At 46.0% G+C, this 72,089-nt stretch overlaps 1 protein-coding gene and 1 long non-coding RNA gene across 2 annotated transcripts; one reads left to right on the top strand and one right to left on the bottom strand.

The window, feature by feature from the left end:
* The first annotated feature begins 35,901 nt into the window (after positions 1-35,901).
* On the top strand, positions 35,902-48,750 carry LOC144108031 (uncharacterized). The gene is made up of 7 exons (XR_013309463.1): positions 35,902-36,229; positions 39,785-39,891; positions 40,021-40,201; positions 42,522-42,636; positions 42,879-43,034; positions 46,761-46,868; positions 48,543-48,750. It is a non-coding gene; the product is annotated as an uncharacterized LOC144108031 (long non-coding RNA).
* Positions 48,751-49,821: 1,071 nt separating this feature from the next.
* On the bottom strand, positions 49,822-53,828 carry LOC144129492 (uncharacterized). The gene is made up of 4 exons (XM_077663659.1): positions 53,430-53,828; positions 51,896-52,662; positions 50,947-50,953; positions 49,822-50,366 (listed from the first exon to the last, which is right to left on the bottom strand). The coding sequence occupies exons 1-4, from the start codon at positions 53,826-53,828 to the stop codon at positions 49,965-49,967; spliced, it is 1,575 nt and encodes a 524-aa protein (XP_077519785.1). The 3' UTR covers positions 49,822-49,964.
* Between the last annotated feature and the right edge of the window lie 18,261 nt (positions 53,829-72,089).

The raw sequence follows: 72,089 nt of genomic DNA, 5'->3' as shown, positions 1-72,089 counted from the left end.
TTTCTCAGTGGTTAGGGCGCTCGGCTACTGATCCGGAGTTCCCGGGTTCGAATCCGACCGCGGCGGTTGCGTTTTTATGGAGGCAAAACGCTAAGGCGCCCGTGTGCTGTGCGATGTCAGTGCACGTTAAAGATCCCCAGGTGGTCGAAATTATTCCGGAGCCCTCCACTACGGCACCTCTTTCTTCCTGTCTTCTTTCACTCCTTCCTTTTTTCCTTCCCTTACGGCGCGGTTGAGGTGTCCGTTCAGGAGACAGATGCTGCGCAATTTCCTTTCCGCCAAAACAAATTTTCAATTTTCCTCAACCTGCAAAGCCAGCTTACCGACTCCCATATCTAATTATGCTTAGATTAAGGAGGACGGCACTTTTCGAATTTTACGCAATACTAAGCAACCGCTTTGTTTTGAATTCACCGGGTGACTTCATACTGTTTTGTAGTTGCACAAACTATGCGTCACGTTGTTTCTGTACACGTGAACATTGATTGGTGCTCAGCAGAACTCCCCACACTTTTTAACAATGCTGCATACAGGCTTGCACAATGTTCATTGCAGTGAGTGCGCAGAAAGCACTGCTAAAAGTAAGCTGATGTTCCGCTGTCACTGTGCAGAAAAAAATCGTGCACTTTAGTCCATTGACGCACACTCCGGCCACACAGTGCTATTTCTATTATTTCGGTTTTCGTAATAGCTTGAAAGGCATAACGAAAATAAACCACTATTTTTTGTCATCCCTTTTTTGTGAATTTCTGAACAGCTGATCTTGCATATTCCTTCCGGTTGGGAACTTAGTAATTTCTCATGCGTATATGCATTCTTATTTGAGAGTAACGTGCTAAAACATGGTCAATTTATATTGCATGCATAATACACATTCCCATAAATTTTATGTCATGACACACAATGGCGCTTTCGATATTATTTGACAACACATGCAATTATGGATGTATTGCAATGTCCAATCGGAATTTCTAATTAGTCACCACCGATAGATGACCTCCAATTTGGCGCTTTGAGATGGCTTCAATTACAGCTTAGAACTGGTAACAATTGGAAAGCCCAATGGGTTCCAAATGCACAGTTGAAACAAAGCGGGCAGTCCAATTTGTTTCAGTCGCATGCAACTGGAAGCAGTTGGTTCAAAATGTCATTCCAATTGGAGCTTCCAAATGATTCCCAAAACACAATTCGTAATTTTCCAATTAGACCCAATGGTTTATTCGTCAGGGCTTGTACACCAATAACCAGCGACTCGCATGCGTTTCCCCCGAGAACAGCCCGCTTTTCGAAAACAAGTGGTGACAGGGCGCGCTATCTACATTTCGGCTATAACAAAATATGTCATGAGCAAAACTGTACGAGTCGTTCTTAGTTGTTCATTATCAGTCAGCAATGACAAAAAGGTCTGGTAGGAATCGCATAAGGCTGACACGTTTTACTGTTTTTTTTTTCTTACGTACGTCTGCTATTTCCTCGCTCCTTTGTCATTATTAGTCATGCGACTAAAATTCTTCATGACTGTATTACAGGGAGTCATGAAGATTAATGAAATATTTTCGGCCCGTTGAGAGCAACTCTTTTTTTTTTTATTCGAGAACTGTGCCATGAGGCATAAGTTGACAAGGAAGGGGGGGGGGGGGAAGGAATGCACGGGATTGAAAGTTAAAAGGAGTGAAGAACCGTTGCGCTGAGGTAGTCGCACAGGTTGCTAATGAAACGGTCGTCCATAGTCCAATTCACGTAGTCACTTTCGCGGTTCCACAGCCGGCCCACCTCCCTGAGGAGCCGTTTTCTGATAGCAGCCGTCGCTGGGCACATCCACAACAAGTGCCGCACATCATAAATGTCCGGTGCAGCGCTACAGTGAGGGCACCTGTCAGATGCTGGCAGATCTTTGGCACGCCACCGATGACGGAGAGATGGTGTCAGAGCCGCCCCTGCCCGAATCCGGCGCACGGATACCTCCTCCTGCCGAGTAATACTACGGGGGAGAGGGTGCGAACACGGAGGAATTAGAGCGCGTGTTCGCTGGCGCAGAACTTCGGAATCGGAAACATGGGACAGGAACGGATCTGGGGGAAGAGGGGAAGCTGGCGGATCGTCTAATGTATGAAGATGAGTCATAGCATCCGCTTGAATGTTATGTGGATCCTGGGCATGGCCGCGAATCCAGTGTATGCGCACAGGACATGGATACATTGCGCCGAGCACATGAATTGATTGGGAAATATGGAACGTTCGTCGAACATCCTTAAGCTGTTTAAGGGCGGCGTGGGAGTCGGTGTAAATATGAACTGTATTGAATGTTGGAACGAGCGGAAGGGAAGCAATGGCATTATAAATGGCTTAAAGTTCCAATGCCAGGGGAGTGCACGTATTCGCAGTATACGTCGCGCGAGAGTTGAGATGCGGATGAGATGGACTATACACAGCAGTAACTCCCCTCTCTGCAGAATGTGATGCATCCGTTATAAAATGCACCCTTCAGACAGATACGCTGCTGATACCGACGAGGAAACAGTGGGGCGATTGTCAGTGAGCTGGCAATAGGACCACGGTGGAAGTGTCTTTAAACGATGAAGTTTGAGAGACTGTTTTCGGTGGCACTATTTGCCACCCGTTGGTCGATGATTTCACTGAGTGTATCAAGCTGGGCGAACTCCTGTAGCACAGGTATGGGTGTTAAACGAGGCAGATATGTTATGACGCGCATAGCCTCACGATTGATAGCTTCAAGGGAGTCCCACTGTCTGCGGGTGAGACATTGAAATTGTGCCTCATATACTATCCGTGGCTGAAGGATAGAGCGCAAAAGCTGGCGGGCCGTATGAGCACGTGCGCCACCAGAGCGCATAGCTATGCGACGAATCAGACCTAGATTAGCGTGAGCCGATTTACGGGTGGGTGTCAGACACGGGGTGCCAGTCCCAGATGTATGGAAAAGGAAAAGAATACGAATAGTTTCTACCTGAGGAATCAGAGAATTATGTACCGTAAAATTTAAAGGGGGGGGGGGCTTTCCGTAAGCCGGCTTTATTTCCAATTCGAATGAAACATGATTTAGTAGGAGAAAGTGTTAGACCCAGAGGTGGGAGGCGAGATGTCAATACATCCAGCGCGTGTTGAAAGACCGACTGATGAATAGACGCATCTGGATGACAGCACCACAAGATTATATCATCGGCATACGCAAGCACGCGGATAGAAGGGATGGACTCTAGGGCTCGAACAAGAGGAATTAAAGCCACATTAAATAATGTGGGGGCGAGAACGGAGCCCTGCGGCACTCCTCTATTAGAAGTGAAGTTACCAAAGGGCTTTCCGTGGACACACACGCTGAAGGTTCGATTTTCTAAAAAGGCGTGAATAGAGAGGAGGAACCGGTGAGGGAGACCAAGAGTTTGAAGGGAGGCAAGAATGGCAGAGTGAAGGTTGTTATCATATGCCTTTGTTATGTCTGTAGCGATTACGGTTCGTACAAGGTGACTCTGCGGAGAGTGGTTAAGCACGTCAGCATCCAAAGTAGCAAGGCCGTCCTCCGTTCCAATTTGTGGGCGGAAACCAATTTGGGAATCTGGGTAACAATCCTGAGATTCCAGCCACCACAACAAGCCTGCGGCTAGAATGTTTTCATAAAGCTTGCAGATGGTAGGCGTAAGGGAAATTGGACGAAGGGCCGAGAGAGATACTGGAGGCTGACCTGACTTGGATATTGGAACCACAAAGGAATGCTTCCAGTCTCCCGGCATGACGCCATAAAGCCACACTTCGTTAAAAGTATCAAGTAGGGTTTGCAAAGCCCTCCCTTTCAAGTTACGGAATAAGGAGTTAGGTATGCCGTCGTGCCCGGGAGTAGTAGTAGTTTTTAAACGTTCAATGGAGGCCAGAAGCTCTGCCATGGTGAGGTCATAAGTAATCCTATCGGAGGGCTCTGTAACCGATAAGTCAGGTGGAGACGTAGCGGTGCAGTCATGGTTTGGAAAAAATTGACGGGCCGCCTGTTGTGCAAATGTGTCCTCATCCATATTTAGCGCGAGGCGAATGCTCTCTGTGTAATCTGCAACCTGAGAAGGGCGCTCCATGGCGTGAAACACTCTCCAAAGATGTCGATTGCCCTCCGTAGAGGACAGGCGGGCACACCATGTAGCCCAGCGTTGCCTACCTAGCCGCTTTGCATAGCGCCGCGCCCGTGCGGTAACGCAGTGAAGAGTAGGAAGAGCCGATGGGTCATCGGGGTGACGAAAGCGTATAGATCCGCCTGGCGACGAAGAGCCCACAGATTCAAGAGATGTATGTCCGGGTTTGGATCGTCTTCATTTACAGTAGTGGTAATAGTGTAAGTAGCGAGAACAGCAGAGAGAGTAGACAGTGCTGAAGAGGGGTTGAATGTAGATAAATGATTGTCTGCGCGTACAGAGTCCCATGACGTTATTCGTACAGTGCGGCGTATTTTCCGTAGATGTGTAGGCGTGAGGGAGATAAAAATACTGCTGTGATCGCTACCCCAAGTATCAGAATCAACAGCCCAACGAGGGTTACCGGGGCCTAACCACGAAGTCAAATCAGGTGAATACGGGCCACCTCGTGGGCGGGTAGAAGTAATCGGGTGGTTTAAAAGTTGAAAGGAATGATCCGAAAAGCTCCCTTGGATGTGTGTGCCCCTTGAGAAATCCGATGGGTAACCCTACGCAGTGTGTGCGCCGTTTAAGTTACCACCAACTAGAGTAGGGATACCCGAGTTGGTAGAACGTATAAAACGAACCCACCACAGATTGGGAGATGCGGAGTCAGGACGACTATAAAAAGAAACTAGGACAAGGGGCGTGCGTGTAGGTTTTATGAGAAGGGCGACAACCTCTTGACGTGTGTTGCACCACCGTGAAAGGTCGAGTGGTGTGTGCGGAACTGAACTGTGAATATAAATTGCAGATTTATCAGGGCTGAGGGAGGAGGTGGCGCAAAGGCGATCAGGGATAGAAGATGAATGGTATGCCCAGAAACCTGAAAGGCGTGGGAGTGCATTATGCTCTTGAAGTAGGAACGCCCATGCCCTCAGCTTTCCGTCGCGAAGGCGGATGTTCACTTCAGAGGCCTTATTAGCGAATCCTCGACAGTTCCACTGCACCACCACCGATTATGATGCGCTATCCATGACGAGGTTGAAGAGCTTCCGCGATGAGGGATGTCACCTGCTTCATCAGCGGTAATATCTTATCCACTGTCGGGGGAGAGCAACTGCGTGCGTTGCAAACAAGAGGTAGTGGCTCCGCTGCAAAATTTTCACCTGGAAAGATTAGCGAAGAAAGTGAGATATGCTGAGCTACCGGTTCTTGAAATTTTAATCGCAGCCAAGACGCACAAAACTGAGCTCCCTTTAAGGTGAGTAGTGTCCGAGCGCCACACTTGGCTGATGGTTGTTTCTACTTGCCTGAACAAACATCTGTCAACTCTCAATGTGAAGGACCCGTTTCTGGCTCCCAACTAAAAAGTAATTGTTAAGTTCCAACGCAATAGCAACCCAGGAGGCTGTTCTGCCTTTAGCGTGGTAGTAGATGATTTATTATTTTCTCTTCCGCATGCTGCACTTCTGCAGTAAGTTCTGCAGTGCATTGAAGATGAGAATGATGAGCATGTTTTTTCAAAATGAATGCGGAATTCTGACTGGGCCCTTGTTAGAACTCTCTTTCTACATGAATATACGTAGGTTGCTTGGGGAGGGGAAACACTGCTACAAGAGTTGTGTGTGTGTGTGTGTGTGTGTGTGTGTGTGTGTGTGTGTGTGTGTGTGTGTGTGTGTGTGTGTGTGTGTGTGTGTGTGTGTGTGTGTGCGTGTGCGTGTGCGTGTGTGTGTGTGTGTGTGTGTGTGTGTGTGTGTGTGTGTGTGTGTGTAGAAGCAAAAGTCGTCCTTTACTTAGGGCATTTTTCTCAGTCAAGTAGAAAAAATGCGGAGAATGACTTGGCCTGTGGTTTAATGCGCATTTTTAGGCACGCGGTTGTTAATTCTCTCGAGCCAGAAAATGTGAAACGTGTTCTTGACTGCTTTCCAAAAAAAACGTGTCCGGATAAAATTTACGCATGAAGTTCCAGAACATAGCCTATTGCAGTAATCATCATCATCATCAGCCTGACTACACCCACTGCAGGGCAAATGCCTCTCCCATGTCTCTCCAATTGACCCTGTTCGTTGTCAGTTGCGCCCACCCTATGCCTGCGAACTTCTTAATCTCATCCGCGCACCTAACATTTTGCCGCCCTCTGCTACGCTTGCCTTCGCTTGGTATCCACTCCGTTACCCTTAAGGACCGGCGGTTATCTTACCTTCGTATCAAATGCCCTGCCCAAGCCCATTTCTTCTTGATTTCTACTAGGATGTCATTCACACTCGTTTGATCCCTCACCCACTCTGCCCGCTTCCGGTCTCTTAACGTTACACCTATAATTTTTCTTTCTATGGCTCGCAGCGTTGTCCTTAACTTGAGCTAAAACCTTCTCGTTATCCTGCACGTTTCTGCCCCGTAGGTGAGTACTGGTAAGATACAGATACTGCAGAATTTATACTTAAAGCTCACATTTGAAACAAACCGCCTGTGTTTTGCAATATTCCCCTCGGAGCGAGGGGAATTTCTTGTTCAATTACAAGTCATATCATTCAAAACTAATAAAAAACAGCATAGTCACTGGATGCATGGGTATGGCAGTAAAGAAATCTTTTCTTCATAAGATGAGCAATAGCCTTTTAACCCAGGTACAACGATGTAGGGAGGTCGGTTTCAAGAACTTTGTCCTTGTCCCATGTGCAGACAAACTCCCTCGAAACTTGGAACCCTGTAAGCAAGACTCAGAGGAGTGAATTAGTCCTGGTGAAAGACGTAAAAAAGTAACGGTAATGCCATACGTCTGTTCCGTCTCACCCAGATTTAAGAGAGTGGGGGCGAGATATGGTGCCAATGTTATGTTCTCAGCTCTTAAGATGTTGAGATGGGAGCAGCTGTCCAAAGAAAGAGGGAAGGAATAGGAAAGAAGACAGAATGTAAAATAATCTATGCAAACAGGTTTGCTCCCTGTCAGATGGCGGTTGTATATCATTGTATATCATTTTTCTGTGGCCGTGCGTATATAGGGCAGACAGGCCGGTGCATCAATGGAAGGCTTCTGGAGGACCTGAATGCCTTTGAAAAGAAGTCTACAAACCCGGCAAAGCATTGTTTCGAGTGTCAGTGCATACCATTCTTTGTTGACACTGAAGTCGTGTTTGTTCACAATGATTGCCACGCAAGAGAAGTGTCAGAAGCGTTTCATATTTTAACGAAGAGAATTAGATGTGTCAGTCAGCCTTCCGTACGTAGTCTTGTCATCCTAGGAAATGGGCTTGTGAAACAGAGGTGAGCAACGGAGATTATCGCATGAGCATCCACGAGGCAATTTTTAGATGTGACAAGTGCTTATATTTGTTCGATAATGCGTATGCATGCAAGCTTGGCCTTTTGCTTGAAAAGCAAGTATCATCTTTCCAATTAAGCCAGTTGTAAGTCAGCGCCGTGTGTGTCCATTTCTTCATCTCTGTCCTGTGTGAGTAGCGCTGATTTATTATTAAAAGCCAACTCGCCCAATCTGCCGTTCTTTTACTGAAACATGAGTAAGAGCTGCTTCGAACTGTATGTTTAGTCAATTTCTGAGAACAATTAACTCCACAAGATGGTTGCCTCGTTGCTCCTAAGGAAAAGAGGATCTGCCTGTTGGTCGGTGTGGTGGAAGCAGCACTACTGTACATTGTGTTTGTCACTGCAGTGCGCTACAGCAGACCCCTTATCCGCCTCCGTGAGACCACATTCTCTAGCAGGCAAGTTCTGCCGATTGATGGTTTCCCAGCCTTTGAAAGGCTGCCATGGTGGAGACATAAAATACACACAAACACATAACTAAGGAGCTCAAGAAACAATGGCGCTGGCCAAGATAGTACTCCGCACAGCACAGAGACCATTAAAGTGGGTGACGAGGAGTGTCATTACGATGGCAACCCCTAAATTGACGAAATTTGGAAGAAGGTTCCCCGCTTTGATAACAATAAAATTCTCTGTCAGCCAGGAAATCTTACACCCATGCCACAAAGTAACTTGGCAGCACCAGAGCCTGTAATCTGTCCAGCAAGGGCCCATGTTATACTCTGTCATAAGCTTTAGTGATGTCAAGAATAATAACAACAGCATATTGATTACGCCGATGAGCGAACCGGACTCGGCTCTTTAGGTTAGTATGCGCACACCGCAAGGAGCACTGTGTCTAAAACCAATTTGCCAGAGCTTCAGCAGCCCCTTTTCGGTAATGAATGGCATGACTCTGCCATGCAGCACACGTTCGACTTAATAAATCAGATTCGAGGTTAACGAAATTATCTGAGGCTGTCCAAGAAAAACCCTTACACCTTGCTTTTTAAAAGAACAACGACTACATCGGTAGAGACCAGAGATTCGGAATTCATTGGGTTCTAATTGAGTAATTTACAAGTTTCAATAGATCACTGGGGGATTCATCGAAAAGAAGTTTAATCATCGCAGAGGTGACACACTCATAGCCAGGAGCCACATAAGGTAACCGGTTTACAATTTGGTAGCGTTACGAAAAGCTTGAACGTTTCAGAACTTGGCACGTTCATAGGTTGGGACCAGGGAAGGAGCTTGGCAGCTCATTGCCACAGCTGCAAAAAGCGCAGAATAACTCTGGCGATGTTCAATCGTGTGAACATTTTGGGGAGGTGAAGGACCTGATATCAACGGGAAATCTTAGAAACCTTTCACATTCGCAGTCAGAAAGAAAATTGTTTAAGTTTTACATCGTTGTCCTTAACGAACAAGGTACGTACCTATCTGGCGAGTAGATAAAAAGAGTGACCAAAGCTGACATCAGTGCACGTCATAGAAGGAGTTCAAGATACGCATGGGTGGGATGTTTTGTGCGGGAATGTGTGTTCCAATAAATCACAGTTGAAAGTCCAGCGTCCGTCCGTGTCTACCGCCTCTGTCTTGTGTACGCGTTTTGGTTTCCGCTGGTGCAAGCTCAACTTCCACCAACAAGCCCAATAGCTAATGCTTTTTTTTTCTCGCACTTGCATCAGCGCTCAAGGGGTTTCTAGTGTTATACCGCAGATTGCTGAACCCATAACACCTTGTAAGTTCAGGCATGGTTCAGCATATAAATAAAGGACCTTGCGTTACTAGGCGTTATCAGGCTGCACTGAAAAGGCGGCGCTATCAGCGAAGATTACTGCTAGGCACAACAAAACGCACGAAATGCTGCTGATTAAAAATACGTCGGGCGGTCGAAAACCGAGCCGGCAAGGACGCTCAGCTCGTAAGGCTGGCCCCTGAGGAATCCGTCCCCAGTTGTTGAACCAATGCTAACCGAAGCATGCCGAGGGCTGCCATCGGGGTCCATTGTTGCGCTAAACGGAGATTTAGAGCACACCAGCTCGCGCGGAGATCCGTGGCTGATATGAAAGCCTGATGTCAGCACCTGTTGGCGCCGCGTCGGTTGTGGGCGCATCGGGCGCTGGCTCGGCGAGCCTCGGCTGTCGCTCGTTTTGCATAAGTGGCGCGCCCGCTGAGCGCTCGTCATTCCCTCGGCTGGGCAGATGACGCGGCGCCGCGAAGAATGCGTTCGAAAACGTCTCGTCTCCCTAACACCCCGTGCCTATTCAGTAACCACAATGATGAAGCCTTCCCACAAAAGCGCACTCGGGCACGAGTGCGCGCAGTACTTTACAAATGAGATAACATTCCTCGGGGGCGTCCTTCTGAGGAAAAGAAACACGCCGGTAGGAATGATGCCTGTAGACTGACGCGAGAGAATAAAGTTCCCCATCCGGAACTGGTGGGCGCTATGGCTGTCTGGTCCGTAAAGAAGTGAGAGCATAAAAAAGTGAGATATGGTTCTACGTCACTAATTGAGAGCCATTAGCGACTTTTAGAATAGGGAGCTCATATTGATTAGGGATACGAAAATAGTGTCTAGTGCGTATACGCAGAATATTCACCAATTCACCAATCCATGCGGCACCTAGCGGCGCAGGACAGAAATGGAGAGTGGAGGTCAAATAGGTTCATAGGAAATAGGAAATAAGAAAAAGTGAACGGGAAACCACATTTACACTGTTCCGCAGTTCGTGTCAGCGCAATTACACATCATTTCATAAATCATCTTCGTGCTCAAACGGTCGGTGCCGCAGGATTTCCCGTATTGAGATTCTCCTGTGATTTGGAAAAAGTCACACCGACAGTACTATTTTCGTCAGTACTGCTGGTACGATTTCGTGTCTCCTAGTATCCAATATCTCTTCCTACGGATAAAGGGTGAGAAACTCCTGCGTGGCTGTTGTGCTCGTACTCCTCGCCTTTGCTATTGCAACATCGGCACGCTTAAACTGCAACAGCTGTGATCAGAGCGCATTTCAAGCTGGTGCTTTTAAGTCAAAGCTATCACTAAATACTGGTAGGGCAGCAATTCGTAGTTGTCGGCATTTTTCGCCGCATCTCTTCTCAACGGGTCAGTGGCAGCGGGCTCAATACAGGACCGCGCACATTACTGCGAGTTGCACGATCGTTCGCGTATGCGGTGCCGCTCGCCGGACTAAATTTATGCCCCCGTATTTGAATTGCGCGAACTGCGAGGTAGCGACGACCGGTCAACACGGCAACCGTTACAAAAGTGCCTTAATTCCAAATAAGGTCTGCGAAGGGCGCACGCCTAGGAGCCAAATCCATACACACACAGCGGCGAGACGCACGCTGGAAGGCTGCTCGCTCGCAAGGAGGTGCCGTTGGCATGGAGAAGATCCTTCTAGATTTGATGTGCGTCCACACAATTCATTCACATGCAGAAGAGTTTAAACATTCATACCCAGCCAAACTTGCTGTTAAAACCTGCTAAGCACTGACTAATAATCCACACAATCTCAGCAGAAAGTTAGCCGAGAAGGCTGTCATGAATTCTTTTAAGTAGATTTGCACATTGTTGTAACAACGCAAAGATTTTCAGCGTCCGCATGATAGGGACATTCTTTAACTAATGATGTGCATGCATTCGACATACTTCTCTTGATATTACTTCGTTCACTACTCTCACTTATTTAGTACTCTTTCGTAAGCCTTAGTAGGCAACAGCAGCAAATGCCGCCATGTTCGAGTTGTGTAAAATGATGAAATGATATTATCAGAGAAAAAAGCTATAGGAGTCCTGCGGCATAACTCACAGCCTGTGTTATAGCTTGCCCTACAGTGGAGCTTACATCAAATGCAAAACTTGACCACAGACATAGACAAGGTTATTAACGTATCTATTTCCTCCTGTGTACTCACATAGTTTTGCACTGCCATTGGAGCTGCGCTTCATGGATTATGCCTTCGCTTCGAGCTGACGTGCACATCAATGTTATTTTCAAATTTTCAATTTTTACACCAGTGTTCTTCTGCCTCAACCACAACATCATGATAATGATCGCGTACTGAGAAGAAATTGTGTTGTTTTTCATGCGGAAGCATACTCACATAGACATCATTCATAGAATATTTTTGTTATAAATCACAGAAGAATGGCACACAAGTTTTCACTTGAAACAGCTGTTCAAAAGAAATAATCACCTACTCCTGCCTGGTTTTCTGCAGGGAGCGAACAGTGTCATGCACTATCAATGATGTCATTCCCACCAAACACCAGAGTAGCCAAATAAACGACAAAAGTGTTTATGGTAAGTGCGAAGTGGCTTATATTGTTGAAAAATTATACTGCCGTCCTATGGCACTTGCCTGTTTCAGCCATTACAAACACTACTTCACAAAAATCACACAGATTATCTCGCAAAACATTATAACACTTATTAAAGCCCAATGTAGAAAATGCGTACCAGTCTCCACCACCAGTATCCACACAACACTGGTGAACATCCACGCACAGTGAAACCTCAAGTAAATGAATTACCGAGCAGCAAAGCAAAAACATTATTGATGTGAATCCTTGCAGATCTCGAGCTACAGAGTACAAAAAGCAACTGGTTTGAAAGCAATAAGCTGAATATGCAAATGAGATATAAAATGCGGGTGGAAATAGAGAGATATTGGCTTTCATAAAGCCGTAGGAAGCCTTTTTGACCGCATAACTCATTCGTAAGTTATTAAACTAAAACAAAGCCCTCTAGATACAATGCGTGGTGGACATGCGGTTCCAGAAAATGTTTAACTGCTAAACAGGCATTCGTTCTTGTGGTATTTCACTGTATACTGTCCAAATTTAACTCTTACGTGAAGTGTAACCCTAATTTACAATTTTTGTACATCAGGGCAAATTTATGCCACATTTACTATTGTGGATGCACACTGTAGTAATAAGCCGCCGCGGTGGCTGAGTGGTTACGGCGCTCGGCTACTGGCCCGAAAGACGCGGGTTCGATCCCGGCCGTGGCGGTCCAATTTCGATGGAGGTGAAATTCTAGAGGCCCGTGTACTGTGCGACGTCAGTGCACGTTAAAGAACCCTGGGTTGTCGAAATTTCCGGAGCCCTTCACGACGGCGTCTCTCATAGCCTGAGCCTCTTTGGGACGTTAAGCCCCCACAAACACAAACGAACACTGTAGTAAGCTAGAGGATGGTGAGTGACGATTTAATACTTTATGAACTACCTGTGTGAACGCCAGTGGCAACAAGGAATGCCGAACACTTTACTTTCTGTAGGAACTGTGACATGACTTGTCCCATGCAGATATCATCAGTTGTCTTTCAATGCCTGAAAAGCAGTAGCCTCATAATGCACACTAATGCAGCGAAAGTAATCAAAACTGCAAAAGGCTTAGTGGCCTCTTTTACATCGTTTTAAGGCGAGCTGCGTCGTCTTCCTACCGTTCGAGTCATGTGTCACAACTTTTAAAGATATTTTGTAGCTTCACTGGGCACATCATCTCTCAGATATAGCTCTCTCCCTACAGCGCTTACATGAGAAACGGACAATGCCATCAGTAGAGCACCCTATGAAAGGGAACTGGTGTGAAGCGATATCAGTCTTGCATGTCTCCAGTCCTTAGCTCTATTTTTTGTCATTTGCATATGAAACACATTCACTGTCATCGTTTGTCGCGGATCTCCCCGAATAACACTCGGACTGAAAGAATGGACTAGGCGACAGGTGTACCCACACAAACGCACATTTATTACACCCTACGTGACACACACACTAGAACACAAAACTAACAAAACTAACACAAAACATAAAGACTATAAATACACACGACCTGTGAACACTGCTTCCAGGGTGTACTACTAGCGTTCTACTGTTAGTGGTCAGCGTTCGTGCTCACGGTTGGTTCGGTGCGGCTGCGGCGTTGTATGGATCCAGTATCCGGCGTCGAGGCGGTGTTCGGCGTGCTTGGGCTGGCGTCGCTGGCTGCGTCGTATAAGCTCCCGGTCCAAGCACCTGTGGAGGTGATGCCGGTGTTGTTGGCGTTGGGGACACCACCCGGATGGGTGGCCACAGCGCTGGAGACACCCCTGGCCGTAGCAGGTGGTAGCTAGCGCCCTTCGTTTACTCCCCGGAACGGGTTCGGGCACGGCAGGAAGTCCACGATATGAAGCCGTAGAACGCGAGCTCACCGGAGCAGTAGCCGGCGTCGTTCTCTTCCAGCCGAAGTGTCGCTGACCCACCGGAGCCTCCGCTTCCCTGCTGTTCTCCCCGGTGCCTCACTCTCCCTCGCCCTTTCAGAGCCTTGGCGTTAGTTCACGTAAGCCTTGTCATCGTCTTCTACTTCTTCTCTTCTCCACCAATCATCTCTCTCCATATAACCGAATGCTTCTTCTTCTTTATTCTTCGGTTAATCCACGTCGTCTTCTTCACACCTCTTTCCTTCATAATTTTGTTTTAGCCTCATTATATGTGACATCTTTCGTGGTTCAAGCAACAATGGCTAAAGTGCAGACAGGTTTGCTTCTCAGGATTTGAGTATGGAGTGAATAAATGTGTAATGCGAATTTTCCATGAGGAGTATTTGCACAGACTATAGACGTATGCGCAATACTTACAGTGAAGAGTCCATTTGATATCTGAGCAACTCTAGGAAATGTTGCGTGTCACAGACTCTATCTGTCTTTTATAACTGTTTGTGTGCTATATATTTCACATAAACGCTTCAGAATGTCTTCCAGCCTTCTGCATGAGTTTACGCACCTCCAGCGAAGTAGCTGACATGGCTGACAGGCATCTTCAGCTGCACTATTGGAAAAAAACCACCAGGACCGTGAAAAAGTCTTAGCTGTAAACGAAGCAGCACTCCAGTTCGCAGAAATTGCATAACAATAAAATTATGGGTAAAGACAGCCTCGGCAAAGTATCAAGACGTGCAACCTGTGTGTTTTCATGGCCAATAAGAATCCAAACTGCATGCAAATCCGACAGCTGCACAAAGGGATTGGCAAATGAAATCGGTGAAAAAAAAATTAATTTCATCTACACAATATGGGAAGTTTCCGAAAAGTAAAACAACGGACTATGCTCCCGCCGGTTCATCATGAAGACAAGCCACTTTTCTTCTCTAAGCTTTTACCGGCATGTATTTCGACTTATGTCGTTCGAGTAGCATGCAAACACCTGTTTACTGGTGGGCATCTGAGCGGATATGCCTGTGTAAACGATCTTCGCTCGGTAAAGAGTTTATGGCGCCTGATAGCTGTTATGGATACACAGACGAAAGAGAAAGGCTTCGCAGCACGCATACTTTTGGCAAGTATCACCTATCACGTACGCGTTGTCACGGTATACGCTGCCACGTACACGATCTAGGCTTTGACTTCCGCCACCTCCAAGCGGAAGTCAAACGTTCTCTTCAGGGTTACCATTTCGGATTTAGCGTTACCACAGGCAAACTCACGCCACTGAGAGAGGAAACCGACACGATCGATCATGCAATAATTTTGTCGGACTACTTCGGTGAAAATACTCTGTGAACGCTCTATCCACCACAAGATCGAACCTATTCGAAAACATAGTTATCGTTGTGCGATCGCGTTGCACACTCACATGCCAACTTATTTTGCGGCCCCTTCTCGACACAGATAGCTGCATATTCTCAACTGAGAGAAAACATACCATCATACCATCGACTCGATGTGTCCATTGCTGACTGTTACCAAGAAGTTAGCGGCAACAAACGCGGCAGATAAAAAGCACGACGACCGGAGTCACCTCCGGCGAACGCGGCGTCGCTGTCCCGTTAAATACTGGCAAAGACGCCAAGGTCCTTATCTGTAGTAATTGATAAACGCTTTGCCAACAGGCTTCGGTTTTCACAGAGACCGGCGCGACAGGAGCACTTCGCCTCCTCCAAGGCAGATTCCGCAAAGACATTCATCTGTTAGCGCGATTTTGCGAGTATGGACAGCCACACCGTTGCCCCAAATTCAGCCAGATAGTTCCTGGTGCCCTCAGAGAATGTGAATGTTAATTGCTTAGCGTCAAAGGCGCGATTAGACCCCCACAAAACAGAGACAATTTTGGCACAAGCAAGTAACGCCCATACATTCATAAGCGAAGAGCTATGCATGGACCTCCATTCATGCCATGTTGCCAGACTTCGCAGCGCCCCCTGAAGCTGAGTTTGCTCAGGAATATTACCCGAGAGGCATTATTGTTCTGCGCATGCGCAATAGCGCCCCGCTGTTGCCCATTCTCTATTCGATAGGGGCCTCCTAGTATAAAGCTCCCTATCGAGCCATGTGCGCTTGGGATGGAAAACTGGATTTACTTCGTTTAGACTATTGGTGCGAGACTCTGGTGTTGTGGGCATGCTCAAAGTCGGATCAAAAGTACAGTTTGTGCGCATTAGTTAAATCATAATTCTCAATTTCAAAAAAAAAGAAATATGCAGTCAACAACGCTCTCAAAGATGATGGCATTCGTGAACCCACACGGTTGCTTGTTCTTATCGGCTATTATATACGTCATCATCATCACAATCATTATCAGCGTGACTACGGCAGCTGCAGGACAGAGGCCTCTCCCATATCTCTCCGATTAACCCTGTAATGTGCCATTTGCGGCCACCTTACCCCCACAAACATGCTAATCTCATCTCCCCACTCAACTTTCTGCCGCCCCCTGCTACGCATACCTTCTCTTGGTATCCAGTTCATTACCCTTAACGATCATCGGTTATCTGGCTGTCGCATTACATGTCCTGCACAAGCCGATTTTTTCTCCTTGATTTCGACTGGGATATCATTAACCCCCGTTTGTACTCGGCCTCACTCTGCCCTCTTCCTACCTAGTAACGTGGCAACTGTCATTTTCGTTTCCATACCTCGCAGCGTGGTCCTGAATCTGAGCCGAACTCTTTGAGTTAGCTTCCGTGTTTCTTGAAACGCCATGAAAGATTCTTTGCGCAAAAAGACGACACAAAAAAATAAAAATACACGACGTATGGACGAGCGCATGTTTCTGCTTAACAGGTGAGTACCAGTAAGATACAGGTGTTATGTACTCTTCTCTTGAGGGGTGTTGGCAAACTGCCATTCATTACCTGAGAGCAATTGCCAAATGTGGTCCACCGCATTGTTAGGCTTCTAGTTATTTAATTCTCGTGATCCGGATATGCGGGCACTATCTGTCTCTGGTAGACGCATTGCCTTACCATTTCCAGCACCTTGCTACCGGTAGTAAACTGCTTTCCCCTTCCGACAATATTGAAGGTTGCTTTAGTTTGAATATGGTCACGCGTGAATGCGGGAGATCTCTGATCACAAGAGACAGCGGCGGGCTCCGACGAACGTCTTAACCCCAACTCCAGATCTTCTTCTTTTTCTTCTTCTTTTGAGGCGGCGCGTGCTAGCGGAATGCACCGTGTCACTGGCCACCCGGAAAGAAAGAGCATCGTCCCGATGCGTAGCCTGTGTGTTTTAACAAAAAGTTCACTAAGGAAAGTATGATGGTAGCGCGAAAGTCCAGCTCTTCCGCTATCGCTCGTAGTAAGGCTTGATACGGGCAACGTGTACCACCTCAGGGTGCAGGAATCACCTAGACTTCTGAAAGCCGTCAGGAATGACCTCACAGTTGAGGTCTATAATTGGCCTGATCACTTTGTAGGGTCCAAAATACCAGCAGAGGAGTTTTTTGCTAAGTCCGCGTGGGCGAATGGAGAAGCAGACCGACACACGGTCGCCTGATGTTTACCGAGCATCACAGCGTCGGAGATTATAGTGTTGGGCATCTCGTCATTGTTGGTCGAGAATCCTCACTCTGGCCAGCTGACGAGCCTCTTCAGCGAGGTGCAGGAAGGTGTGAAGATCCGCATTCGGGTCGATGTCGTCCACATGCCGTAACATAGCGTCCAGCATCGTGGTCACGTCGCGGCCGTAAACGAGACGGAACGGTGGCATGTTTGTCGTTTCCTGTACGGCCGTATATGCGAAGGTGACGTATGGGAGCACTTCGTCCCATGTGCTGTGCTGAACGTCGACATACATTGAGAGCATGTCACCTAGCTTTTTGTTTACTCGGTCCATTAAACCATTCGTCTGAGGGTGGTAGGATGTCGTCTTTGGGTGGTCTGTGTGATTGCGGAGTAAAATCTGCGGCAGGAGGTCAGCCATGAATGTTGTACCACTGTCGGTGATTAGGATCTCCGGTGCACCGTGACGCAAAACGATCTGATGGATGAAAAAATTTGCCACGTCAAGGGCTGTGGCGCTTGGCAGAGCTGATGTTTCCGCGTATCGTGTCAGTTGCAACGATGATCCGCTTGTTTTCCGAATGAGAAAGAGGGAACGGGCCCAGCATGTCCATCCCGATCTGCTGGAAAGGCCGCGATGGTGGTGCTATAGGCTTCTAGCATCCAGCTGGTTTTGTTGAGGGCACTTTGCGACGCTGACAGGCTCGACACGTTCTGACGTAGTGCGCAACGCCCGACTGAAGGCGGGGCCTGCAATACTTCTCTTTCATTCTTGCAAGCGTGTGGGCTACACCCAAATATCCAGAAGTCAGTTCGTCGTGTGAAGCTTGAAGGATTTCGTCACGTAGGCTCGTCGGTATGACAATAAAGTATTCCTGATTGTTTGCGGCGAAATTTTTCTTTACGAGGACAGCATGGCGAACGCAGAGTGACGCTACCGAGCGCTTGAAAGCCTTCGGTACAGTCGGGCGGCTACCGTTAAGAAAGGCCATGAGGCGCCGAAGTTCCGGGTCGGCGTATTGTTTTTCTTGTTCTTTTTTTCTTTTTCTTTTGAGGCGGCGCGTGCTAGCGGAATGCACCGTGCCAATATTAATTTTTGGATTGACCTTTCTGCTTTGACTAAGGCAATAATCTTGCTTTTCAAATCATGCCAGAGTAACTGAGCAAGGCGCCATCAGCGGATCATAGATTAGTAGGGCATTGTTTTCTAACTCTTATCCTCAATTGTTCCATATCCAGGTCTCTGGATGTCTTTTGTAAAGAGGCGATGAATAGCATTGATGCATTGAAGAGATCATGTGTCCCTGCCTGAAAACGTTCCTTATTAGAATTTTAAAGGCGATTTTATGGAAGAGTATGGTGGCTGTGTAGCCATTAGAGATACCTTCCGGTATTTTTACATAAGGCTTATTTACACCCTGATTCTGTAATTACTGCATGAATGATCAGGTTTCAACCCATTGGAATGCTTTCTCGCAATCTATGACGGCTATATACAGAGGTTGGTTATATTCTGACTGACAGTGTGAATACGATTCATTGTTTCGCTGATTGAAGCCTAAGGTTGTTCTGAGTGTATAACCGATTACCATAGTAAATACCGTATATGGAACATAAACTAAGCTGATTGGTCAATATTTTATCCAGTGCTTACCGTCCTCTTTATTATGGATTATAATAATTGCAATGTTCTTCAAAGCTTCCGGTACGCTCCAGGTCATCAGGCATTGTGGTGGATAGTTTTTCTAGCACAATCTCCCTACCGTTATTCAACAGATCTGATGTTACCTGAACCTTACCAGTTACTTTCCCCCTTTGCATTGCTCTTAAAACTTTTTATACTTCCTCTTTCGTTTCTGGCGGAATGTCTCATCGCTGTGTGTCACTGCCTCTCTTATAAAAGTCCTGATCACTATGGTTACTGTGTAGATTTGTGCAGATGTCTTCGACTAAGTGAACTATCTTATCTATAATTCTAATGACAATCCCCTCTTTGACTCTTAGCTCATACCATTGTGCTTAGTTTCCTCTTCACCGCTTTTAGGCTTTCTCCGTTCTTTAGAGCATGCTCGGTTCTATCCATATTGAAGTTCCTTATGTCGGCTACCGTCCGCTTATTGATTAGCTTTGATAGCTTTAAGTTCTATTCTGTCTGAGGCGTCAGTTGCTCAGATTTTTCCTCTCCTGTTACAGCTTGCCTGTATCTCTGTTTAACCGTCCTATCGCCTAGTTATACTTTGCACTCCGTAATAATAGCTGTGAGATTATCTTTCACTGCTTGAACAATAAGGTCGTTCTCGTTTGTTAAAGCAAAATATCTGTTTTGTTTGCAGCAATATCCTGAATTCGTCTACTTTCCCCCTAACCGCTAAATCGTTAAGGCCGATTGACACGACGGACTGTCGGTCTGTGGACCGTGCGCGGCCCGTCCGCGGCCAGCACATCATAAGTGCGCACTTCAATACTAAGCTAGGTGTGCTATCGGCTCGCGGTGCGGGCAATCGAGGGATGTCAAGTGGCTTTTATCCCAGTGGGATTCAACGGCGGGCCGCGAAGCTGTGTGCGGTGGGTCTGGCAACCAGCCCACTCTTCCAACGTTTTGGCTGTCGTAAATGTCTCTCTCACTGCGACCGATTTCCATTACGCCGTGGTGAATCTGACTAATACATAGTTTTCCCTTATTCATCTACCTCCCTCTGCGATTGCACGCTAGTCGGCACGAGGGGACCGATAAGCAGGGAGAGGGTGAGAATCGGTCAAGGGGGCGAATCAGTAGACACCACTGGCGGGAGCGCCTCCTTTCAAGGAGGGCATTTGCCGATTCACTCTTGAGTTGTGTGCCACTATACTTCGTTCGTTCTTCGGGATAATGGTGCGGAGGGCGGAAGTCGGAGAGAGGGGGTCGGTAGAGCTGGGTAGCCCACAGCGCGCGAACAGCTGTCTCTTTCTGTTTTGTATTTTCCAGCGTTGCCGATACTTTAAAGTAGTCCAGGAACTTTGGTTCACCCTGCGTGTAGTCTGCTTTTTTGGACCACCATGGCTGCTTGCCAGCATCGGGTCGCGGACCAGTTTGTAGCGACGTGTGAACACGTGATGCGCGGCAGCGGACCGACTGTCTGCCGTGTGAACCGAACGTAAATTGGGCTTCCGCTTGACTAGTTACTTCAGTTCCCCGTTTATGTCTAGGCTATTTCGAGACCTTACTATCCTGTGGTTCCTACAACGTACCTTTCCGAGGGCCTCCACATCCTGTACAATGCCAGGCTGAGCGCATAGTATGATGTCTATTTCATTTGTAGTTTCGCCTTGGGCTCTTCAACGTCCACTTTATATTTACTTTGCGCAAGGAGGTGTTTATGATTCGTAAATTATACCTCTTTGCGAACTACACTAATTACTCTCCTCTGCTATTCCTAGAGTCTATGCCATGGTTGACCACTACCTGGTCTGTAGCTTGTTTCGTGCCTGCCATGGCATTGTACTGACACATGAATAGAGTGTACGGTGTTTTTACTTCACTCTTTGCTGATTCCATGTCTTCATAGAGGCTTTCGACGATCTTGTCACTAAGGCTGAATATAGGCTCGTTAGCAGTTTGCTCCTCTTATTAAGCTTAGCCTAATTACGATAACTCCTACCCCCTCGTTAACACTATTGATATTCTCTATGTTGCAGCTGTATCCTGATTGAGGAGAAATTCCTCGTCTAGTTTCCGTCTAGTCGCTAATCCACGATAGCACCCTACGTGTCCACCCTTTAGCATTGTATACGGCTCATCTATCCTCCTAACCTCATTAAGTCCTATAGCAGCCTGTTAAATACCCGCTAGTTCCTAGAATAGCACTGCTCGACTAGCCTCTGTGGATAGAGTATAGCGTTATACATTGCGAAGTTCAGTGTGCAATGGCGGCCTGTCCATAGCCAGAGATTTTTAGCAACCTACACTGTGTGAAAGGTCTGACCGCCGCCTTGTTCAGTTGCTCCGCAGGCGCTGGGGCTTGAAGGCCGAGAGTTAACTGTTGTATTCACATATACGGTTGCAGCCAAGCACTACAAGAGGGTGGCCAGATCCTTTGTGCTGAGGGAGTGCGTTGCCGCTTCTGGTCACTGAGATCGGGCCGCATCCCATTCCTAGCTATGCAATTTCATCGACACGCAATTTTTTTACCCTATGGAGAATTGCGTGGCACCGGGATATGAACCCCAGTCCTCTTGCACGTGAGATGGACGCTTTCGCTTACAAAAATGCACACTGAGTATCCGTTGACCGCAGGTTGAGTCCTTGCCGACTCTAACATTTTAATAAAAAGCCAAACTTTATTGAGCTCGTTCGTTAAGATGTCAAAATGTTCTCTTTTGATATGAGTCAACAGGAAGCCAAATGCGTAAAGCTCAATGGAGTCTCATTTGAATGGGAGTGAGCATTATGCCGACTGCCTCTAGGTCAGTTGCGTCTCAGTTAATTTCATACGGAAACAATTTCCCTACAGCTCAGTTTTTTCAAAGAACTCTCAATAAATAACTTCTTAGTTGTGATCGAAAGAGAAAGTTCAGGGAACAGTTATGAATATTCTATAACTACAGCGCAACGAACGGGACGTAGGAGAAAAACACAGGCAGGGACACAACACAGCGCTGACTCACGACTGAAATCTTTATTAGCTGCCAGCCGGAATAAGTACCCGACCTGCGGCCAGAAATAGAAGGCAATGCACACAAGTCACAAATATAAAGAAAAAACTCGAATTAAATCCCATGCGTGTCAGCATTCGCAGTAGAGCTATCGTTTTTCTTTTTCTGATAGTGATACGGAGGGTGCGCTTATACAATCTTTCGGGAGCCTTGCTATCATATGTGCTTCTAAAATTTCTCTTCTCAGCGAGTTGTGGTTCCTACCTATCACAACGCACTCGTTGTACAGTGGCTTGCAGGCATCGATGTCATGTTCGTCATGATCTTCATCACTTTTGCAGTTTCTGCAGTGTTTGGCTACGTGGCCTACTATGGGGCCACGTGAGACATTATGGTCATGCTCCTTTAATCTTTCGTTGATACATCGGCCGATCTGGCCGATGTATTGCTTTCCGCATGATAGCGGCAAAGAGTAGATGACTCCCTCCTGGCAGGGTACAAATTGTTTGGCATGCCTATGCAAGCAGCCGCGTGGTTCACTGTTGGCCGAATTAACTTTCTTCACAAGGCTGGACACTCAAATAGGTGCCGAAAACACAGCATCAACCCCCCCACCCCACCCCACCCCTACCCCAATGATTTCCAATTCTCTTCAGGTTGTGTGAGACCTGATGAAGATATGGCACAACGGCAACTTTTCTCTTTTTCTCCTTGTTAATTTTGCTATTGCCATCTGACCTCAACTTTTTCTGCGACTAAAACCAGAACTTCTTAAGGGTAACCAGCCTGCGTCAACCGGTCTATTTGGTTTTGGAAGCTTTGCTCCAACCTGTGTTCACATGATTTCTTTAAAACATTGTCAAAAACTGGATGGAAAATTGCTCTTTTCACGAGCTTCGAATGAGCTGATGAGTAGGCAGGATGGGTTTTTGACCACGCGGCTCTAACCACGTAATGATTTTATCAGAATTTAGATCTCTCACTTCAATTCAGTTCATCCCATGTATGTTGCGCTTTTGAGCCCCGTGGTCAAAAACCCATCCTGCCAATTTCAGCCCATTCGAAGCTCGTGAAAAGAGCACTTGGGCATTCAGTTTTTACAATGTTTTAAAGAAATCATGTGAACACAGGTTGGGGAAAAGTTTCCACAACCAAACAGACCGGTTCAAGCAGGCTGGTTATCCTTCAGAAGTTCTGGTTTCAGTCGCAGAAAAATTGCAGAAAACGTTGAGGTCTGACGGCAATAGGAAAATTAACAAGGAGGAAAAGAGAAAAGTTGCCGTTGCGCCATATCTGCATCAGGTCTCACACAACCTGAAGAGAATTGGAAATCATGTGGGGGTTGATGTTGTGTTTTCGGCACCTATTCGATTATCCAGCCTGGTGAAGAAAGTTAATTCGGCCAACAGTGAACCACGCGGCTGCTTGCATAGGCATGCCAAACAATTTGTACCCTGCCAGGAGGGAGTCATCTACTCTTTGCCGCTATCATGCGGAAAGCAATACATCGGCCAAATCGGCCGATGTATCAACGAAAGATTAAAGGAGCATGACCATAATGTCTCACGTGGCCCCATAGTAGGCCACGTAACCAAACACTGCAGAAACTGCAAAAGTGATGAAGATCATGACGAACATGACATCGATGCCTGCAAGCCACTGTACAACGAGTGCGTTGTGATAGGTAGGAACCGCGACTCGCTGACAAGAGAAATTTTAGAAGCACATATGATAGCAAGGCTCCCGAAAGATTGTATAAGCGCACCCTCCGTATCGCTATCAGAAATAGAAAAACGATACCTCGACTGCGAATGCTGACACGCATGCGCTTTAATTCGAGTTTTTTTTCTATATATTTGTGACTTGCGTGCGTTGCCTTCTATTTCTGGCCGCCAATAGGGTACTTATTCCGGCTTGCAGCTAATAAAGATATCAGTTGTGAGTCAGCGGGGTGTTGTGTCCCTGCCTGTGTTCTTCTACGTCCGGTTCGTTGCGCTGTAGTTATGGAGTATAGAAACCAACTGGCCCAACAACTTACCTTGTACTTATGAATAATTGAATTAAAGGATTGAGACCTTGGTGAAAACGGGATAAAACACTTCAAAACAAGTTTATGTCTACGTCGGGCATCGACTGCAAGAAAAGAATTGTAATTTTTTGTCGCTGTTCTTGCATTATAGGAACGCACGTCAACTAACATAACTTTGCAGTTCATTTTTTGGTTTGCGCCACTGACAGTCTTCGTCAGTGAGGCTGAAATTCTCTAAATTGCAGTCATTTACAACTCAAGACTAATACTAGATGGTACAGCCTTCAGAGCGAGTATATACGCAAGAGCACGTAGGTATGATGCAAGTGAATGTATGGGTGCGGAATTTTGTTACGAGTTGTAAGGAACTCTCCACCAACTTGTTTTTTGCTGCTTCCGGAGTGCTGGCGAGAGGCATTTACTATAAAATTTCGTGGTTCCAATTATAAAGTGTTGTATCAGGACACGTTGCTCATAGGCTGTTGGTTTCATGGAAGCTTAAAAGCGTGTCGTTGGAGCGTATGCGTGATGTTTCAGAAATCATTCAATAATGGCGGACAGGTTATATAGTTTGTTAACTTTTGCGCAAAAAAATAATTTTGTAATGCCGGCAACGTTGGCGTTAAGTTTCCACTCGATAGAACGTATGGAGCGAGGTTAGTTCGTTAAGTGCCACTGTGTACTCTGTTTTAATTTGAACGTGGTGCTCAATTTGTTGTGGTACGAAAAAACCAGAGCAGAAAACCACATTAGCGAGTCAAGTTATTTTGAAAAGCTTCTGTGGGAGCAGGTCCAATCAAACTTCAAGTTAAATTATAAGTATTTCTGTAAGGTGCACCATGGCTGCATACTGCTGCACAGGACCACTAATTTTGGTGACCTCCACGTCTTGGGAAAACAGCCTCAACGACAGGTGTCCTGATATCTAAACAAAGCATAGAGAGCTGATTTTAATTCCATGCTGTTCTGCTACCTGTGATAGTGCATAAGACATTGCAATACATGTATCACCACATGGTATTCGCCTATGAGCGCTAAATAGTTTATAATCGAATTTATTCTGTCATGAATGACGGCTGCGACATCTAATGTTAGTTTAGGTCACTTGAGGCATGAAATAAAGTAACAGACTCCCGGATAGACTGCGTAAGCAGACGCGCTTTTCAATTTGATGCTTTTCATTAGGTGCTTTTCCCGCATGCCGTTGTGGACTGAATCTTGTGGATCGCTAATGGGTTTTTTACGCGTCGCATTAAGCACATTCCAGCCGCTTTGGATGGCGCGGGCTCACTTGCTTGGGGGGCGTAGTGGGGGGGGGGGGGGGGGGGGGGGAGGGGGGGCGTCGCTCTCCTCTCCTCTGCAGCCTTCACTCGGAGGGCAAATGACTCTGCTTACGACTGCAATATAACCGCTGATACTTTGTTCTATTTCAGACAGCTCTTGATGCAGGCTTCCTCCAGGATTGTACTGATTTAAAACTTTGTATCGGCGATTACAAGGCGCTTTTTTCATGCCTGATGTCACAGCCATCGTTCGGTTGTTGAAACCGAAGCTGCACCAGGAAGGAAAACATATCTAGCGGTCGCAGGGGAATACCAAGAGGTGATTCATGTAAAATACCATAAAACGCACTATTAAAAAAAAAGACGCGCAAGAGTTGGTGTCTGTACTGCTTTAACTGATTTTCAGATAGATGGGTCCCATCCATCCCAAGCTCCAGGAAGAGTATGCAGTTGTGCTGGGAAACGATCCTCCAGGATTCAGATGGTGAGATCCGTGGGAGGGAGTCGTGCGGTTGCCTCTTTACTTGCGTTCTAGCGATGTGCTAGCGGGTTGGTCTAGAAAGTACAGTTTAAAACTACGATTGCAACTCTGTCATATTCCGTTTGACTTCAGTTGCTCTTACGGTTTTTGCACCAGCGTAAATTGTGCTGTCTGCTAACTCAGAAGGCTTAAAATGTCCTTTTCAGACCTGGTATTAAGGTCATCAGAAGAGGGTAGAACCTGAAAAAATGTCAAGAAACAAGTCTAAGCGTAGGGCACTATAATGATCGGAACCTCGTGTGAAATGCGCGTAAAATGTCTGCAATACTGTCCAGAGGGTGCTGCACAGACTCGCGTGCAAACGTTTCATTTCTTTAGTCTCTCTGCGAGGCTAAGAACTGCCTTCCTCACGCTCGCCAGCCTTGTTTATAGGGTACACTGGATAGAATTTAGTAGCTGAGACACCTCGTTCAGTACCTTATATAATTATCAAGTAGCCTTTGCGTAAAAGTAAAAACGGCCATGAAAAAGGCTGGAGAAAAAGAGAAAAGGCGGAGAAATGGAGGCAAACAGGACATGTAATTCTCAGACCATATGTAAGACCATGACATTGTGACACCTTTGTTTGCGCTAGAGTGCCGACAATTTTCGTCTCGTTGGGTGCATGTACGCTCGAGTGTTCTATGCCGCATACTCAACGGTGGCGCGGCGCCAGGTTTCATATTGGATGGCACATGGTACGGCAGAAGACCTGTGAGGTAGCTGAAATTGACAGCTGGAATTGCGAGTGCTTGGTACACTGCATAGCTTTCCTGCTCCCGCCAGAACCAGTATATGCGAACGCAGGAATCGTTTTACAAGTCAGATTGTGCAGCACCTAAGAACGCCATCAGAATCAACCATCGCACAACAACTCACTACACTCTGTACTTTCCTCTCAATTAAAATGAAAATATTGCCAATCAGTTACGCGGTGTTCGCTACTGCCGGCCGAGAGATGGCGCTAGGTGGTGAATCCCAAGAAACCAGGTTATAAGGGTGGTTCTGCTGTGACCACTCTGTAGGTGTTTTTTTCGCGTAAGCGTTACGTCTACAAGTTGTGCTTTTGAAGGTGACACAGAAACCCCTACACATAAAAAGCACATTCTTGCAAAAATGTGCCTTCAACCGGAAGTATCCGTGTCAAAAGTGGAGCGCTCGATCTGCCATCAATCTTGTTAGGTACACTTTTGCGCTGTCTCATATTACCAGTTCGGGAGGTGAATCGTGGTAGGAATGCGCTGTTATTCGATAAACACAAAAGGGAGGATTTTTTGGGCCAGTTGCTTCATGATTCAAGACTGAAAACGGCGCGAAAAATGGGACAAGATAGAGAAAAGCAACACACTGCACCGATCTTACAACTAGTAGCACCGATCTTAATCTAGCAGTGCGCGTTTAACGCGCTCTGCTAGATTATATTTAGTCCATCTTCAAGCATTGGAATTGATGTGCAGATATCGTGCAGTTTTCGTTTTATTTCTGTAACTTTTCTTTTGCCCCTGTCATGTCTTTACTTTCGCCTCATGACGTCACTCCCGGACTTTCCCAAACGGCAATCGCTCCCTAATTCAACGCGGCGAAGCCTAAAAAAATTGTAAAGCTATCGATGAATTTCATCGATTCAATTAAGTCCTGATTTTAATTCATTTGGGGTATCTGAAATATCGCTTTCAGGATCAGGCGGCAACTTATTCGCCTTTGCTTGCTGGTTTGTGGTTTATGGGGGTTTAACGTCCCAAAGCGACTCAGGCTATGAGAGACGCCGTAGTGAAGGGTTCCTGGAATTTTCGTCCACCTGGGGTTCTTTAGAGGTGCACTGACATCAGCGCAGCACACGGGCCTCTAGAATTTCGCCTCCATCGAAATTCGACTGCCGCGGCCGGGGATCGAACCCGCGTCTTTCGGGCCAGCAGCCCAGCGCCATAACCAGTAAGCCACCGCGGCGGGCTCCTTTGCTTCCCTATCAACCAGAATGCTGTCACCGTTCTTCGAGTAGTCATGGTGGCTCCGCTATCTTCATCTCATACAATATCTTACACGCGAAGACAAGACCGTTCCTTGAATCTTAACAATTGCGGATAAGTGTGGATAGAAATTTACCAGCGTTGTTTTGCTCATGATCGTCAAAATGTTGTACTAGGCTTCATTTTTGACTCTCCATCTTCATCAGTTTCCGATTTCCGCCTAATCTGCATGTTATCCTTAATAGGCTTTCATTTAAAATAACACTGTCCCCGTGGTCACTGACATGAGCATCAAATTCCTGGATATTAGCAGTAATATATGCATTTCATACACAAATTGTCTTGGTGGTCTTGGTTTTCAATCACTAGTTCATACTCCCGACTATACGCCCCCGCTGAACAAACACGTTTCCTTCTAGGTCATGCCTTGTCTAATGTTTCGCCTTCCGCTGTCTCCAGTGTAATTAATACGGACATTTCTGATGACTTCCCCATATTTGTGTCATTTGGCGCAGCGTTGCCAACATCTCAGTCAATCTGAATCACCTCTATGTTTGGTAAAGAAAAATTTGTTAGCAAGATCAGTAACACTGACTGTATACACTTCAACACAGGATCCGGATAACGCTCTTAAACATTTATGTACGCTTTTTTATCTACTACACCTGCAAGCACATCCCAAGTGAAATACAGGAAGCACTACAAATCTCGCCATAAGCAGCGGATGACAAATGGTTTAATAACTAGTATGCGCAAGAAGGAAAATCTGCATAAAAAAAACAAAACGCAAGCCTTTTCCTTCTACTTTAGCGTCGCGCTACAAAAATACTCCAATAGTTCAAATACAGTCCTATAAAAGGAGAAAAAAGTTAATACAAGAGGGGAATGATTTCTTAATTGCAAATAATACTAAAAAGCAATGGGAACTTATGAGTATTTTCCTTAACGCACCATCTGCACCTTCTATACCTAACTTTGATTTCAACGGTATGACCTATGTTGCACCGAGTGATATCGCAAATGCTTTCAGCAACTTTCTCTTCCTAGCTGATAAAAATCGACACATCTCGCCGGTGTACAGTATGCCACGTGCACGTAATCCTTTATCCCGTCACACCTCACGAGATTTTAACAACAACCGCTAATTTTCAGTAGAGTAGCCCAGGACTGGATAATATCTCCCTTCACCGCCTAAAACTGGTGCCTGATTTTGTAGCCGATACGATTTGCAATATTGTTAATCTGATTTTTAGGATGGGCACGTTTCCTTGTTGTCTAAAATAAGCAAAAGTTATTCCGATATTAAAAAATACGAAGACTTGTACCTTCCAATTACCGGCCAGTCTTAATTCTGCCATCCTTGAGTAAAATTATCGAGCAAATAACCATCCATGGCCTTGATAGGTACTTAAGCAAATTTAATATACTCAATCCTTCTCAGTTCGGTTTGCGCACTGGCAGTTGTGCCGGTCTGACACAGATTAGTTTAACCAATTACATTAAAAAGTCCACAGATGCTGGTAAGTGTGTCGATTCCATGATTGCAGATTTCACCGCAGCATTTCACATCATTAGTCAATGGATTTTATTTTACAAACTGGAATCCTATGGCAAATCTGGCCCTTTCATATATCTCTTGAAAAAGTACTTGCGTGAACGAACACAACGTGTGTACGTATCAGGTGCTTTTCCTGAAGCTAAAGCCATTAACCAAGGAGTGTAAGGGATCGGTCGTTAGACGATCGCAACTTCTTTATATCAACGACCTTCAAGTTTATCCTAATTGAACACATTCTGTTTTATACGCAGATGACACCACCATGTCGATTTCTGACAAATATATGGACAACCGCATTTCTGCATTTAGTAATGAATTAAAAATGTTTTCTAAGTGGTGTAAGAATAATCAGTTGATCATCAACCTGATTACGTGACAGTTTATGTTGTTCCGAAGCAGTTACTAATCGGTTTGTTGTGTCCCTACTTTATTTTTTTACTTATACGAAATAATTCCCTCTGTCTGTCTCGAAAACTTTGTTATAAAGGTACATTACAGGGAGAAAGTTTGAGGTGGCCCGTGCACCAATTTTCTAGCGATTGCTCTCGACACCACACTTAAGTTCTCCTCTAAGATCAATCGTCTCAAAAAGAATTGTGAATATGGTATTCGTACTCTCATTAAAACTAACCCAAATTTTCCTCAGCACACATTGCTATCGCTGTACTTTGCCTTTGTTCATAGTCACATCCGTTATGCTATTGTTGCTTGGGGCAATACTTACCCACTTCGTATTTCATCTGTGCATATTTAAAATCAGGCTATCCGCTTTGCCACCGATACATATTGTTCTACCAATAGTAGTTAGTTACTTCAAAACAGTCAAATATTACTAGTGCATTACCTCTTTCAGTAGACGTTTAATATTACGCTTTATAGAATATTTAATGATAATATTTATTATCAGTTAATCGACAGTAGCAATTTCATTAAAATAGCTAGCCGTTTGCTAGCGAGAACAATTCTATGCTCAAGATAGTTTACACTAATTATGGTAAAATTACATCATCATTTGCCGCCATTTCATTTTGAAATTCCTTCGACACCCCGGCAATGTTATAAAAAAGCACTAAAAGATGTGTTGCTTGATAGAGATTTTATGTAGATTAATATTTTGTTTTGTGTATATGTTTTCTCTCTGAAGTTTGCGTTATTCTGTTGCCCATAAATGCGTTGTTTCCCTTGGTAATTACGTGCTTTATTCTGCCTCCTGTTAGTTCATATTCCTTAAATATAATCTTTAGCCAATGGTCCCTGTGCCATTTGTGTCTTTAAGCTGCTAGGCTCCGCCGCTTGGACTCTGGTCCTCTGACAGAAACTAAGATTCAGCGGCCCTGGAGAAAACCTTCATCACAAAGGGCAGCAGTGAAGGCTCTCCTGAAGTTTTTGAAGGACTCGGGGTTGAGTTTTCGACTATAAATTTAAAGCTTTAAATGTGCGCCCTGCGTACTTTTGTCATAGTGGTCGATGGACACGTGGAAAACTCACTTCGTTGCCGATCTTTCTTCACTTTTTTCCCCCTGTGTTCCCCTCCGCACGTGTAGGGTAGCCTACTGGGCAAAGCCTGGTTAAGCTCCCTGCCTTTCCGTTATTGCCTTTCACTCTCTCGCTATTGGGACTTTAGGAACCTCGTCTGTATACAATCACGCCTGTATCAGTTTTGTTGTAACATATAAAGTTTGATTAGATTTCGTTATTATGATTGTACTACGTATAGCCGCTTTCTCAAGCTCCTTGTTGCGTTGCTTGAGGCCGAAAAGTACAGCCATTTCATTTTGTAGCTGTGCAACACCTTCTTCCTCCTCCGACCATGTGCAGCTCGTCACTAACTACACACAATCAGACTATAAACAAGAGTTGACTGATTTCTAAGCCGTGCGCTGTTTGCCTCCTTTGGCGCGTTTCTATGGAGGCGAGTACAAAAAGGCCCGATGTCGGAGGCCAAAATTAATCCGTAAGAAAAGTGTAGGAAGTAACTATGGGTGCGAAAACTAATACAGAAACTGCGCTGATTGATTTCCGAACCTCTCCCTAGGCCCAGCTGCAGCTGAGCGTATGTAGTGCTCGACTTCTCCCCTCTTAATTTTCCTATCAGCAGGCGAGCTTTCTGGAAGCTGCGGCGAACAGAGAGGAAAAAAAAAACGGTTGGCGTGTTTGGCTTGAAGAGAACGGTTTGCCGCGCCTTTTTTTCCCTTTCGGTTTCGTAATATGCAGGCCAGACCCGCCCGGTCCTATCTTTATTCTCATTTAATCTGAAGATCTGCAGGGAAAGAGGAGTGTCGACTGGAAGTAAAAGCAGAGGTCCCGAAAGCGTTGCATCGTCGTTACGCAAGACGAAACTCGATATTAAAACGACGAATCTGGCTGTTCAGCGCTGCAGCCCCGTGCCGCTGGATCGCGAGATTAGGTTCGTGTCCGGGATTTCTTTCGGGCGTTTTGCTTCGCTCTGTGGGCTCACCTTCTCTTGGACCGGAGCTGCGGAACGCGGGGCAGCGCAGGTTGGATGGGGGGGGGGGGGGGGGGGGGGGGGGTTGTAAGAGCAAACAGAGGAGCGCTGCGCACGTGGCGCCTGGGCGGAATGAAAAAATAAAACGATTTCGGTTCCCCAGCTGGGGAGGAGTCGGGAGCCCGTTGACACCGAAGGTTCTCATTTGGACCGAAAGTCACCGGTGTCACTCGCGATCGCCAGCAAAGACGCAGGGTTATCTAGCGGCACGTGCATAGAACGTAGATGTTGTTGAACAAGATGTGGCCCATTTTTCACTTCCGTCTTGAACAGCCGCCATACTTGGCCGTCGTAGGGTTGAAAGAAAAACCGAGCCGAGCGTACTTCGGCTGTTTTCACTTTAAGTTGCAACAAAGCAGAGTCAGGTACACTGTAAAAAAATTCCGTACCTATAACGTAGACTATGTACGTTTTAAATACAGAACCACTTCTGCTTTCAATGAAACGTAGGGAATGACCGTATATTCAGTCCAGTATTGAAGGAAACGTCCGTGTTCCTCTGTAGTCGTTGCAGGGAAAAATACTAAACATTCAATTTAAGGGATCAAAACTTAACACGGCAGGACGGTTGACCCCATCGACTATGTGTTGCACCAAATGCACTAATAACTTGCTTAAAGGCAGCAAAAACAGAAGATGCTTATGATGTGACGCCACTTTTACACGATGAACTGCTGGCCCGCGGACTATAGGCATCACATGACATCCGATTTTTTATTTGTCTGGTTTACTCTTAGCCAACAATGTCCACAAACTAGCATGGCGAACGACCGTGAGCATGTCTAATGTGATTAACACAAGAGCCGAGGAAGGGTGATAACGCATTACGTTGCTTCAAGGTTGAGTGATTGGTACAAATTGTGAGCAACGTTAAATAACAAAGGCCTTAATTTGCTATAATGTTAAAAGCTGACTTGATGAAAATATTTTTCGCTACATTGCTAGCCACATGATAGAGTAACATTTAATAAAAATGTTACTGCAACATTTGCTTCCTGTGAGAAATGCTGCGTAATGAGGTCAACTTTTAGAAAACATTTAGACACAGACAATGGTTGGACAACTTCTCCAAATTGAAACTGAACACCAGCTGAAAGTACATTGCAAACATGATGAAAGTGCACAATTTGAAAGCCGAATTTCCATCTGCCATATGGTAAGGAAATAAACAACTGAGTAAACCAAAAGCATGGGCAAACAAATCTGTGAATGCAGTGGAATGTAGCAGTTACATCTTTGCTACACAACCATTAATCAAAAACACCAACTCCTTCATGGATAACAAAAGCACCGGCACAACAACATATTGCTCAATGCAATGTTTAATTTAGTAGGTACCTATTGCCACCCATTCAGGCCTGCTCTTCCTGCAGATAAATGAAACGCCACCAAAAAGCAGCGAGCAGCCATAATTGCTGCAGTGACAAGGAGGATGTGCACCATCGATGCTGTTCCCCCATCCTGAGTAGGAAATAATAGCAGTTTTTTCTGGAAATACTCTGAAAGCACGAATTTTCTATCCATCGTTTACTTAGCTTGCACTGACACGACCCATTGTGTACTCGGTACCTTTGACAAACAAGGGGCCAGCCGATAGGCACACAAGACTGTAGAACCTTGCTAACTTGCAAAAAATCAATGCACAGAAAGAAAAAGCTGACAAAAAATAGAGGAATTCCTTATTTGCACTTTTTATACAATACTAAGAATGTGGCTAAGATATGGCATGAACATTGTTTTTTTCTGTTTACTTAGAAACTTTCCAGCCTGTGCTAGCATATTACTGTGATGTAAATAATGAAGCATGCCAGCACTGTACAATATGCTGTAACACTTATGAAATACTCCCCTTCAAGGCTACCGCATGCCTCTTACATGCGGTAAAGTTTAAATCTGCCAAACTAGCTAGTCTGCAGGATGAGACGCCAAGCCTCTGACATCTGGCGATGTGTACCTCCCATGTAATTAGAGTGATTGGAGATGCTCCTTTTTGATGGCATTTCAGTTGCTGGGTGTGGAAGGACCAGATATGAAGGGCAACAACTAGACACCAACTTTTTAAGCAACATCACAATAAGCAATGTGCCTTAGCTTTCCTTCTGTCCAAAAAGGAGTTTCATTTTCTATGTTCTGTGTACACACAACTGCTTGCATGTGCACATTTTGGCTTGCTGGGAGGTGCTTTCCTCTGTTAAACTACAGTTTTAACTCTGGCCTCAGTCTTCTGCGCCTTCTTAATTTTTTGCTAGCGTTCACCTTAAGTCGCGTACAAACTCACGCAGATCTCCACTTTTCTACGTTTCCAGCTGTCACATCTTCTCTTCCTTCGTCATGTCCACCACTGCATCCAATGCCTTCAAGTCTGCTGTGTATAATCATTTTAATTAATCTGCCTACACATGTATTTATGTTAGTTGCTCTCCTCTCTTCAATGCCAATTGGCCCTGAGAGTAAATAAGTGAAATGGTAGTCTAATCTAGGTCTGAGCAATCACGCATTATGTTGAGTTTATTTTACCACGTTGGCCAGTAGAGAGTGGAAGGAAAAAAAGCTGCTAAGTGGAGCTCGACATGCCTCTCGACCCCTACACTGGAAAGCAGCAGACATCAAGGCATACGTAATCCCTAACGACAACAGAACATGACAAGTGTGAAGTAATTCAGTAACGTTCGTCGCATTTACCACAGTGCATACTCGCTGCTCAGTAATTTATTACCTCATTAGACATTCTTCAAAGAGAGTGTACAATTATGTGTTTTGTTTGAACATGGCACCACAGTACAATGACAATCATTAACCTTGTGCCAACACAACATAAAATAAACTTCTGCCCAGTAAATGCATTGCTTACAGTGCCACCACGGCACCTGTTTAGAAAATAAGCTCAAAATATTTGTGACATTAAATTTGAGCAGACGGTAATTCCCCTACCCCCTCCCTAAAAAAAATGAAAAAGGGTGCTCTTCCGACGGTACGTTTGTACGCTGTAATATTTGCGAGTCCAACTACGTGTGAAATTCAGATATAGATAATTAACGCCAAAGCATTCGGTTGAATGCGAGGCGCCAGGGCGCGGGCAAACAGTAATCGTCTTCAGGTATCCACTGGTGCCACGCACTGAGGGCCACTGCTCGGCGAATACCATTCGTGGCCACGTTCACATCCAACAAGCTTGTCACAAACATCACACAGGTGATGATGCAGCAGCAGTTCATCATTGCTGTTGGCCAGTGCTGAATGTTTTGGCATGGTAAACGGAATCATCCACCGAAGCGCGCGTCGACTGTTACTCGCCAGATTCTTGCAGTCCCACGAGGGAGAGCAGCTTTTCCGTCGGCTTCGTCGTCTCCTCTTTCGTGCAGGGCCACTGGCATTGTAACGCACATTCTGCATGATCGTTTTACTACGCACCGATGCCGCACGGGACAGCGAGCTGTTGTATGTACACTCCGATGCAGCGTTCCGGCCACACACATACACACACACACATACTAAAGACACGCAACGCGCAGGACGCACGCAGAGAACACGGAAGAACAAAAACCCATTCCATAGCGCCTGTTCATTCAACTCCACACTGCGCTAACTGCGCACATGTTTCCGACTGCGGGGCTCGGCTAGCGCTTCGACTTCGCCATGGCTAGCCATGGCCAAGCTTCGCTGCCGCTGGTGGTAATAACGTTCATGCAACGAAAAGAAAAAAACAATATATCAAACGATTCAGGTTGTCAGCTAAAAAAGCTACCGTAAAATTAAATACATCTTATATGTTTTTGCCGTTGTGCGCCTTTGCGACATCAGCGACGTGAGCTTGAGCGCGAATACGCGAATGGCGCTATGAATTTCCCGTGTTGCTCCGTAAATTGCAAATGGCGCGGCTGCGCCGCTAACTTTTAGACATGCTTGCAGAGGTAGTCGGTGCGAACAGTTGGAAGTTCAGTCGACTGGAATTGCTCAAGGAAAGTCAGCGGCACTGCATTTTTATTGTTTATGTGCATTGCGAGTGACTTTGGCGGCAGCCACTCGGCAACGTCGCCGGTTTGGCGAACTTGTGAGAAGGTGAGCCTTTTGTTCTCAAATTTTGAAAGCGGTTTTTTGTTTGTATTGTAACCCTGCGTCTCGTCGCATGTTATGTTCACGATAACATCAGTACAACGTGCATGCGCTTTCTGTCTCTATTTGAAGTAAAATTGGTCGATCAGCGTAAACTTTTGGATTCAATTAAGCACGAACTGTCCATGTTGGTACTGCGTGTCGAATGTGTTTTGAGATGATTCTGAGCGGGAGATGGTGTTCTGATAATTTGTGTACTACCAGATATAGTCTAGACATTTGAAACCATTTATCACACTGAAACAAAGTTGGAAAACTGTTTTGTGTTCATGCATCTGCTGTCCTTAAACTTGACTTTTCGGCAATCATTCGCATGGCTCCTTTGGATCTGGAAAATTGACTACTGTTGCCAGGGGTGCCTGGTAGCAGAGCTCCTGGGGACGCCCAGTGGGTCATTTGTTTGTCCAAGTGCCCAGTACCAAAGGTACCATTCCTGACATTTTTTCCCAGTCCGTTAACCTCATATTCCTTGCAAAGATTACAGTATGTAATCAGGTAGTAAAAAAATTGGTAACTTCTGCATATTTCAGAACAGTTCAGAGAAATGCACATGCAGCATCAGTATTCACTCGGTAGAATTTCTGAGACCTGGATTCATTTCTTCTAGGACTGTGGCAAGCAGTAGGTCAACTGTACATAAATTTATTTTCCTCTGGTGCAAAGTAAAGAGTGCAAACGTCATAAGACAAGTCTCTAGTCTGTTTCATTCTCACTGCATTTGGCCAAAGCATAATATGAAATGCTGTATGTTTTATGCCCTAGTTTCCTTTACATTGAGCAGTAGATATTGACAGTGAATAGCAAGGCAACTCCACTCACTGAAGGTTTTGCCTTCGGCAGCAAAACAGGGAATACCTTACCCCATGTGTTATCTCGACAGACTGAAAACTGCGATGGACAGCTGCGTCCACAGCTGCTATCACCTCCCAAGTGCATGCGCTCGTAAGACACATAATAACTCTGGATTGCCATTAACATAGCCTTGCTCATTGCAGTTGCCGATAAACACCTCATAAGTGGTACTATTATGCACTCTTTTCTTTGGCACTATGTATGAGCATTCTGTTTTCGCGCTTTCTAGAAATAATGCATGCAGTTTTGAACTGCGAAAAGAGAATTTACGTTTAACTAGATTGTCATGTCAGTATGTTACAGCCAAATTGTACATTGATGTCAGTGCTGGTGGTTTCTTTTCATTATTTTAGGAGAATGTTATAATTTTACCTATAGCAAATAATAGCCCTCAATAATTTTCTTATTTTGTCATGTCCAGTATTCTGATATGCTAAGCCACCAAAGCATGATTCAGAATGTTGTCAGAACTAAAGGCACCGAGTCTTTCGTGTCAGTAAAAAATGTGCTTTATACCCCTGTCACATGGCATTCCTCGAAGGCCTTTCCAGCAAAGGCACCATTTTTCACCAAAGGAGCGAAAGCTTAAAGGAGCAGCGATGCAGCTACACGGTGCAGCCCAAAGGTGAAAGTCGTTCAGGCTTAGCACCCGCTGCTATACTCGAGGTGGCTGAAGTGAGTGTTCTAAAATTAAAGTGGTGTATTCTGTTCATTCATTGAGCTTTGACAATTTTTTATTCTGATTGCTTCCTTAAAAGTACTGCAACAGCTACTCTCATCAGCAGGAGCAGGTTTTGTACGTGTATTGCCTTGGCCTCCATGGGCGCTCGGTGTTGCCGCAACACTTTCACTGTCTTGAAATTTGAACATAAAACATAAACACCCGTACAAAAAACCAAAGCCAGACACACCTTTCGTATTTGAAAAAAATGTTTTCAAACATTATTAGCTTATGTATTTTTTTATTGCTTTTACATTTTGACTTTGGATGGTACTGCGATCACAGCTTCTCGAATGCCGCGTCTTCGGGCTCCGAAGGTCTCGGTTGAGCGCCTTCGCCTCCAAGGCCCTTAGCGACAAAGGCGCAACATTTGTACCGGGTAGCTGCTCTCCTTACGCCTTTGGATATGATTCTCAAAGGCCTTTGCGGTGCCCGTGTGACAGGGGTATTAGTGTGGTATGGCTGCTTGAACACCTGTCCCTGGTATCTCACAAACTGAATAAGGAAGGGAAAAGCCTCAGGGTGCTTGCCGACGTTTCGACAAGAGGACTTGTCTTTGTCTGGCAAAGTGTTCATCATTGGTGGGGTTTAAATAAGGTTTTCACTTCGAGGCGAAAGGCCTGTTGTGTGGGACGAGGGTGCGATATGGGAAGGGCGTTACGATTGGGAGCATGAACCTTGACCAGGCATGATAGCTGCTAAAGAAGATTAACCGGTTGACCTGCAAAACTGTGAAAACAAAAAATCCCAATTCAGTAGAAACGAATCTCGGGGTATGGAGTGTGGATAGTGGGCTTGAATGGCTTTATGTCCAGCCACAACAGGTGGCTTGGTATGGCTGGCTGCCTTTTCCTGAAAAACTAGGATAAAGGAATTAAGGAGCATGGCAGAATAAAATACCAGGGGGGGTTGGGGGGGCAAAATAATTTGAAGTAAAAAGAGAAAATGAGGGCAGGTTCGGAGAAAAGGCAAAAAGAAGGGGGAGGGGGAGGAGTATGGCAGCGAAGGTTCCGAGAAGTGATGTCAGGAGGTGCAGGGCGTAAGGTTAAAGTATAACGATAAATTAAAGAAAGCAGGAAAGGAGGGGGAAAATGTGGGTTGGGAAACCTCTGACCATGTGCAAGGCCTTTTCAAATAATTATGCCAATTCCGGAATGTACAGAGCTGGCCACATTTAGTGCAAACATGTAAACGCATGGCCGCACTCTTTAGAGATCCACTGTGTGCGGCACAGCCACTCATCGCTGCAAAATGGCGCAAGAGGAGATGCACCTGGATGTGGTGCTTCGTGTCATCTTACACTTCGATGTGTGGCAATGTCAGACACAGTGGCCCAAAGAGCACAGCCATGTGCTCGCGTGTTCGCACTAAGAGTGGACAACCCTGTACTTGATTCTAAGTTTCCTCTGTATATGTTGACCCCAGACGAAAACAAGTTGTCTTGTCGAAACGGCAAGCACCCTGAGATTTTTCCTTCCCTTGTTCACTTTTTGAGTGTCAAGAAACCATCTGCCTACTCTCTCTGTACCATGCACTCCACATCTTGTACGGTTATCTTTGTATGTATACACCAGTGATAAATCATGAAGGAAATCAAGGGATTTGTATTGCTTAACACTTACTTTAAAGCTATATCATGAGGGTATAGTTGAAAATGTGCTACGGGGGCTTGGTTGTGTGTCGTGACTGGTTTCTCTTTATCAGGGCTACTTGACAGCCACCATGAAACGCAGGCTTTTGAAAAGTCGTTCCTCATATAAAAGAGTGTTTCCACTGTTACAATGGAAATGTTATTTGCTAAAAACTTCAATCATTGCAGTTCAGGGATTGATATTTTTCAAATAACTAACCTGAAGTTCAAAACCTGCAGAAGGAACTATGTAACTTTTTTCCTGCCTTAAAAACCCAGTACTTATTTGCCAGTTTCAGCAAGCAGAGGTCTGTTTCATGGCACATACTTTCCACTACCTTGCATGAAAATTGTGCAGTACAGGCCCACCATAAAACTAGGGGCATAGTATACTGCTTGTATGCAACTACTTTGGCTATAGACCATGCATAGCATGGTCTTAAAGTTATTCTTTTCATTTGCAACTGGTTCATAAAAGGCCTATTCTGGCAAAAGGCATTTAGCAAAATTATCTTCCTCTGAATGCTTCTAAGGATAACTTTAGTTCATTCAGGAAAATATATATTGACAATATCTCTTAAAGGCATGATTGTCCATATTAGCTCTTGTTACCTCACAGTATTTAGTTTTGTGCCTCCAGCATCACTGACTTGCATCATATGTTAAATAGAGTAGTAAAAAGCTCGCTGTTAGTTTAAACCACAACTCATGATGGGGCTGTGCACTTTTTGTTGTGTTACATGAAATATACTTATGTATGAAACAATTTCTTTCAGCTGCACCTCACATGATTCAAATTCCATCAGAAGAAAGGCTGCAACACAACATTGCTCACTACCTGTTGCTTTCCTAGCACATAACATGCCATAACAGCACATAGCAGGTAAGATGTGAACAAAAACAGTGCATGTATATGTTCCAAACATGCATTTTGTGTACTACCAACACTATGATATGATTAACTATGTCATGTAAGAGAGAGCACACAAATCATTTTTTGTATATATTGCAGCATGGTTATTTCAAGTTTTAAACTGGCCATTGAAACGACCCATTGTATCACCGCTGGTTACCCAATGGCACTGGGGATCGAACTCCACACCTACCGCTTGCGAGGCAGATGCTCGGACCACTAGGCCACTCCTGCGGTCCCCCCACTGATGTTGCTTACACCAGGCGCTGTTAAAGCCCCGGTATGTATGTTAAATGCATTTTAGAAAACCATTCACTTCCAAAGTACCATTTCATCTTTATAGCAAAACCACAGTTCGCCTAGCTAGACAAACCTGCTGCATACAAGCCAGCAGAAGGGTTGCACATACATGCTTCGTTAGGAAAACCAAAATCAAACAGAGCCTGCCCTTCATGGTGCATTATACCCTGATTTTGAGCAATGATCAAGATAGGCAGATGGTCATTTCATTGGACACTTTCATGATACATTCGTAGAATCGAAAAGACAAGTACTATTGCAAAATCTTCTAACAGTGTTTATTCTCAGAGAAAACATATCATGAAAAAAGTGTTGGATTAGTTATGGTGCACCTTGTATGGGGAAAGGGGCTCCCACTTTGTGAAAGGCTTAATTTTGGAATAACGACAGCGTTTAAACTAGTTGGGTTACCATGTTTAGATAGTGGATGTGCTCAAAAAGACACTGGAAGTAAGCGCACTGTGTGGAAATCTCTTTCTGTATCCTTGTCTTTTCGAGCGCTTTCACGATCTAAACTTAATTTTGCAAGAGAGCAAGGAAAACAAATATTTAAATTCTGATAATTAAGGATAAAAGATCATGTTTCATTGTGTTGCTTAAAGTGTACATTGTATCACTATTGCTGTATTGCAGCACTTCTGTCGTGGCCTTGCATTGCAGCCTCTTGACTTTTGTTTATATAATAGGCAGTCCTTTTTTTCATTCGATTGCAACACTTTAGGAGTTACTACAGAGTTGCGTGGTAGCGAACTCTCAGATTAACGGTTTGCATTATTACGCCCGCATAACTTGCTAAGTGTTTCACTGCAGTCTTGTTACTAGAACAGCCTCTTGAAAGTATTCAGCCTGGTGGTCATTGAGGGTTACTGTTCACATATAAAAATGCCGGATCAGCTGTATACTCTTTACAGCTACCAGAACTGTGGTACATTTCATGACATGCTGTCTGAAGAGTGCTGGAGCACCAGACTGGGGATTTGGATGAAACAATTTTCAAATGTGTGCTCGGTATCACGCTGTTTTGTTCCAGTTGTGGAGAGGTTTTCTTTTCATATTTGTTCTGTCAAACATTTAAATTTTGGGCAATATGTTGTTGCCTTTATCTTGTGTTCTCTTTGTTGTTGAGGTTTAGTATTTTTGGCACAAGCACTCCACTCTATTACTTTTCAGTATAATTTAAAATTTGTAGGGCACGTCATGAAGAATAATACTTCTACTTGAATAATCTGCATGTGTTTATGTTCTCATTGTTGATATAAAAACTTAGTTGAGACAGCTTGTATTTTAGCTCTGGCTAGAATTTTTAGGAGAGCCTCAGTAACATAATCACATGACCAACACAAACTTGGTATTATTGTTTGTGCAATGAAAAACAGTTTTAAAATGGTTATTAACAGCTGTCAGTGTAGGACTGGCCTAAAATGTTTTGTGCTCTATGTAGCTCTTCTCTGAGGCAGGATTAATTCATCTGCACCTGCAGCCTGATACTGCCAAGATACCAATTCTTGGGTGAACTTATGATTTTTTTTCACTGAGCAAACTTGCATCATCTTGAAGCATGGAACTTGAGCTGATTCTTAACAGCTCTAGTGTAGCGAATTTCATTATCCTCATTGCTTAGTTTACATTCACCTCAGGACAATGGCCTTTTCCAGTTTAATTATCTGTGTCTTGCACCAGCTACATGCCACACTATCAGAAATCACCTAATCTTATCTAGTGAGCTTATAATCAGCTATCTCCTGCTACATTTTCCTTAGGGTGAAATTCATTTTGTTGCGATACAATGCACAAGCTGTTTCCTGGCGTGGTGCTCAGCTTATCTGGAATGAAATGCTTGGGAAATGGGTCTCTGATTTCACCTTGAGTAGACGAAATTAACTTGTGCTAAGGCACTCTTTGGCCACAGATGCCCTTGTGCCATTAAAATCCATCAAATTCATTATGTTGCCCTAAGATACCATTGGTGATTCATTCTCTGCATTGTATGCCCTGGCCAGATCCATTTTCTTCTTTTAATTTCTGCCAGAATATTAACAACTTCCTTGTTCATCCCTGTTATGGTTTCACTCGGTCAGTTGTTCTATTAATAATTATAATCACTTTATTGAAAACATATTTTGGGCTAAATGGCATCAAGTTTGCCACTCTGCATAATGATATATATGTTTGGTCTTGTATGTCTTTACTTGTGTGGTAATGTTTATTTTGTGCTCACTGTCTAAACAACCTTATTTGCCTATGATATCCTAAGCCCTTCTATACCTATTTTCCTTCCCCCTGGCTCTTTTTCTTTTCAGTCATTCCTCCTCTTTCCTTTACACCGGCCATTGGTCACAAGGCTGCTGTGGGAACGACAGTCAGCACTGGGCCCTTTTTTGTTCATGGAACCTGCACTGCTACTATTAGCACATAGTACGTTATCAGTATTTTTGTGATACTGCATTTATTGTTATTTATGAAGTAGTTGGCTAAGGCAATGGTAGCAGTGTTGGATATTGCAATATAATAAGCATATATCTCACTTGCAATATATCAGTGTGTTCACTATTACACTACCCTCTATTTCTTTCAGTTCAGTTATTTGGCTATAGATATATTGTGCTGCTTTCCTAGTTTAGTCCACTCAAACTAAAACTTTGCTCTTTGTGTCACAGGTAGAATCTACAATGATTGCTGCTCTGTGTCTTGTAAGCAGGAGGCAGTGTTCAATGGAGCCATGAACTTTCCTTGGAATTGAAAAGCCTTTGCCGTATTATGCGCTGAACCACGAGTGTGAAGAGGAAAATGTCATGCCTTGGATTTCTGCGGAGGTGAGCCATTGCGGTGAATCCACCAGCGCGAAAGACAGGGATGAGAAAGGAGACAAGACAGGTGCTGACTCGCGACTATAGTTTATTGACGTGAACAGGGAATATATAAAAAGCCAAGCAATACCATAAACCATGTAGTTACAGATAAGCATACAGGACAACATGAGTCAAAAATCGCCCTCAACATTTCCCTGATCGAGGTAGTCCAACTCATTGTGTGTTAACACGATAGGCAAAACACACATTCTTCACGGAGTCATAAGATGTGTCTAGCCTCGATAATCTCCCATTTAATCTCTCTGAATTTACTGCCAAAATGCGTGTTGCCAAAAGGAAAGTGTAGCAGACTTCACATCCCGTGCAGTGTACAGCAGAGTTACCCCAACCACCTAGCCAAGCCCCTACCCTCTTGTGTTCCTGTAGTCTTACATTCATACACCTTCCAGTTGCACCTACGTAAACCAGACTACAAGATAATAATATTTGATACCACATTCATTTTACAAGGTACATATACATTTCACTCTACACGTGTACTTTTCTCGAGCCACATTCACAGAATTATTCTTAAAATTTTACATGCTTTAGACAACGTATTAGGGGCCGAGAAAGCCACTTTTACATCATACCTTCTGGCCAGATTTTTCAAATTGTGCGACAATCTATGTACATACGGTAACACAACTGGTCTTTTGGCATCTCGCTGGCTGGCCCCAGCCAGATTGTGCCGGTCGCCGCAAAACTGTCTCAGCTTCTTTAACAATTTATCATATGCTCTTGCAGTAACAAGGTTTGGAAATCCTGCATTCGTTAACCTTAAAATCTGCTCTTGGAAACTAGTCGTCATGCTGTGAAAGCATAATTTCATCAATTCTGAGCCCGCGCTAGAAAGTGCAATGCTATCTTTCACTAGCTTGGAATGGCCGACATGTAGCCAGGTAGCAGCTTAACACTCGCCAGCACACATGAAGTGTGCTGAACATCAAGGTAAGGTCCAGAAACCACAGCTCTTTTTCTTGGGACATTTGCTCCAAGGTAAACCTGAGATAAAGGCCTTGCTCCTTAAACAACTTGAGAAGATGTACAGGTCCCGAACTATCACAACCTTTATAAAAGACCAGAAAATCATCGACATAGCAAAACATTTTTCCCCCAGCCCATGCACATTCTAGACAATTATTCTATCCACACTACTCAAGAAAATATTGCTTAGCACAAGGTCAACCTTTGAACCACTACATATTCGAGACTTTAGAACACATACCGCACTGCACTACTCTACAAACATGCTCTTCAAATAAATGCTATTCAATAACATGCTCTTCAGATAAATTTCAGAAAAGGATTCATGCAAAATTATCTCTGGTTATTTGCAAAAGCATCTGTCTACTTCGCATCTTGAAGATCCATTTCTTGTACTCAATTCGCAGTGTGGTTGAGTATCTTAAGAATGACAATCCAGCGGATTGTCTTGTGATTAGTGTCGTAGTAGAACTATTTTATTCTATCCCGTATGAAGATCTTGTGAAAAGCTTATGAATGTGTATATCGGAGCACAACGATGAGCTCGTGTTTAGGAATGGGTGTGTAACATAAGTCTTTTTTGGCACTTGCCTCCTTTTATTTGAAGTGAAGAGCATGTTTGTGGAGTATGGCAGTGCGGCATATGTTCAAAAGTCTGCTAAATGTATCGATTCGAAGGTTGCCCCTGTGCTAAGCAGAATTCTCTTAAGCAGGGTGGAAGGAATGATTGCCAAGAAATTGCATGGGCTGGGGGAAATCTTTCGCTACGTCTATGATTTTCTGGTCTTTTACAAAGGTTGTGATAGTGTGGGACCTGTATATATTGTGAACTTGTTTAAGGAGCAAGGCCTTTGTCTTAAGTTTACCTTGGAGAAAATGTCCCAACAAAAAGAGCTGCGGTTTCTGAACCTTACCTTGATGTTCTGCACACGCCATGTGTGCTAACGATATTCACCCAGGAGTGTTAAGCAGCTACTTGACTGTTGGTCGAACGATTCTCAGCTAGTGAAAGATAGCATTGCGTCGTCAAGTCTAGGCTCGGTATTGATGAAGCCATGCTTTTACAGCGTGACAACTGGTTTCCAAGAGAAGATTTTAAGGCTAATGAAAGCATGATTTCCCAACCATGCTATTGCAGAAGCGTGCGATAAATTGTTAAAGCTGAGCATATAAGATTGGGCAAGTTGGTCTGACATGCTAAAGATAAGAATGGCGCAGCATCAAGTAACGAGGACAACAGGAGAGCACACCCACACACAAGTGCCATCCTTGGAGCGGATGCAGAATCTAAGAGCGTGTACTTGACATTCAGCGTTGGCAGCCAAGGATCGGGCTCGTTCAATCTTTAGCGTTCAAATCCGTGTTTCCTCGTTTCCTTGACTGTCAACGCTGAATGTCAAGCACGCGCTCTTGGATTTTGTATCTGCTCCAGGGTTGGCACTTGTGTGTGGGTGTGCTGTCCTGCTTTCCTCGTTACTTGATGCTGTGCCATTCTTCCCTTTAGCATGTTAAAAGCTGAAACCCCTTCGCAGGGACTGGCATGATCAGGCTGGGGTCAGCCAGTGAGATGCCAAAAGACTGACGTTGTTGCAGATTGTTGCAAAATTTGAAAACTGGGGCTAGAAGGTATGACGTAAAAATGGTGTGTTCGGCCCCTAATAAGTTGTCTACAATCTGTAAAATTGTTAATAATTTTGTGAATTTTGTTAGGGAAAAGCACATGTGTCGAGTGAAACGTGGCAACATATATGTGCCCTGCAACCATTGCATGCATTGCATACCATTATCATGTGGTTGGGTTTATGTTGGTGAAACTGGAATGTGTATCAATGTAAGACTACAGGAGCATGAGAGGTATTTGGATATTGGTAGGGGTTGTAACTTATCTGCATATTACAAGGGATGTGAAGGCTGCTAGCCATTCCTTTCGGCAACACGCATTTTGGCACTACGTTCACAGCAGATTAACCAGAAAATTATCGAGGCTAGACACATCTTATGACTCGGTGACGAATGTGTGAGTGTGCTGCCCCTAGCGTTAACATGCAGCGGGTTGGACTGTCTAGATGAGAGCAATGTTAAGGGCAATCTTTTACTTATGTTGTGATGTAGCTTATGTGTAATTGTGTAGTTTATGGCGTGTGGCTTTTCTGTATATACTCTGTTCACTTCAATAAACTTCAGTTGCGAGTCAGTGCCTGTTTTGTTTCTTTTCTCGTCCCTGTCTCGTGCTGATAGATTCAAGTACTTGTAGAGTAGATTCACTGAATTGTGTACTTGCAGAGGCTTGTGAAAAAACGAGAGGAATTTTCTTTCCTTTATGCGGAATGGAAGGTTGAAATTTTTTTACTTAAATGTTTGCAGCATTAAATTCTATTCGGAAAGGTAAAACCCACTTTATTGTACATTTTGTGTGCAATGGTGCCGGTGGCTGCATGCAACTGAAAACATTCGTCCAGGTTATCTAGCTAGCATCCTTCTTCCTTGTGCCACATTTTCTGAAATAATATTTTGTCAGATTTATTTCAATCAGAATTTCTAAGAACATATTGGTGATCACATAATTTGGTGATCACTTATGACATAATTCATAGCGTGATCATTGGTATTTTTTAGTCTGGGGCAGTACAATGAGAAGTACATAGTATATAGTAAAATTAAATATGACCAGTCTAACATAAACAAAACTACTTTTTTTTAAAGGAAAATTTTGCTACCGAAATGCTGGAGTGACATGGCATTATGAAGACGTGGACAGTGTGCTGTATTCATGATGGCACGAGAACTTGCGTACAGTGCTTCAGGTAACTGGTGAGTACCTTGGTGCTGTGCTTCTGCTAATGTAGCCAAATTATGTTTTTAATCTAAGAGTGTATCTGAAAACTTAAGCAAAAATTGAGTAGTATTTAGATATTCTTGCACCAGATACCACTGTGAGAATTAGTTATTAATGATGTGTCTCACATGTACCCTTGTCTGCTGAATATAGTAAGCATGGCTTTCGAGCTGAGTGCCTCCGACGTATGAAAAAAAAAATGGCCACTGGGCTGCTCCACAACGCGTGGAGCAGCCCAGTGTAGCACATTCAGGCTTCATGGAGTGGAGAATGAAGGCAGTAAATAATTTAAGAGTAGAAAACACAGCACAAACCACAGGACCAGGAAACTGACAGGACACACCGACCCTGATGACACTCTTTGCATGAAGGGTGTTATAAAGTTGCCTGTCATGTAGAGCAAGATGGAGGTCGCACAGGACGGGTGTGAGTTGATGCAGACACCTGTCATTACGTAGTACTCACTGTAGAACTCGAGCAAGAAGCAAAGGTAACAGCTGAGCATGGCCACTCTTGTGCTTTCCTCCGCAAGCAATCTAGAATTGCACTTAGAAATCTTTTATGCTTTCTCTTGACATATACATCATTGCTGCATGTGGCGAGGAAAAGTACATACCCTTGATGTCAAGTGACAGTGAACTCACAGGGCTGGTAACAGCTCACTGAGGTGTTGTGGTATATCTACAGGGCACCTCATGAGAACAAAGAGCCCTTGAAGGAATTCTCTCAAAGTTTGTTGCCACATGGACCTCTTCGTAATCAATGACTCTAAAAGGCAAGCCCTCCTTTAGTGTCACAAAAAAAGGCCTAGGACATGGGTCTTTTTGCTTCTCCATTAGTGCCAAAATGTTTGCTAGCGAGATCTTCGCAGATATATAATTATTTCACAAAATGTCAAGAAGGAGACTGAAGCTGCACCAAGCAGTACCAGTAAAAAACTTATCACAGCTGTTCAAAAAGCAGAAAGACTCATGCCTTCATCCTTATTTTGCATCAGACACATGAGGACACTTCATCTTTCTGGGTCATCATTTTAAAAAGGTTCACATGGCAACGGCCTTTGGTTAAATTTCTGCCAAGAGCCCTTTTTTTGAAACTTGAGCATCCGTTCCTTGTGAGGCACACTGCAGAGATATTGGAATGCCATAATAAAAAGCGTCATAATCTGCCGCAACGGGCATGCCCGGGGACTTTCACTTCGTCTTGTCTTGCCTATAACAAATTGGATGGACGATAAATTCGGCAAGCGTCTCCCACCTTTTTCAGATGTTACCAATGTTCCTTGCTCGCTAAGTTGTGCATTTAGTACTATGTACAGAAAGGCACCTGCATTGAATTGCATCTGGCCCCCATCCTGAGCTACTTTCTATTTGCACAAAATGATAAGCAACTGTAAAGACTTTCATGCGCACAGTGCCGCCCGGGAAAGCTCATTTTGTCTGCTTCTTTCTGGACCTGTGGTTTTTACTGTTTACTGTTATGAGAAATGAATTTTGGGCAATAAATTATAACGGGTTGGTTCTCGGTGAATGGCTTTTGAAAGCTTCTACTAAAGCCGATTGTTCAATAGCGGATGGTTGAAATGTATTTGTGAAATTTATATTTGGTGTTGTGTGACCACTAAATGAGGATTTTTTTATGCTTTTCAGATGGATCCGACAGCAATGTGCAGATGTACAATGTGTGTAGTTTGCCATGAAAATAAAACGTATGTACTTGTACTCACCCAAACACTTACCACTCTTTCATTCTAAGCTGCATTCTTTGTACGTATGCACTACATAATATGCGTAAAGGAAAGCCTTGTACATAATACTTATTTCTTCGGCACCTGGACGGCTATATCTGCAGTGAACATTGCGGGCAGAAGCTATACGAAGACGCATGTTCATGTACTACAGAAAGTACATAATTACAATACAGATAATTTCCGCTCTAGATGAAATGACTTCCGAGTAAACGGAGGACGTATGCATACACATTGCGGAAACTTCAATAAGAACAAAACATAAGCATTCGTTGTGAAAAAACGATTTCGGTCTCGTGCATAGCATGGCGTAACTTTCCGTTACCAAGAATGTGACAGTCGTCATACGGAGTCTCTGTTTCTGACATTTAGTCCGTACTTCATGCTGTGGAAAACCCTCCGGCAACGCATTACCAGCGGGTTTCTCTGTACTGCGGAGCATTTTTTTTTACAGTGTAGCCTCCCGAGAGACGAGTCTGTTACCAAGCTGGTTCTACTCTGCAATTAGACACCAGTGGAAATATTTGATCCAGAGGAGCAGGGTAACAAACACGGCGTGAGATTAGTCCTGTGACTAACAGACTTACGTCTGCTCAATGGTACCGCGGTGCACGGGGATGAACTTCGTGTCTAGCTTATCCGACTATACTTTTTTCCTCGATAAATCACCCTCCGATGTTATGCACAGATCTGGTACCGAACTCCTCCGCAGTGCAGCCCTGCGCCTCTCTCACTGATCTAGCCTGCCGAGCAGTCAGCATATCCATTCGCTGCAGCGCTCCATTATCGCTGTGGAGAGAAAATGTCTTTTGGACCTCGTGACAGAATTCACAGATCTCATTTACGTGTTCGTGTGCCTGGAAGAATTACTTAGCAGTAGTCAGTCCAGCTCAGCAAGCGTCTTCAAGGCGATGAGTTTGTCTGCAGGGCCCTACTGATCCTCATCAAAAGGATACTCTATTTTTATAATAACAGGGCCGTTTACATGTATTCTACAGTCTATTCAGGTATGTCTGGTGGGTAAAGACCACTTGTCGGGTTCATGTAAACGCTATCGGGTCGAGTAAATTAGGCAGCGGAATGAGTCGCTGTTACATCGTTACGACACACGTGGCGTGTCTTACTGTATACGACAGTACGCCGTTCGAAGGTTGCAACATGAATCTTTATTGCTTCCGGCTCGGAGCGTATATATACGAACCAGAGAGAGGGAAAGGGGAAAGGGAGAACAAGGGAAGGATATCAAGCGATAAACGCACGTGCCGTCAGCGCTTGCAAGGCAGTCTGATTGCGGCTGACGTCACTTTACAACATCTCTTCTTCCTTAATAGTGAAGTCGCTGTACTGGTTTTCTTTGACGTGTAGAGCGCCGCAAGGCTTGGGGTGATCTGACGGGTTCAGCGTTGCTCCCTGCGAGTTCCGGCTGAAGTTCATGCTCAGGTTCTGTTATGCCCCCTTGTTCGGCTGGCGTTCTCGGCAACAGTGGGTAGTCGCTAGGAGTACCTGTTCTCGAGTCTCGTTTTGCCGCTTCTTGGTCTTTACCAAACGGTGGCGTCGCATCTTCCCGGTTCCGCACCTGGTCAACATGTCGTCTTACTGATCCGGCTGGTGTTCGAATGCTCACCACCCGAGAGCCTGTTGTAGACTCTACAATTCCTGGAGTCCATTTCTTACCCCTTCCGAAGTTGCGGGCGTACACGGTAGCTTCAGGCAATGGCAGTGGCCACTCGTCTGCTTCGTTCGCTGGCCCTGCGTGTACAGGAGGGAAACATGTATCTAAACGGGATCGAATTTTATATCCGAAGAGCAGCTCTGACGGCGATTTTCCAGAGCGGTTAGGTGTCCTTCTGTAATTGAAAAGGAGCTTGTTTATATTATTTTCCAGCCGCGCCTCACCAATCTTCTTTAGGCCGTCCTTAATTGTCCTGACAGCCCTTTCTGCTAGGCCGTTCGATTGAGGGTGATATACAGCTGTGCTCAGATGCGTTATGTTGTTCCTCTTGACAAAAGTAGCGAACTCGTCAGCGGTAAACTGCGTTCTATTATCGGATACGATGGTTCGTGGCGCGCCAAATCTGCAGAAGATACCGCGCAGGCAGTTGATTGTGCATGAAGCGTTTGCTTGTCGGAGTGGCACAGCTTCAATCCACTTACTCTATGCGTCCACGACCACGAGTATCATGTTCCCTGGAATAGGTCCCGCAAAATCGATATGTACCCTTGCCCATTTTTCAACAGTAGCGGACCAGCCTTTTGGCGTTGCTGTAGCTGGCATGGGCAGGTTTTGAACACAACTCTTACATGACGCTGTCACTGCCTCTATTTCGCGATCTAACCCTGGCCACCAGAATGACGGTCTAGCAACCGCCTTCATAGCGGGCGATCCCTGGTGCGTCTCATGCAAAAGGTATAAGATGCGACGTCGCGCCTCCATCGGAACGACTACTCGCCGGCCCCAGTATAACAACCCGTGGGCGAAAGAAAGCTCCAATTTCTTGTCAAAAAAAGGTGCGACACTCGTGTTAAAGCCTTTCGCGCAGGGCGGCCAACCGTTCTTGGTGAATCGCATAACTTGACTCAGAGCAGGGTCGCCCGCAGTCAACTGCCTTAGCTCCTCAACTGACACAGTTCCCTCATCGAACACACTCAATGCCAGCAGATAGTCTGGTTCGTCGGTTGTGGCAGTCTACTAAGGGCGTCAGCGTTGAGGAGTTGTTTACCAGGAGAGTATTGAAGCTGATAGCGGAATCCGCCTAAGTACAGCGCCCAGCGCTGTATTCTGGCGGCTACCAATGCTGGAGTTGGTCGATCCGCCTTCAGCAGGCCCACGAGCGGCTGGTGGTCGGTGACCAATACAAATTCTCGGCCTACGAGATAATCACGGAATTTGGACACTCCAAACACAAGAGCAAGGGCTTCCCTCTCAAGCTGGGAATAACTTCTCTCAGCCCTTGTTAGCGTCCTAGAACGGAACCCGACAGGTTTGTTTACCTTTCCGAATGTATGGAAAAGCACGGCACCTATTCCGTCCTGTGAAGCGTCACACTCTAGCTTGAGGGGTCTCTCGGGATCATAGTGAGCCAGCACTGCCGCTTCCTGAAGGCATTTTTTGCTGCACAAAAAGCTGCTTCTTGCGCATGTCCCCAGAACCAACGTGTGCTGTTCTCCAATAACTTGTACAGCGGTGCAAGTACGGAAGACATGTTGAGCACGAACTTCGAATGAAATTTAATCATGCCCAGAAACGACCTCAACTGCTGAACATTTTGTGGGTTGGGGGCTTGCGCGATTGCTCCAACATGCTTCTCTATCGGGTGCAGACCTTCACGATCAATTTTATGACCCAGATACGTCACTGCCTCTTGGCGAAAGCTGCATTTCTCAAGTCTGAGCTTCACTCCATGCTCAAGAAAACGCTGCAGTACTTGTCGTAATCTGTCGGTGCTACCAAGTTTTTCTGATACCAAAACGTCGTCAAGGTAAGCCTTAACACCTGTCAGGCCCTGCAGAACTGTTTCTATTTTCCGCTGGAAGATGGCAGGCGCGGAAGCTATGCCGAACGGCAGTCGGTTGTAGCAAAACAACCCACGGTGTGTATTGATTACGCACGTCTTCCTTGAGTCCTCATCGAGGGGGACTTGGTTATACGCGTCTCTTAAATCCAGCGTGCTGAAGCAGTCCCCACCGTTCAGGCATGCGAAGATGTCATCAATAGCTGGGAACGGGTACTGCTCCAGTTCACAGACGGGATTCAAAGTCACCTTAAAATCAACGCAGATTCTAACCTCGCCGTTCTTCATTACAGGCACAATGGGAGTAGCCCATTCGGCGTGCGTTACAGGTGACAGTACTCCAAGCGTTACGAGCCTATCAATCTCTTTCGAAACTTTGTCGCGTAAATCATATGGAAGGGAACGGGCCTTACAAAATTTCGGCATGTTGCCTTCCTTGAGCTTCAGATGAACAGGGTGTCCGTAAATTAGGCCCAGCTCGGGGATGCATGGCGGGGGTATGGCTGCTTCCTGGACCAGAGTTTTGTTGCACTGATACGTTCAACACCGAGGTTCCTGCGTCATTAAACTTGGAAATCAACTCCCGTCAACAAAGGCTCGGACCTGAACAGTTCAGGACCATCAAGGAACTCTTGACCTCCTTGTCGTTGTAGGACACTGATATACTCAGTTTCCCTAATACTGGAAGTTGTCCAAGATAACAGGACAGTTTAATGAATGCGGGTTCTAATTGCGGCCAATGTTCACGGTTTTTCTCAAAAATCTCTTTGGACAACACAGACGGGTGAGCCGGTGTCCACAATCATAGGTACGTCAATGCCACACCATGTGAAAGTACGAAGAATAGGTGGTGGTAGCCGACCATTGAAGGGTGCGGTTAGTGTCCAAATGTGCGCATCGTCTCCATGTTCCTCAGTAACATCCGCTGTTACTGCAAACGCTTCTCCTTGCCTGCATTGTGAACGTGCCTTTGGGCGTCCTTTCCGCACGTCGCTTTGGCACATCTTCGCCAGATGGCCGTAGACACCACAGCGGTAACACCTCGCTTTCGCCCAGCCGCAGGCGTTTCTGTTGTGTTTCTTACTTCCGCAACGCCCACATACTGACAGCAGTTCATCAGCTTGTCGTGCATTGACCTTGAGTACGGGTTCAATGTCAGAAGACATCTTCTGTGTATCGTTTTCCGCTGCTTCTGCTGATATGGCAATTGTTTCAGCCTCCTTCAACGTCAAATCTGTTTTCGCTAATAGCTGCTTCTGAATAGCGCTTGACCTCACGCCACAGACGATTCTGTCGCGAAGCATCCGGTCTAGCATGTCACCGAAATTACAGCCATCCGCAATCCGAACTTCAACGATGAACTGTTGAATGGGCTCATCTTCCAACTGGCAGCGATTGAAGAACCGATAGCTCTCCGTTATTTCATGACGCTTGGGGTCGAAGTAGGCATCCAAAACTTTGACTGCTTCCTCGTACGTCAGCGAGTTTGGCTTCCTCGGTGCAACCTGTCCTGAGAGCACTTGCACGGTGCGCGTACTCAATGCTGCTACCAGCAACGCCCTCTTCTTTCCCGAGTCGCTGACGCCAGTTGCCTCAAAATAAGCTTCTACCTTCGTGATGTAGGCCTTCCAGTTGTCGGACTGGTCATCGTATTCCGGTAGTTGATGATGAGCCATGGTCGGTATTTCCGCGGCCGCTGTTTCCTGCTTAACTGCCTGGCTTACATCATTTTTCACCTCAAGGGTTCTTTCTGGCCTCGTCGCCACTGTTACACCGTTACGACACACGTGGCGTGTCTTACTGTATACGACAGTACGCCGTTCGAAGGTTGCAACATGAATCTTTATTGCTTCCGGCTCGGAGCGTATATATACGAAACAGAGAGGGGGAAAGGGGAAAGGGAGAACAAGGGAAGGATATCAAACGATAAACGCACGTGCCGTCAGCGCTTGCAAGGCAGTCTGATTGCGGCTGACGTCACTTTACAACAGTCGCCTGGTCCACTGTGAAGCAATCAGGTTAGCAGAATGCGAGAGGAGAAATTGCAACCTGTTTTGTACTGGCGTCGTCGTGCTTCCCAGACGGTCAACATTTAAAGTAGCAAGATCCGCATCCGGCTTCCGCGATCCGCCGCCTTTCCATTCGGGCACTCCACTACTCGGCGCTAGGCGTCACTGCAGTCGTGGTGGCAGTGACAAGATCGAGTTGATGTAAACGCCAACTTGTCCAGGAGGGGTGGCGCGCGTGTGGGTGCGTCACGGAATCGCGACGAGTGATGTGTGTGACGGATGCGGTGCAGTGGAAACACTGGAACACCTGATGAAGTCGAGAGTGTGACGGAATCCCGTCTGGCCGGGGGGATACATTTCAAAACAAAGAGACGCCGACCAGTAAAACGAAAAAATTGTATTGACGTTTCGGCGCCCAGAACGGGGGCCTTGTTCACAATGGAAACACACCAAGAGGGTTCGTCCTTTTTAAAAGCTATAGTAATCGCCGTAAAGATCGCGCGTAAATCGGGTTAAGATTGCCCTCGTTACGATTAAGCGTGTGAGCCGTTGTCTGTATCACCAGGGACTCGAGATGAAGCCGTGATGTTGTCAGTTTCTCTTTTTCGATGATTCTTGCTTTTTCCCAATCTATTCTGTGATTTGCCGTCACCGCGTGCTCTGCCATGGCGTTATTGCGGGTATCTTCTTTCTGCACATCACGAGCATGTTGCTGTAGGCGCTTCTTGTAACTTCCGGTTTCGCCGATGTAAACACCGTTGCAATCTGCACAAGGGATGGCGTAGACAACTCCTGGGAACTTCTCTTTTGGCAACTACTGATCTTTAACGTTCATCAGTTGTCGCATTTTCTTGACAGGGACATGGGCAACTTGCACGTCATACTCTCGTAATACACGGGCGAGGCACTCACTTGTTTTCGGCACATAAGGAATAGCCGCACGTTTTTTGGGCGGAAGAGGGGCGTCCGGATGACGAGGCCGTGACAGCCGTCGTTCTGTGGACCTGATGAAATGGCTTCGGTAACCACAGCTAGTGAGATCTTTTCGTACCCTTGACGCGTCCGCAGCGGCGTCAGTGGTGTTTGTGCATATCTTCTTGGCCCGCTGCATTAAACTGCTCACAACGGCTCTTTTTTGGGCGGCAGGATGGACGGAACTGAAATGTAGGTAGCGGCCTGTATGTGTAGCCTTTCTATACACGCTAAACGACAACTTCTGGCCTTTCCTTGAGACGAGGACGTCCAGAAAAGGCAGACTGCCGTCCACCTCTTCTTCCAACGTAAACTGAATGGCGTCTTCCTGGCTGTTCAGGTGTGTCAGAAACTGGCTCACCGCGTCCTTGTGCAGAATGCAAAAGCAGTCGTCGATGTAACGGAAGAAGACCTTGGGGGCAGGGTGAAAGGAGGTTAACGCGCGTCGCTCCAATGACTCCAAGGTGAGGTTAGCGGCCGTCACCGAAACAGAAGCACCCATGGGGGTCCCATGGACTTGCTTGTAGTAGTTTCCCCTAAAAACAAAGTAGGTATTGCTCAGGCAGAAAGCAAGCAGCCGGCGCAGGTCCCGTGCTTCTATTGGCGATCTTTCCGGTAGAGAGGCATCGCTATCGAGCGCAGCGGTGCATACGTCGACAGCAAGGTCAGTCGGTACACTCGTGAACAGGGACTTCACGTCGAAAGACACCATCAATTCACTGTCTTCGATCAGGGTGTTGCGGGTCTTCTCAACAAAGTCGTATGAGTTGCGAACGTGGCAAGTCCCATGGCCAACAAGCGGGGAAAGAACACGGTGCAAGAATTTGGAGAGGCTGTGCAGAGGGGAGCGGGTAAAATCCACGATAGGTCGCATTGAAACTCCTGGTTTATGTATCTTTGGCAAGCCATAAAACGCTGGCGCGGAACCATTGTGGCATAGTAACTTGTAGTAGAGCGGTTTTTGGCTCGGCGGGACGAACTGAAATACGTCGGCGAGAAGCTTCTGTAGTTCCCTCTCCAACTTGAGTGTAGGGTCCTTCTTGAGGCGGACGTACGTGTCACCGTCTTCCAGGAGAGACAGTATCTTGCGGTCATAGTCAGATTTGTCCAAAAGGACTGTCGCGTTGCCTTTGTCTGCTGGCAAAATTACAATATCTTTGTTGTCACGGAGGCTCTTCATAGCGGATTGTTCCTCGCGAGACAAAGCAGAACGGGAAGGCCCGCGATGAATGGCGTTGAGAACGCCCACCACCCGTGTGCGGGCCTCTTCGCGGCGAGTGTTCTCAACTTGGCTGATCGCATTTTCCACAGCGCATACCAACTTCTTCCTATTCGGTGCAGCTCCTAGGCTGAAATTCAACCCCAAATTCAGAACAGCCTCTTCAGCTCGGTTGGGCTTATACGATGAAAGGTTATGCACAGCGGGTTTTGAAATCATCGTCTGCCCTCTCTGGTGCTCGGATAGGAGCCTGCCTAACTTATTGTCATGAGCACGCTCACCTTTCTGGCGTTGACGTTCCATCTTCTGATTTGCGTGCAACTGAATGCTGGTGAACTCATTAGGAGATTGGTGTTCTAGACGACGACGAGCAAAAAACGCTTCGTTCTCCAGTGCGCGGATTTTTCCTTTGCAGTCCAAGATTCTTGCTTGCAGGAGCTGACGTTCCGCTTTGCCAACCACACTGAGCCCAAAAGGCGTCGACACCGGTCTGTTGAGACGCAAGGAGCGGGGAACCAAGGCGCGGGCTTTGCATGTTAGAGTAAAATTCAGGTGAGCCTTGAATGAGGCAATACGGCAGTTGAGGCCAACATACTGACGAATCTTGGTGATGATTCCTTGGCCATGGGCCTGGCGAAGGTTGATGAAGTCGAGAGTGTGACGGAATCCCGTCTGGCCGGGGGGATACATTTCAAAACAAAGAGACGCCGACCAGTAAAACGAAAAAATAACGCCTTGGCAGAGCACGCGGTGACGGCAAATCACAGAATAGATTGGGAAAAAGCAAGAATCATCGAAAAAGAGAAACTGACAACATCACGGCTTCATCTCGAGTCCCTGGTGATACAGACAACGGCTCACACGCTTAATCGTAACGAGGGCAATCTTAACCCGATTTACGCGCGATCTTTACGGCGATTACTATAGCTTTTAAAAAGGACGAACCCTCTTGGTGTGTTTCCATTGTGAACAAGGCCCCCGTTCTGGGCGCCGAAACGTCAATACAATTTTTTCGTTTTACTGGTCGGCGTCTCTTTGTTTTGAAATGTATCCCCCCGGCCAGACGGGATTCCGTCACACTCTCGACTTCATCAACCTTCGCCAGGCCCATGGCCAAGGAATCATCACCAAGATTCGTCAGTATGTTGGCCTCAACTGCCGTATTGCCTCATTCAAGGCTCACCTGAATTTTACTCTAACATGCAAAGCCCGCGCCTTGGTTCCCCGCTCCTTGCGTCTCAACAGACCGGTGTCGACGCCTTTTGGGCTCAGTGTGGTTGGCAAAGCGGAACGTCAGCTCCTGCAAGCAAGAATCTTGGACTGCAAAGGAAAAATCCGCGCACTGGAGAACGAAGCGTTTTTTGCTCGTCGTCGTCTAGAACACCAATCTCCTAATGAGTTCACCAGCATTCAGTTGCACGCAAATCAGAAGATGGAACGTCAACGCCAGAAAGGTGAGCGTGCTCATGACAATAAGTTAGGCAGGCTCCTATCCGAGCACCAGAGAGGGCAGACGATGATTTCAAAACCCGCTGTGCATAACCTTTCATCGTATAAGCCCAACCGAGCTGAAGAGGCTGTTCTGAATTTGGGGTTGAATTTCAGCCTAGGAGCTGCACCGAATAGGAAGAAGTTGGTATGCGCTGTGGAAAATGCGATCAGCCAAGTTGAGAACACTCGCCGCGAAGAGGCCCGCACACGGGTGGTGGGCGTTCTCAACGCCATTCATCGCGGGCCTTCCCGTTCTGCTTTGTCTCGCGAGGAACAATCCGCTATGAAGAGCCTCCGTGACAACAAAGATATTGTAATTTTGCCAGCAGACAAAGGCAACGCGACAGTCCTTTTGGACAAATCTGACTATGACCGCAAGATACTGTCTCTCCTGGAAGACGGTGACACGTACGTCCGCCTCAAGAAGGACCCTACACTCAAGTTGGAGAGGGAACTACAGAAGCTTCTCGCCGACGTATTTCAGTTCGTCCCGCCGAGCCAAAAACCGCTCTACTACAAGTTACTATGCCACAATGGTTCCGCGCCAGCGTTTTATGGCTTGCCAAAGATACATAAACCAGGAGTTTCAATGCGACCTATCGTGGATTTTACCCGCTCCCCTCTGCACAGCCTCTCCAAATTCTTGCACCGTGTTCTTTCCCCGCTTGTTGGCCATGGGACTTGCCACGTTCGCAACTCATACGACTTTGTTGAGAAGACCCGCAACACCCTGATCGAAGACAGTGAATTGATGGTGTCTTTCGACGTGAAGTCCCTGTTCACGAGTGTACCGACTGACCTTGCTGTCGACGTATGCACCGCTGCGCTCGATAGCGATGCCTCTCTACCGGAAAGATCGCCAATAGAAGCACGGGACCTGCGCCGGCTGCTTGCTTTCTGCCTGAGCAATACCTACTTTGTTTTTAGGGGAAACTACTACAAGCAAGTCCATGGGACCCCCATGGGTGCTTCTGTTTCGGTGACGGCCGCTAACCTCACCTTGGAGTCATTGGAGCGACGCGCGTTAACCTCCTTTCACCCTGCCCCCAAGGTCTTCTTCCGTTACATCGACGACTGCTTTTGCATTCTGCACAAGGACGCGGTGAGCCAGTTTCTGACACACCTGAACAGCCAGGAAGACGCCATTCAGTTTACGTTGGAAGAAGAGGTGGACGGCAGTCTGCCTTTTCTGGACGTCCTCGTCTCAAGGAAAGGCCAGAAGTTGTCGTTTAGCGTGTATAGAAAGGCTACACATACAGGCCGCTACCTACATTTCAGTTCCGTCCATCCTGCCGCCCAAAAAAAGAGCCGTTGTGAGCAGTTTAATGCAGCGGGCCAAGAAGATATGCACAAACACCACTGACGCCGCTGCGGACGCGTCAAGGGTACGAAAAGATCTCACTAGCTGTGGTTACCCAAGCCATTTCATCAGGTCCACAGAACGACGGCTGTCACGGCCTCGTCATCCGGACGCCCCTCTTCCGCCCAAAAAACGTGCGGCTATTCCTTATGTGCCGAAAACAAGTGAGTGCCTCGCCCGTGTATTACGAGAGTATGACGTGCAAGTTGCCCATGTCCCTGTCAAGAAAATGCGACAACAACTGATGAACGTCAAAGATCAGTTGCCAAAAGAGAAGTTCCCAGGAGTTGTCTACGCCATCCCTTGTGCAGATTGCAACGGTGTTTACATCGGCGAAACCGGAAGTTACAAGAAGCGCCTACAGCAACATGCTCGTGATGTGCAGAAAGAAGATACCCGCAATAACGCCTTGGCAGAGCACGCGGTGACGGCAAATCACAGAATAGATTGGGAAAAAGCAAGAATCATCGAAAAAGAGAAACTGACAACATCACGGCTTCATCTCGAGTCCCTGGTGATACAGACAACGGCTCACACGCTTAATCGTAACGAGGGCAATCTTAACCCGATTTACGCGCGATCTTTACGGCGATTACTATAGCTTTTAAAAAGGACGAACCCTCTTGGTGTGTTTCCATTGTGAACAAGGCCCCCGTTCTGGGCGCCGAAACGTCAATACAATTTTTTCGTTTTACTGGTCGGCGTCTCTTTGTTTTGAAACTGGAACACCTGCTCCTCCACTGTGCCGCGTTCACCGATGCTCGTCGCGATATGCTCGCGGCCTATAGGGCGCAGGGTATACTACCAGACTCCATCAAGACGCTATTGTGGCCGCAGGGCATTGCGCGCACTCGTGAGCGAACTTTGGTGAGCCTCTGTGCATTCCTCGAACACACGGGCTTGACGTCCCGTCTGTTCTCCGTCAGGTAGTTAGTTACACGCAGTGACCGAACGCTCCGCAAGTTCTACCTTGAACGATTAACAACTGTACGCCCCACTCCAGTTGTAGCCAACACAGTGCTGTGCGCGTGTGTGATTTAACTCCTCTAAAATGAACTAATCACGCGCACAACCTGGACACATTTCTTATTGTGTATATAGTTTCTACATATTATTTCTCCCCATATCCTCTCTTCCTGTCCCCTCGCCTCTTTAATTTCATTTCTCCATTCTGCCTGCTATTCTTTATTTCCGCTGCCCCAGCTCAGGTGCTTTAGTATCGATGGCAGATGCCGGGGCTAGCAAAAATCTTTTCCTTCCTTTTTACTATTATTTTAATAAAAACCACTACCACCACCCCCACTACCAGGAGGGGTGACCTTGCTGAGCCCGACGACTTATTCGACTTGCTCGTGTCGAGTTCACGTAAAGGAGGCTATAAGCTCACGTGGCGCGTCAAGAACATCGCTGTTAGGCGCATGAAATAGCATTACACTGGCTGGGAAAAGCATTTTTTTTTGTATCTCCGCTCAGTTTCTACTGCTGTTGCATTAGAAATAAAGAGCTTAATGAGCGGGAAGATGTAACGCGCTAACCGGAAGCAAGCGCGAGACTCACACATAAAACATGTCAAACACGCTTAAAATATTGCATTAAACTACCGATATGGAAGTTTACCTCCAAAAACGACGTTACTGAACTGCAGTTTTTACATAGGAACAGACCACTATCACTGAAGCACTTAGCGGCAAATATCATAGACTCAGAAGCTGCAACTATAAGAGTGAAGTGCTAACCACATGGGGCAATAATTCGCCGCGACACACGATCAGCTGACGGCCGCGGGACCACTCGCTCATCGCGTCGCTCAGTTCCTGGAATTACAGAAAATTTCACCTGGAAGCACCTCGCGAGACTAGCCAATAACAGAATTATTTAGTGGTACGCGACCTCTGATCTAGCTATTTTGCGAGTGAAGTTTGTTTTGCTAGTGTAGTTTCCTAAAAAAAACCTGTCGAAGCTCGCTACGTTTAAACCTTGCAATCATAACAGTTCAGTGAAAGCTTGCAAAGAATAGAAGAGGAAGAAAGGCTATTGTGGTGTATTTATATTGTTAATTTTTATAGAAAGATCTTGAAGAGAAACGTCAATGTTTGTAGTTCTCCGCACCGAATAATGTAATACTACGCTGGGCTCCTCACGAATGTAATGCATTGCAAAACTTTCATCAGTTCTTCAATCGTATTTTATGCTGCTTAGTCTTAAAAGCGGGCTGCTAGCATAGTTATACTAACCCTGGTGACGCGAAGTGACTGAACGGTGAGGCGGCGGCACCAGAGCAACACACTGACAACGTGCCGCTGTATCGCAGTCTCGTCGTTTTTTTTTTGGAAGACGTTGTTCGACCTACTGCCGCCTGAGCTCTGTTTATTTACCTAATTTTGCCTAATTTACCTAGTTTTATTTGAATAATCGAGGACGGCAGCACGGCTTCCAAGGCTGTAGAGCGACCAGAACATGGATACGACCACCCGTCGAGCGAGACCTCATCTTTCAGCGGGGATGAGTCAACGATCGTGGACGGTGACGAGTCAGTGGCCGATGTGGCTGACGTGGATGACGAGGACTTCAAGTTGGTGAGTCATCGCAAGCAACGAACGGTCGGGATCAGGGCAGTGGTTGAGCCCACAGAGAAAGGGGTTGATTTAAGAGAGAGGAATCCTATCTTACTTTTCGCGGCCATTCAATCACTGCTGGGATCAGCTTCGATTCGTAGTCGGTTCACCATGCACGGGGCTCTTCAGCTGGATGTCTCGACGGACGAGCAGATTGAAAAGCTCCTGCATAGCTCTCAGATTTTTGGCATCAAAGTTAACGCGCGGTTGCCCGATTCCTGCATGAAGAACACCTGTGTTATTGAGAGTGTACCAAAGCACTATTAAGAACACGACCTACTTGATTATTTGAAACCACGAGGTGTTCTGCATGTGAAACGACTTAATTGTGCGTCGTATGGAGTCTCCAGGAAAAGAATGGGCTGCTAAACCTACCATCTCTATCGTGTTGACATTCGCTCCCAACTCTGAGCGCCCCGAAATATTCATCTGGGATTCACAAACACACAGTTGCCGATTTCACTGAAGCTCCGCCACGGTGTTTTAGATGCCAACGGTTTGGGCAAGTGGGCAAAGTTTGCACAAAGGATCGGCGCTGTAAGCGGTGCGGAGGCGACCACGACTTTAAAACCTGCAAGGCCGATTTTGCTTGCGCCAATTTTAGGGGTGATCATCCAGCGAGTTTCCGAGGCTGCCTCTTCCGTGTGAGTGCTCTGCACCATCGAATATCCTTTATTGCTGGTAACAAAACCCCAACGACTGAGACGCCTGTCCCAGGATAAGACGACTTCCCAGTGTGGGAGTCTGATGTTGTTGCGTTACCCAACAATGTACCTAAGAGCCCTGAGTCCAGCAAGATGCCAAGGTCCATTGCGTGCGAGTCGGTTGTTCTACCTCCAGCAAAAAGCGTCCATGTTCCTGAGCGATCGGATCACAGCCAGACTCGAAGGCAAGGGAGACTCTCATATGCATAAGTGAAAACAAAACAGCTACTGAGGCCAAGAGTGTGTTCCCGTCGGCATCTTTTGTCGATGTTATGAGTGCGTTGCACAAAATAAGAAGCTCAAAAATCAAGGTATGTCTGACCCTCTTCATGTTTTTTTTTGGGGCCCTGCGTTCACATGTTCCAGCGGAGGTGCCTGGTAACCTGAAAAACTTCCTACAGCTGGTGCTTTCTTTTGAGTCCCTAATTACCATTTTCGCAGCGAACTTCCTTGCGATCTTATATGGATGGGGTAAAACCTCGTGAATCTAATATGCACAGAAAAGTGTTGTTTATATTGCAGTGGGACTGCGCTGGGATTTTAAGTCGGTTACCTGAACTAAAAATATTCTTGAAAGAGACTTGTGTACCAGTATTGGCCCTGTCAGAAGCTGGCTTGCCAAGCGGGACATATTTGGCTGGATGTGTCGCCCATAAAAGCTGCAGCATAAAGTCATTTCCTGCAGGAAGTGTCGCGCTTTTTATAAGAAAGAAAATTCCATATATTTCTCTAAGCGTTTCCGATCTTTGCACGGATGACATTGAGGTAGTGACTGAGAATACAGCTCGGCTTTCAAACTCTCTATATCATCCATGTACGTGTCCCCGCGGAAGAAGGTAGCATTGGATTTGTTTCTACAGCAGCTCTGCGACCGCTGCCCAGCTCCTAGAATCATCTGCGGTGATTTCAACGCCCATCATGCCGTTTGGGGTGACAGGAACACGGATTCCCGTGGACGCAAACTCGTAGAGGTTATTGACAGTTTCTGTGTGTTGCCAATGACGGAAGCCCCAATCTCCTCCGGCCTCCAGCCTCAGCTAGAGCTATAGACCTGACTCTGCATTCACCTCACGTCCGCGTGAGGTGGTCAACAGCGCCTGACCGCATGGGAAGTGATCACTATCAGATTTTCGTTGCTGCCGACATTCGTATGCATGGTCCTAAAATTAGCAATGTGGTCAACTGGGACAAGTACAGAGAGCACCTAGAACGTGTTTCTGGTGATGTTGTTGACAAAATGATTTCTAGTAAGCTAGCAGCAACTACGGCGGTCAAGGTACCTGATCATTTTCCGGCCCCGGATTTAAAACTCAGGAACCTTTGCGCAGCGAGAAGAACGGCGGAGCGCCAACTCGTGCGGAAGAAGGACGACAGGCAACTGAAGACGACCTTCAATAGGCTGAATTCTGCAATTCCACGGCACACGAACAAGCTGTACAGGTTGAAATGGGCCTCATTCTGTGCTAGTTTGACTGTGTTCTCACCGATAACGAGAATATGGCGAGTTATTGGCAGCCTTGCTGCAGAATCTCGCCCTTCGAAGCCTTTTCAAGCTCTTGCAATACGCAAGGAAAAACCTATTACGTGCTTGGCAGAGAAATGTTCAGACGCACTCGTACGTGGTAACTCTGGAATAGATATATATACACCACCTGCTTTCTCCGGGTATATCATGGACGTCCCATTCACGCATTGTGAGCTTCAGGCTGCGCTCAGCGGCCTGCGGCGCCGGTGTGCACCAGGTCCCGACGGCATCACAATCAAATGCTGAATAATCTGCCCTTGGAACTCAGGAAGGAGCTCCTCAACTTCATCGATCGTGTTTGGGAGACTGGCGATGTTCCTCCGTCATGGAAGGTGGCACATGTAGTTCCAGTACTGAAGCCTGGCAAAGACATGACGGACCTAGCCTCGCCTCGCACTGTGACATTGACCTCCTGTGTAGCTAAGTTGATGGAGAATCTGGTAAATGAACGCTTATCGTGGTGGCTTGAGGACAGCAAGGCACTGACAACATCTATGACAGGATTCCGCCTAGGTCTTAGTGCCCAAGATAGCGTCTTAGACTTGGTGAGTCACATTGGACACCAGAGAGCTTTCGGCCTTTCAACCTTAGCCATTTTTCTTGACGTTGCGAAAGCCTATGACAACGTGTTTCAGAGGTCAATTATAAACAGTTTGCAAGGCATGGGCATACAGGGCCATATGTTAGGATTCATTTACAAGTTTATAAGTGATCGCGCGGTTCGTGTACGGTTAGGGAGTACCTTAAGCACCGAAAGCGTTCTATCACGAGGTGCGCCTCAAGTAAGTGTTCTTCCTCCCACGCTCTTTAATGTTGTAATGGCTGGCTTTCCCGATTCGTTGCAAGAATGGCAGGCAAGTGCGTATGTCAGTATATGCTGACGACATGTGTATTTGTATTACTGGCTACCAACACAAGCGATTAGCCCTGATAGCTCGAAAGGCTCTACTTTCGGCACAAGCTTACCTTCAAGGTGTGGGTTTGTCTCTGCCAGTGGAAACATCCGCCTTTGTTCTGTTTTCAGGTGTAGGAAGACGTCAAGCGCGGTTGGAGATAGACCTTCGTCACTCTTGTATCCGTGAATTAAACAACGCGCGTAACCTGGGCGTCATTATTGACTCCCGTCTACAGTGGCGAAAAGTTGTAGACGCGATTGTTTCATCTATATCTTCGCGTCTCAATGTGATCCGTAGAATTGCACGTGAGCAATGGGGAAACCATCCTTCTTCAATGCTCAAACTTCATGAAGCGCTGGTGGTCAGTCGCATAATGTGTCAATTACCTTTAATTTCCCCCTCGGCATCACAACTTGGACGTCTCGAAGTTGTCCACAAAAAAGGCCGAAGAAGAGCCATTGGAGTTCCTTAGGTGGCTGCGAATAAGGCAGTACTTCATGAGTCTTTATCGAAACCTCTTACCCTTGTCGCTTCTCAGAGACTACTAATGCATCTTGGCCGTCTAGGAGAGACGGTAGCTGGTCGATCCCTTCTCCAGCGGCTCTGGAAGATATATGAGTCGAAGGTTTACTTGGCACTCAATACTCTTTGTTCTTTAGGCGTTAATGTCCGAAGGCAAATGAAATGTTTTAAACACCCCTGGTCTTTTCCGACCATCGACTGTAAGATCACAAATCCCCGAGTGAGCGCAAAGCGCAGCTCTCCTTTGGCAGCAGCGCATTCGCTCGTACTTGAACATTTGGAAACAGTGTATGTCCGCCGTCTTCAAATTTTCATTGATGGCTCTGTGGACAAGGTCAAACAGCTAGCGCAGTGGCCTTTTATATTCCTTCTATGGACTGTAAGTGGTCCGTACGCTTTACTGCTGTTGTATCCTCCACAACGGCTGAAAGTGTTGCTATTGAGGCGGCTTTACGGAAGTTAGGGTCTTGCCCGGCTCAACCTGTTGCCATCCTAACTGATTTAAAATCTGCCCTTCAGAGGTTAGAGCGCGGATTCCCAACTGATGCCTTGTCTATAAGCTCTCTGCGCTTGGTGCAGAATCTGCACAGCAGAGGCTTTACTCTACATTTAAAATGTGTGCCCTCTCACATAGGAGTCAACGGTAATGAGGTGGCAGACAGTCTCGCCCATAAAGCTCTCTCAAGGATTCCATCAAAAAAAGTACCTCAAGATGGAAAAAGTCTCTGCAGGAAAACGGTGCTCGATCACTTCAGTACCCTGTGGAGTGCGTCCCACAAGCCTTGTGTGACCAAGGGACTGAGATCTCAGGTGACCCTTCTACATCGAATTCGCACGGCCTCTGCTCGCACTTCCGCATGGATGCATAAGACCGACATAGCATCGTCTCCGCTCTGCTCTTTACATGGTGTGTGCGGGGATATCGAACATTATATTATGTACTGCCCAGAATACAACGCGGAAATGTATGTGATGTTCGCTTCCTTCAAGAAGACAGGAACCCGTCACAGTACATTGTCTACCTGAGTGGAAACCAGACAAGCAGAAGTGAGGCTGCACGCCTTCTTTTAACATTTGTGCAGGACATGGATCTTGTTTCTAAATGGTGACACCAGGAACGGACTATGGCCTACTGTGATTGAATGTGCGCGTAGATGGTGTCTTCTGGAGTGGACTACGTTATACTGTGAGTGAATGTATGTATGAATTCTGGCACTTCAATGGTCTATGTTCTACTGTGACTGAACATGTGCATAGATGGTGACTTCTGGAGTGGACTGTGATGTGAAACAGATGCTTGGGCGAGTAGGTAAGTCATTTTTAAAACAGAGCTGCGCGCACTTTAACAGGGACACGAGGAAGACATGACAGAGACGAGCGCTCGTCTGTGTCGTGTCTTCCTCGTGTCCCTGTTAAAGTGCGAGCTGTTCTGTTTTAAAATGACTGCGATGTGGACTGTGTGGAGTGATTATGTGCATAGATGGTGACTGTGGGAGAGAAATGTGTGCTATTATTAGAGACTGTGCGCATAGCGGGGTATATGCGACAGGCTTTAGGACATTATTAATATAGAGGGGACGCTACGGTGGAGCAATTGCCGGCAGAATAAGCAAGGCTAACCCCACCTGCAGCATTCAACACCTCAACTCAACCTAACTCAATAACTCGTCGTTTTGTGCGTGTGCGCCAGTGGCAGCGCTGGCGACGGCCGTCTCCAAAGTACGTCATGTCGAGCATCGTTACATGTGGCTCTCGCTTACAGAGTTACATGTTATAATGTATAAAAACCCTTTTTCATATGCGCGAGCAGGAATCCGGGACAGCGCTCTAGATGGCTGCTATTGCCAGCACGTGGCGTATGACATTGAGCATTAAAAACCGTCAAACACACACACACACACACACACACACACACACACACACACACACACACACACACACACACACACACACACACACACACACACACACACACACACACACACACACACACACACACACACACACACACACACACACACACACACGCACACGCACGCACACACACACACACACACACACACACGGACGGACGGACGTAGCGATGGGTCTAGTTGAGGACATTTTTATTCGTGCGCTGCTTGGTTAGGTAACTCGGGTACGATGAGACGAATGCCGCACATAGGAATGAGTTGGCTCATTACCCTGGAATGCGAAACGGGGGGAGCGCGTTCTGAAAACCAAAAAGTGAATTTCGGACTTTTATGTTTCGAAGAACACGGCTTTGACCAATGAAAAGCTGAGCCCCTGATCAATTTGCAGCTGGTCGAAAAAAGCGAATTGAGCAGCGCGTTCTCCAGGCATCGTGTGTCCTCCTTAGCATCGATCTCAATACACTACAAACACCAGCCTGTCGCTTCCTGCGCTGACTCCGTGTCTTGCGTGCATGCCCTATTGCTCCGAACCCAGTGCAAATCCGTTTTCTTCTACCCTGTTACCTTTCTCGTCATCATCAGCCTTCCGGCGCGCACAGCAGGCCAAAGGCCTCTCCCATGTATCTCTAATTAACGCTGTCCTTTGCCAGCTGCGGCCACTGTATATCCCTGCAAACTTATCAATCTCATCTGCCCACCTAAATTTCTGCTGCCTCCTAATAAGCTTGCCTTCTCTTGAAATCCATTCCATTACCCTTAAGGTCAAGCGGTTATCTTGCCTTCGCATTACATGACCTGCCCACACCCACTTCTTCTTGATTTCGACGAGGATGTCATTAACTCGCGTTTGTTCTCTTACCCACTCTGCCCGCTTCCGGTCTCTTAACGTTACACCTATCAGATTTCTTTCCATAACACGTTGCGCTCTCCTTAACATGACATGAACCCTTTCGCATAGACTCCGCGTTTTTACCCCAAAGGTGATTACTGGTAAGATACAGCTGTTTTATACTTCTCTTTTGAGGTATATTGGTACAGTGCCATTCATTATCTGATAGAACCTTCCATATGCACTCCAGCTCATTAATACTCATCCATTTATTTCACTCTGAAGACCCGGATCAGCGATTACTGCGTACCCTATATAGACATATTCGATACAACTTCCAGTACCTCACTACCAATTTTGAACTGCTGTTTCGTCGTGAGACTTGATTTACTTTTCTGCATGTTAATTTATGGACCCACCGTTCTGCTCTACCTGTCTAACTCATTGATCACACTGCATTTCATCTCGTGAGTGACTTAGCAAGGCGGTGCCATCAGCGAATCGGATATTACGAAGGTAATCTTCATTAACTCTTATCCCAACTGTTCTCAATCCAGGCCTCGCAATACCTCCTGTAAACAGGTGGTGAAGCATTGGCGAGATCGTGTCTCCTTGCCTGATACCCTTCATTTTAGAATTTTATCGCTGACTTTTTGGAGGACTACGTTAGCTGCGTAGTCTCTATATATATCGTCCAGTATTTTCACATATGGCTCTTCTACAACTGATTCTGCAATGCCTGCATTACTGTCAAATTCTTTTTCGTAATCAATGAGGGCGGCGCTTTTCTGCGCTTCAGTGCGCTTTTTCTGTCAGCGGATTTATAGCGTGAATATGGCCTAGTGTGAAGTGTTCTTTACGAAAGCATGCCTTTTTATTTGGTTGATTGAAGTGTGAGGTTGTCCTGATTCTCTTTACGGTTACCTTACTAAATACCCTGCAGGCAACGGACTGTAAGCTGATCGGTCTGTAATTTTAAAGTCCTCGACGTCCCCTTTTTTATGAATTTAGATAATGTTAGCGTTATTCAAAGCTTCCGGTACGGTCGAGGGCGTAAGGCATTGGTGATACAGATGAACGATGTGCCCCAGTCCTTGTGTTTCTCCCGTATATGTGGTTCGTCGAATAGTTTGCGCACATCGTTCATCTGTATCATCATGCACCATCTAGGCCCAACAGGAGTGTCATAAGGCATTGCGTGTGTAGGATGCCTCGTTTTTCGTTCTAGGGCAGAAATCTCCCCTCCGTCCTTCAACGGGTCTCCTCTTAACTGATTCTCACCAGCTGCTCTCCATATTTGCACTGTTCGCTAAGGCTTTTTTTACCTCCTATTTTGTTACTGGCCATTCTATCCCGTCGTTATCCAGTGGTCTGCGGACCAACTGACGACCCGGTTGTTTTGGTAGCGCAGGACATCGTCGAAGTTTCGAGCTGGGTTTCAATCTCTCTACCACCAAACATGCCTCGCGACGCTTCCATTATCTAACCATTTAATGCTTTGTGACTTGTTTCTTGTTTTCGGCGAGGCGTTCAATCGTAGCAGCCTCTGGAATGTGAAACAATCTGCTCCTTTGCTTCTACGTGACTTTTGGCATTTAAGCGCCATGGACCAGGAGCTGTGCCTTTGCCTTGGAGTGGCCGTAGTGGGGCTGGTGATGGTGATTACGATGACCATGCAGTGCAGTACATGTGCATTTCGTCACCACCGAAAAGAAGGCGGTGTGGAAGGCTCGAATTCAGCTGAGCGCCAAGGAGCCACGGCGACAGGGAAGGCAGATAGGAAAAACTACACAGAAGTAAGGAATACTGTGATGACATTCTTTTCAAGAAAGCGTAAAGGCAACGGACACCTTCCTGACTAGTGTACTCAATGAGTATGCTAAAAGAGTAGGAAGGCAGCCAGGCACGACGCTTGCAAGAAGGAAGGATTTTGGTAAAAAATGCCAGAGCGCGAAACACTCAAACTGCAAAGGTGGGGAGGAACTGGCGGAATTATATCACACTAATTAATGAATGGAATGTAAGTCAGATCTAACAGTATAACAAGGAGAAAAGTGATATGAAGAGGCCAACAGGGACCTTAACCAAGGATAGCCGAGGGGAATTGTTTCTTTTTTAAAATCGTGTTGTTGATCAATGGCATATTAGTAGTGCAATCCTTTTATGCCTGATAGTTAATTAATTAGACTCAGGAATTCGGAAGGCGGGAGCAGCTGGGCCTTCAGAAACCAAATGTCCTAAGTAAAAGATAAACAATGAGGTAGAAGAGTTGTTCGCTGTTTGTAGCGGTTGCTGGAGCGAGAGTTTCAAACAGCACTATTCGAGTTCAAACGGCACTTTTCTCGATCGAATAATTGGCGGTGGTTGTAAAAAATAAAAAAGAAAACAGTTGAGATCGGATATTTGTTGACGCTAATAATAAACTTTAAGACTATTACAGTGAGGTACCTCATTATAATAGAATTTTAACTTGCCTTCAGTAATGACCACAAAAGTTGTTTATTTTTTAAAAACGCGCATTTTTCTTCGGCTGTGAGACGCATGAAATTATGGCTCTCGACGCGTGTTAAATCAGAATCACGCGGCAAAAGAACGCAGCGTGTTTGTCAAAAGTAACCAGGGCACATATTTTTCGTCTCAGTCGTATAGACGAGCCCAATACAGCACCCTAAAGACCGCAATATGTGAAAGTCGAGGTTCCCCTTAGCTTAAACACAAATTTAGCGCTTAAGGAACTGCTCCGCTCCGCTCCTAAAATGCAAAGCATACCGCTTCCAGTTTGGCAGTACAGCCTCAGGCACGAGCACATGCCACTCAGCAACGTAGTACGTGCTATAGCTGCCGCTCAGTCGCGCAACAAGGAAAGTTCTTCAGCGCCATTTACTCATTATGAAGATTTACTGGTTATGAATGGAGTTCGGCCGCCATTGGTAACGATCTTGGAGCGGCGGGCGAGGTGACACGCAATTTCTGACACTCATTTTGTGTGGCAGCTTTGGAAATGCTGCGCCAGACCACAGAGACGGATGTCAAAGATTTACTGTCTGCCGCCTAGGGCGTAAGAGAGCTGACAAAAATGTGTCATTCTTCTTCTTGGCGAGTGGCTGCCACCGGCATGGAGCGCTGAACAGGAACCGAGTGATTTTCTTTCTACTTTGCGCACGTCCGTGTTTGCAAAAAACTGTTTGGCGTCTGCGGTGCCATGTTGCAGCGTGCACGGATGGGTCGACTGAGGCTGTTCCAAGGAGGCATACTACATACGTATTCGAGTTTTAGCTAAGCATTCTCACTATCCTTTCTAACCTCGATGTGACTTCCAGCGTAGCATTTTAGTAAAAAAATAACGCTGTAAATATCTAAAAAGTTAATGCAGGAGTCGTCGGCTCAAAAAATAAAAAAATATACGCTACCGCGACTCGAAGCCAATCAGAACGCTTGGTGGTGAACGCAAGGGTACCCACTGTAGCTTTACAACTTCATAATTTGTTGTTAAACGTGTACCTGAAAAAAATAAAGTTAATAGCTATGAACGACATTCATCACCAGCCTGACTATGCCCACTGCAGAAAAAAGGTCACTTCCGTCATATCTCTCCAATTAACCCTGTCCTTTGCCATCTGTGCCCACCGTGTGCCCGCCCACTTCCTTATCTTATCCGCCCAGCTAACCTTCTGCCGCCCCCTACTACGCTTGCATTTTCTTGGAATCCACTCCATTATCCTTAATGACCATCAGCTTTCTTGCCTTCGCATTACATGTCCTACTTAAGTCCATTATCTCCTCTTGATTTCGACCAGGATGTCATTAACATGTATTTGATCCCTGACCCATTCTACCTGTTCTCTGAGTCTTTACGCTACACCTGTCATTTTTCTTTTCATA

This window comes from Amblyomma americanum, chromosome 1 (genome assembly GCF_052857255.1).
Source record: "Amblyomma americanum isolate KBUSLIRL-KWMA chromosome 1, ASM5285725v1, whole genome shotgun sequence".
Classification (NCBI taxonomy): Eukaryota; Metazoa; Arthropoda; class Arachnida; order Ixodida; family Ixodidae; genus Amblyomma; species Amblyomma americanum.
The sequence above is the reverse complement of the archived record's forward strand: the minus strand, read 5'-3'. Positions and strand labels throughout refer to the sequence as shown.

Bases quoted from the DNA above. Each gene is read 5' to 3' on its own strand.
- LOC144129492 (XM_077663659.1), bottom strand. From the start codon at position 53,828: ATGGCTCATCATCAACTACCGGAATACGATGACCAGTCCGACAACTGG. The intron at 52,663-53,429 runs GTGAGGTCAAGC...ACTCTGGTCCAG, and splicing joins GCGACAGAATCGTCTGTGGC to GAAGCAGCCATACCCCCGCC.